Source organism: Trachurus trachurus (genome assembly GCF_905171665.1).
Source record: "Trachurus trachurus genome assembly, chromosome: 9".
Classification (NCBI taxonomy): domain Eukaryota; kingdom Metazoa; phylum Chordata; class Actinopteri; order Carangiformes; family Carangidae; genus Trachurus; species Trachurus trachurus.
The window spans coordinates 11,833,235-11,892,783 of NC_139895.1; the positions used below are offsets into that span (position 1 = coordinate 11,833,235).

At 40.2% G+C, this 59,549-nt stretch overlaps 3 protein-coding genes across 3 annotated transcripts; all 3 read right to left on the minus strand.

Moving 5' to 3' along the window:
- Positions 1 to 2,003: 2,003 nt before the first annotated feature.
- LOC310990952 (uncharacterized protein) lies at positions 2,004 to 4,903 on the minus strand. Its single transcript, XM_083978520.1, has 5 exons — positions 4,633 to 4,903; positions 3,878 to 4,006; positions 3,355 to 3,467; positions 2,802 to 2,996; positions 2,004 to 2,470 (listed from the first exon to the last, which is right to left on the minus strand). Exons 2-5 carry the CDS (start codon positions 3,984 to 3,986, stop codon positions 2,453 to 2,455), a joined length of 435 nt encoding a protein of 144 aa, XP_083834646.1. The 5' UTR covers positions 3,987 to 4,006; positions 4,633 to 4,903; the 3' UTR covers positions 2,004 to 2,452.
- A 14,636-nt stretch (positions 4,904 to 19,539) lies between these two features.
- Positions 19,540 to 41,588, minus strand: ckap2l (cytoskeleton associated protein 2-like; the record flags this gene model as incomplete). The annotated part of the gene is made up of 9 exons (XM_083979861.1): positions 41,444 to 41,588; positions 38,480 to 38,546; positions 38,292 to 38,349; positions 36,742 to 38,000; positions 34,946 to 35,141; positions 32,261 to 32,419; positions 28,140 to 28,200; positions 27,806 to 27,968; positions 19,540 to 19,840 (listed from the first exon to the last, which is right to left on the minus strand). The coding sequence occupies exons 1-9, from the start codon at positions 41,481 to 41,483 to the stop codon at positions 19,540 to 19,542; spliced, it is 2,304 nt and encodes a 767-aa protein (XP_083835987.1). The 5' UTR covers positions 41,484 to 41,588.
- A 1,815-nt stretch (positions 41,589 to 43,403) lies between these two features.
- On the minus strand, positions 43,404 to 53,066 carry LOC310991934 (uncharacterized protein). The gene is made up of 10 exons (XM_083979862.1): positions 52,995 to 53,066; positions 52,342 to 52,567; positions 52,061 to 52,225; positions 51,789 to 51,943; positions 51,376 to 51,642; positions 45,119 to 45,215; positions 44,550 to 44,795; positions 44,100 to 44,264; positions 43,859 to 43,992; positions 43,404 to 43,674 (listed from the first exon to the last, which is right to left on the minus strand). The coding sequence occupies exons 2-10, from the start codon at positions 52,559 to 52,561 to the stop codon at positions 43,453 to 43,455; spliced, it is 1,671 nt and encodes a 556-aa protein (XP_083835988.1). The 5' UTR covers positions 52,562 to 52,567; positions 52,995 to 53,066; the 3' UTR covers positions 43,404 to 43,452.
- Between the last annotated feature and the right edge of the window lie 6,483 nt (positions 53,067 to 59,549).

Genomic DNA, 59,549 nt, shown 5'->3' on the forward strand with positions numbered 1-59,549 from the left:
CTAGAACCAAATGCACAAGAACATAAAACAGGAACTTAAGTAAACAAGAGTCCAAAACAACAGAAAACCGAGCCACTAAATGGCGGCAGACCCAGGGCCATGACAGCTTGTAGCTGCAGCAAAATGCTACTGACTTTGCGATTGGGAGAGAGCTGTGGGTGGCGCAACAGGCCAAAACACAAAATCAAAACATAAACATGATTTGCGTGCTGCAAATAAAATTTTCAAATGCAAATATTCTGGCTGTACTATTGTTGTCAATTAGATCAGTATTTCAAATTAACACGATTCTTAGTCTCTGTTGACATATTGGTTGCCATGCAGTACTTACATATAGCTCCTGAGATGATAAGATGTCAATGAGCTGTCAATGAGCTGTAACACTGAGGTGTGGTGCTCAGGAACTTCAAATCCCTGCCAACTCAAAAATGCAACTGTCCATAAAAACATTTATTGACCAATCAATCAAATCAATGACTCAAGTTGTGTATCTCCAAGAACATAAAAGAATATCTAATAACATAGGGGCACTCCTTTGCTTGTGTGACCAAAAACACAATAGATACCACACCTCTCCATGATCTATTCTAGATAATATGTAATTTCACACCGCACACTGAGTTACAGAGAAAGTGTTTTTTCTTATTCTTGTTTTTCTAAATAACTAACTGCTGGTGTTTAGCTGCTATCTGTAGCTAGGGTTACCCCGGGTCTTTAAAAAAAAAAAGAGAGATAAGAAGGTGCAAGGAAAGTACAAACTTAAATAAATAAAAAAATTCTTCAAATCTAGTTATTGTCAAGGATGAGCAAAGCAGGGGAAAAGCTGTTCGCTTCAGGGGGCTTTTTGAGGGACATCTACTGTACAGTGACCCAGGTTTGTATTAAGATAAGTCTCTTCTACATGAATAGGACTGAAAATATGCCGAGTGTTGAACACACATCAAACAGCAGGGAAAATTACTATATCACATTCATGTGACACATGTTGCACAAGGAAAGATAACCAAGCTAATGGCATATTTTGTAAGCTGTGCACATTCTCTCAGTCCTTATCTCTTCAAATTACCCACATTCTAGGTAGACCATGCTATTTGAAGTAGGAGATTTGGGTCAGTGAGGAGATTTTGTGCAGCAGCGGGTGATCATGAAAGTTGTTATTGACTAACCCACATCTCCTATCACAAACCACCTTTCTTATGATCATTATCATCAATGTCATTAATAGTTCACCACTGCAGGAATTAGAAAGAAGCACGTCAAGGCAAGAGTACAGTTGTGAATGAGATTGTTCCAGTCAGCTGCGGTCACAGTTACCAAGGTTCAAAACCAGTAAATTGTTGTAGTATTAATTGTGTTTGCAGATGTTGTTAATGCTCCCTAGAACCTCAGTGAATATTAACACTCATAGTTGTGTGGGTGTGCTGCTGTTCACATTTATTACAGTCACTGCTTGAATTGGCAGGTTAATTCATTAATCTGTGATTCATTTTGTTCTGTCCACTCCCTCTGTTTCACACCTTAAAGCAAGAAACTGTCCATGAGGTAACTTTACATTTTCTATTTTAAGATAGTATATTACATAGTCTACAATAGTTCTTGCTAAATTAATAAAAATAAAAATAAAAACAGTGTTACCCTTGGTGACAGTCTACCCACTATGAAAACACCCTCTCTGTATAATGCAGTTTCTACTAGATCTTCCAGCAATGGAGCCATGTTCAAAAGTTTTTCTTTAACCTCTTGATCTTAATTGTTTATTCACTTGTACTTTATTGGTCCCCATTTTGCTTATAAATGACCACATGCATGATTTATAAACAGTTTGTATGCAACATTGGTGAATGAAGGTGAGAGAAACTTCAAAATATATGATATATATGATTTATTAAAAATAAAAATACAGAGACACAAAAATATGTGCATATGTAAATACATGTATATAATATGATATATACTGTAAAGCTTTTCCTTAGAGGAAATGACAAAGAAACCATAACCATGGAATAAACTTCAAAGCGTGTGCTGTCATTGGCTTCAAATGATCTCAGCGAGTCTGCTGAGAGAAAACAGCCGTCGCTGAACTATTGTTTATACATAAATGCCTCAAGACCCCTGTAAGAACGGTCACTGTTACAGTGCAGTGGCTAAAGGTAATCTAGATAAATAAATAAAGAATACATATGATATAACCGTCAAAAGAGGGTTTAACAAAAAGAAATATTATATTACAGTAAGTGCATAGCATTTTTTGACTTTAGGATTATAAACCAGGATAACTCAGCCCCCACTACCTAGGTTATAAATGCGCAATGATGCATTGCAAGTGTACCACCTTATCTACTGAGAACAGTACGGGAACCAAACAAAACACTGAACAACCCATCAATGATAAATATCATTAGTAGAATGCAGTGTGTTTTTGTTGCAGAGCTGCAGATCGGGCAGGAGTCCTTCAACAAGTCGCACAAACCTGCAAAAACAAACGACACAGACATCGAAGGTAAGGGCGAGTTTTTAAACAAACAGACAGGACATGAAGTAAAACTGAAATTCAGACAGTGATTGCATGTGTGAGATGAAAGATGTGGCAGGAGTCTGGTTGAATAAGAAAGTCAACCTTTCTTGTTTACATTTTATTTTTATTTCAGTTTATTCCCAAGCACTTATACTAGTATACTAGTATTTGAAACTGTTGCAACAAGATGCAACAAGCAAAAGCTCCACTTGATCCACACACTCCCTAAAAGAGGGGCTTTCTTGGACAATACTGAATAAATTTGGTGTGAATGATGAAAACAGACCTGTTCATCCTTGACGTAAACCCACTTGGTGTCGTCCTCACTGATGATGAGCTTGCCGTTGCTTGAATGGGAGAGGTGTTGTCTGGGTTCGACAACAGATGCCAGGCCATAAAAATCATGATCATGGTGGTGGTTTATCATCACAAACCAGTAATCACTGTTTGAAGTTGGTGGAAAGTCTTTACGCGTCTCCAACTGTGAACACAGAGGGAAAATGTTTAGCAATGTTTTGCCCTTTTAGGAGTCAGGAATAAGCTCAGACAATTATTATGTAAGATATGTTTTCTTTAACCTGCTGTATGTGCTGATGTCAGGTGATACTTTTTCCAAAATCTTGTGAACAAACAATTACACTCTATAGAATTAAAAAGTGGCGACCAAAAATATAATTAGCTTGAACTTGCAGAAATTAGCCCTTGACACAAGGCCTTTGCAGCATTTTAGATAAACAGTGGACTGTCCTCCATGGTTGTACTAAATTGCTTGATATTGGCACAAGTAACCTGCTGTAGATTACACTGTTATCTAACTATTGTTAAATGTTTATATTTACCTCAAGTTTTCCTCCATTCACCTTCGGGGAGTAGTAAGTATTTTTATTTCTCCAGACAAAAGCAAAAGCCCTGTTGTTTTCCTTCTCACAGGCCAACAGGGTGAGATTTCGCTCTGACAATAGAAACAAAACAACATTTTTACTGTGCTCCACTGAGTAGTTAAATTTTACACCAGAATCCAGAATCATTAAAAATCTAAACATTGCTAGTCACTGCAAAGAGTAAATTCATTTAATTAGTATGACTTTTTATTTACTGAATAAATGTATTGTTAAATTTGATCTATAAAGTCCATCTATAAGGTTATGGTTGTAAAGAATAGTGTTTCTGTTGGTGTCAGACCTAGATCAAGGTTCAATTTTGGTCATTCCACACCACTGTTTTTGACAGTCAAGTAAGGAGTAAAATACATAAATAAATACAAAATTGTAAATTATTTGTCAAGCGTCACATTGGTACTTTCGGAAAAACAACAGATTTGTTACTTTGAGTGGTAGCAGTGATCATTAGAAAGAGTTGTACCTTCAGAATTTTGAGCTTCCTCAACACACAGCTTCCATCCATTAATGGTGTTCTTGAGTGTGACATATTTTCCCTGGTCGCTCTTCAGGATGATCTTGTATTGCAACATATTGTCTCCTCAGCAGCGTTCTAACAGAAGGGAAAGGACAGAAACAACCTCAGAGTCAGAAACACATTCTGCAACAGCTCTTAAAGAAGACTCACAAACTCAAGCTTTCCTGGAGGACAGAACAAATATGTCTCATTTGGACACTGAGAGGAAACAAGTGTCCTTATACTTTGCTAAACTGTACTCAGCCACCACTTCACCCTGTGCTTCTCTCTTGCAGCTACAGTATAGTTGTCCTGAACAGGGTGTGTTCTCTTTGGTATGAAAAAGAAATTGTCCCCTGGGGACAATACCTGGTACGTTTTACTGTGCAGCTTTAATTGCATCTTTCAATAAAAATCGTATAGCCTGCTGGATTTCTTTATATGGGGTTACCTGCTCTTCAAGTATGTCTAAATAGATATTTGGTGATAAAACTAGCAAGGAAGATTATTATATGTCACATGTGCACATGTTATGCAAACCTAAAAAAAAAAATGCATGCAACAGGGGAGAAGTTATACATGAACTTTTTCACATTTAATTTAATTCGACAGCTTTAACAGCTACACGCACTTTAACAGATGAAACTATGGACATTACAGCGTAAATGAATGCAGAGCCACTGTGCATGTTAATACTGTAAAAAATAACAACAATTACTTACCGTCGACGAGAGTTTTGACAGGTTGCAGTTCAGGTTGACTGAAATAGTAGTAGCGTGTGTCTGTGCTTGCTACGGAGAGGTCTGAGCCCTAGTATTTATGCAGACGGACCGGAACTTCTCCAGCCTTGTGACGTGAGATGAACCGTGAACGCGTCTACGAATTAGAGATTAACAACACGAATCTGGGAGTGGTGAAATGCAGAAACTGAGACGTGAGGAAATCCACCGTTTTTCTCCAAGCTGTTAGTCTTCGCTTGTCTGCAAAAAGCTCGTCCGCAGTAACACACAAGGGGCGCTCATTGGGGGGAAAAAAAACGCCCCCCTCTGGTCTTGGTCTGCTCTCTAACCACACAATCTATCGTGCAGTGGGCATTTAACCAAGTCAAGGTGTGTGTGTAAAATAATTGGAAGACTTTGACAACAGAGCCTGGGGTTCATTGCTGAGGAGAGGCACATATTTATCATAGTTAAGACTATTTTTGTCCAGCTTTACAAGCATGGACACATTCAATATAACCACTTTTCAATAAGTCAAGTCAGAACAAAATTATTTGATGTTATGAAACAGTAATATGCAAACAGAATTTTGAAGTTGGGGCTCCACAAACAATTTCTGCAATTGAAACACCACTTATTACATGTCTATTTTGTACCAGCTTGTGGCAATTAGAACAAATACAAATTCATTTCAGAAATAGGGACAAAGTGGGACCCTAAAGGTCAGTTCTTGATTTGTAATTCCTCTTACTCAATGGCACTGATAAGTGATAACTAACAGTTTCATAATCAATCCACAATATTTGTGGATCATTTAGAACCAAAAATGAATGCCTGTTGTTCATGAAATAAACACATACTACTCCACAGGTTATAGATGTTAAGATGGTAGTAGTTTCTAATGCACTAAGGAATTTATCAACTATTTTATTAAGGGTTACTTGTGGGAGCCGATATTATGTGAGATTTGTGAGTGTGGAATAGTAACGTATACGAGTCAAAATTTAGAAATAGGCTTTAGAAATAAGTTTGGTCTAATGTTTTACTACAATACTTCTTGTTACTATCATGGATGTGAGGCATGACAGCCAGAAACTCAAAAGCTATGGATAATCTGTGATAAACAAGTGCAGACAAGCTCAAACTCTTCAAGGTCTGCACTCGTTTATCACAGATTATCTATTGATAACTGTGCCAACATACATTCTTTATGACATGCTCACTATTACAGAGTTTAATGTTGAAATCCATGGTGATTACGTGTTATTCTGAAAATGACATAATTGATGAGAAATTATACAACTCTACAGATGAATTAATTTATGTTGCAACCATGCTTTTATTGTGTAATTTTATCAGCTGCATGTTGAATAATACAGTGATGTAAGCATTACTAAATACAGCTGGATTTGCAGGTATACTGTTACTATTCCTGAATTGTATGTGAATCACATGTGAATTCCCATGTGAAACCCATGGGATCACAGAACAGGAAAACCTAATGTCAGCCATCACAGATCACTGCAGAAGAAATAACCACATCATGGACTGGGACAAAAGCAAAACCATCACATCAGAAACAAACAAGTTCAAACGTTGGATTAAAGAGGCCAAAGAGATCAGGAAGCGGGCGAGAGACACCATCAACCGGGACGAGGGGGCGTACACCCACTCGCACACCTGGGATTCCCTGCTCCAGGAACCACCGCTCTCTCCGCTCCCCAGGGCAGAGGGAGCGCGGCCAGCTGATACAGTAAATGACACGTCAGCCCGTCAGATGGCGTTTCTGAGGAAGACTGGAGTAGTCGGGGAGCCACAAGCTCAAAAATGGGTTGAACCTGACATGGTCTGTTATACTTTTTATTTGTGTTTTTTCTGTTAACTTATACAGTCGAAACTGTCAAGCAGGTAGCACTCTCTATTCTTTGTCTGAACACAAGAAAAAAATAACAATTTCTACAAGACAAAGTAGTGAACATAATTAATCTCCCACACACCCGCGATCACATAGGAAAAATGTTATTTGCACATGGGAAACATGTGGTTTTGGCCCAATTTAATGTGAATCACATATTCCCATGTGAAACCTGGAATCACATGTGAGATCCATGCCAACCCCCATGTGAAACCCATGGGATCACGTTATTTGCACAGGGGAAACATGTTTTTGGCCCAAAAATAAACCTATAACTCGCATCTTGCATACAGAAATACACTAACTAGTGTGTGTGTGTGTGTGTGTGTGTGTGTGTGTGTGCGTGCGTGCGTGCGTGCGTGCGTGCGTGCGTGTGTGAAGAAGATGTGTCATCATGAGTTTATCAACGATATCTTCTCTCTGTTTCTTCTCTCTGCCTTGTGATAACTTTTCAGCATGTGCAGCATTTTCTCCACATCTGATAACCTTGCCGTTTCATAGCCGACATGGTGTTCTTTATCATGCTCTTGAATTTCTGGCAGTAACCCTCAGATAAATCTGTCTCCATCTATTTCCCGTGGACTCATGGGAATGTTTCCAGCATCGTCTGACTGTGGACAAGGAATCCCCTGTTGTCATTGTCTCATCAGTTTACAAGCAGAAATTCCTCCCAAGTCCATTCTATGCTTGATTTTTTTCTTCTATTCAATCCAACAGGGTCTCAATATGACTTCTATACTGACTACCATGAGTCCAGTTGAAATGATAGTCAGCTGCGGGCCACCCTGCATCAACAGGACTCCACTTTAAGCCCATCTGGATCCCCAACAAGCACTTAATTTTGCTTGTGGTTGGCTTGAATTGTCCTATTTATAGTCAAAGCTGATCTCCATATTCTTCTCCTCCAACCTCAATCACTTGTTTATTTATTAATTTGTTAGCAGGAACAGATAACACGAATCTAACACAGACAGTCAGGCACATACAAATATAAAAACATCATCACAAAAGCAGCCTTTCAAACAACAACAACAAAGTTTCACACTCTTAAAACACAAAACAACACAACACGACGGCAAGAATAAAGACACAACAAGACAATGTTAAGACACAACAACACTAAAAAGATTGCAGGACAGTGAGCCAATGTTTGAATTTATGGTTAGTGAGTGCATGATTAAAGCAGAAGTAAGCGATATTTTTGTGTTAATATAAGTCTTAAATAGTTATATCTTCCGACAGCAATCACTTACATAGAGTGTTTGGTCTGAAACACGGGTCTGTCAGTCCCTCTGCTCTGCTCTGAGCTGAGGAGAAAACTTTTCTCGTATCCTACAGTTTTTATCCAATGAGGAGAGAGAACTGCATGCAGGGCTGTGTGTGCAGCTAAGGGACGCCGTGAATGTGGTGACGTAGGGACGAGGACTGTTATGGTGCGTTCAAGGCAAACCCGTAACTCGTGTTTTTCCGACCTGTGAAGTCGCACCAGTTCGATCTGGTATGAGTTCACGGGTCGGAAGTTACGAGTGGCCGTTATAGTGACTTTCACAGGTAAAACAGGTCGGAAAAACACAAGTGGGTTGCCTGAAACGCTACAAAGTCGTAAGTCGTGACTTGAAGCTGTAATTTACGGTTTCAAAAGCCTGCCTGGAACGCAGCATTAGCCAAAACGACCGGATCGCTTACTTCTGCTTTAAGACACAACAACACTAAAAAGATTGCTGGACAGTGAGCCAATGTTTGAATTTATGGTTAGAATAGTGAGTGCATGATTAAGTTCATTTGAGCCATGATTTTATCTTAGATTTAAAACTAACGTCTCTGATCTCGTTTGGTACAGAGTTCCAATAATTAGTGGCTCTGACAGAGAAGGCTGATCTGCCAAACTCAGTACATCTGTGCTGTGCTGCACAGTGACCTCTGCTGGTACCCGTCCTAGTTGTTCTCCTGTTGTCTGGACGCAGTGATATAAACTACTTTAATGGAGGAGCAGCCACTTGACCACTGTCCATGGTCTGAACAAATCTTGGAGCCCCCATACTCATTTGCCACTAAGGGAAGTTGTAATGTGTCATCTTGTTTCTTCTTTGTTTGTTTAATTTGGCCAACCCCAAGGCCCTAAAAATGATAGTAAAAAATACTGAGGCAAGAAACCCCCCTGATCATGTATGTGCAGTTTCATATGTTTAGTGTAAATTGTTACATGATCGGAGCTGATTACTTCCTGGTTGCACCATCTACAGAAGATGGCTGCCTGAAAGCCTCCACAGAGAAGGTCAGTAAAGAAGGTTGACATAAAGATAAGACAGAGATTTTTGGCACACATCATCTCTAAGGTGTCTAGTACTGACATACATCTACAATCACTCAACTATGTTAAGTGTGGTCACAGAATGAGTAAAACATGGCAACAATAAATGCAGAATAAATGCAACATAAATTCATTCCGTACGGATGGAAAGTATCTGCTAAATCCGGTACAAAGCATCTTATCTCATCTCGAGACTAATGTTATTTTGTACACTGTCCCTGATACAAATAAACATATTAAACAAAACTAAACTAGCTTACTTTCTACTCGGTTCTTCTTTGTCTTTTATGTTGGACCTTACAGACCCTACAACAGCATTTCAGTCTCTTTAAGTGAAAAAGATGCTGTCCCCTGTGACTGTGATCTCGATGAGTCAGATATGGGTGAGACTGGCCGATTGCCACCCAAACTGTTAAATGAAAGTAAAGCAAAAGATTACGAAAGAAACAATGTTGCCAGGGATGATAACTTACCTCTCACCAATACCCCACTTCCACCCACTTTTGGTGAAGGGGCAAATCCCTCTACCCACCTGAGCAGCCATGGGCAAACTCTTCCACAAAGGGCCGTGTGCCTGTGGGTTTCTGTTCCAGCCAAGCAGCAGCACACCAGACTCGATTCATTTCATCAACTGATCTCAGTCTTCAGACAGTTGATTGGTCAAACTGTGTGCTCTTGACTGGTTGGAACTAAAACCTTCAGCCACACGGCCATTTGTGAAAGAGTTTGCCCATGCCTGCACCAGAGGGTCCAGACTGATGAGCCAAGTTGCAGGTGGTCAAATATAAAATCTAAACATTCAAACAATCTACAGGTTTCAAGGTGCCATATCTCAATCAGGAGATGTTGTAGGAAGGAAGTCTCATACATATATAGGTTAGTGACAAATAAGGGTTGGGGGGGTGAGCAATTCATAATTTGTTTTGTTTTGTAGTCATGTTGGTTTTATGTCTTTTGAAATTACATTTGAACCTGAACAAAAGTAAGACTGAGGTTATGCAGGTTATCTCTATTCTGAGTGTGTTCTCTGAGTGAAAGCCTATTTTAAGTCATATAATTAATAACCTGGACTCCACCAAAAGGTTGCAAAGTGATTGGACTGATGAGTTTTGTTTTATTTTATTGGACCATGTCGACGCTGCAGAGTGACAAACTAACAGCTCTCTCTCTCTCTCTCTCTGACCCTGGTCTACAGTATATGATGGATCCCCATTTTGCTAACAAATGATCACATGGTTTATAAACAGTTTGGATGCAAAATTGATGAATGAAGGTGCAAAAATATTCAAAATATATGATATATATGATTTATTAAAAATAAAAATACAGAGATACAAAAATGTGTATATATAAAGCTTTTCCTTTCTAACACTAACAAGAGAGGAAATGACAAAGAAACCATTACCATGGAATAAAGTTAAATAAATAAAGTAGATAAATAAAGTAATTCAAAGTGTCAGAAACATATTTTTCTTTAGTTAGAGTGGATTTAGCAGGATCAGTGGATGTAACTCGAATAATGTTGGACAAAATAAACTGTTGGTTTAAAAAAAAAAAAAAAAAAAAAACCAACACTTTCTTCACAGATATGCAGTTTACATAAACAAAAATATAAAAGTAAGAAAATGCCCTTTCCCCCAATACATAGCTATTTGAGGAACAGTGTCATAGAGATAGACACTACTACTTCACCTAGATCAGTTACACATGACGTGGAGTTCTGCTCAGCCTTTGGTTAAGGCTAAGGAGGAGTAAAAGAAACTACATTGTTTATAAATGCCTCAAGACCCCTGTAAGAACGGTCACTGTTACAGTGCAGTACAGTGCAAAAGAGGGTTTAACAAAAATAAATATTATATTACAGTAAGTGCATAGCATTTAGTATTATAAACCAGGATAACTCAGCCCCCACTACCTAGGTTATAAATGCACAATAATGCATTGCATTTGCAAGAGTACCACCTTATCTACTGAGAACAGTACAGGAACCAAACAAAACACTGAACAACCCATCAATGATAAATATTATTAGTAGAATGCAGTGTGTTTTTGTTGCAGAGCTGCAGATCGGGCAGGAGTCTTTCAACCAGTAGTCGCACAAACCTGCAAAAACAAATTACACAGACATCGAAGGTAAGGGCCAGTTTTTAAACAAACAGACAGGACATGAAGAACAGAAACTCAGATAGTGATTGCATGAATGCGATGAAAGATGTGAGTCTGGTTGAATGAGAATGTGTGAACTATTGGCGCTTTTCCTCTAGCGCGGTACGGCACGGCACGGCCCGCTTTTTTTGCTTTTCCACTAGCCCTAGTACCTGGTACCAGGTACTATTTTAGTACCGCCTCAGCCCTGGTTCCAAGCGAGCCAAAGCGATGCTAAAACGTGACGTCAGCCGACTGCCTTCCACTGATTGGGCAGAGCGTCATCGCAAGCGCTACGTCCGACGTGAGAATCAAACCCGAAAATTTCAAAAGCACAGCGGGAACAGCGCCCGCTGATCTGTACCGAGACTGTTGTTATTCTTTCACCCGAGTTAAATGATGCTGTGTGGAAAACCACGCTGTGGTCCGTAATCGAGGAACAGACGAGTGAGTTTGGAGCTGACGAGAGGATTGAAAAAGAGAGAGAGACAATGCGGCCCCACGATCGCCCTCGCAACGACCCCGCCCCCGCTGAGGAGGAACTAGAAGAACTCAGCTGTAATGGAAAAGCACTTCTACCGAGCCGTGCCGTGCTGTACCGTGTCGTGACTGTGTAGTGGAAAAGCACCATGTGTTTACACAGACAGTTTATTCCCAGGCACTTGTATTACCATCAACTGTTTTTAACTGGTATTAACCCCATTCTCCTCAGCTTTGTGTGCTTGGTGCTTTAATAATAATAATGAGAATGAGAATGAGAATGATAAGTTACGTTTTGTAGCCACAGCTGCCCTGGGACAGACTGACGGAAGATCATTGGACGACCCGCTCTACCACCTGAGCCACTGCCGCCCCGCTTTGAAACTCATTCCTCATCATCCTCCTCAAAAATATTACCAACTCCTTGCACACTAACTGGTAATTACTGCCAATATACTGTATATAGAGGGTTCCTTTGATTCCTCACTGCCTCATAAATATTTTATTTACTGTGGCAGAAGCACATTAGAAGTAGATGCAATAGGGTAAATTTGAAAATAAAATACAAAATGAATTTGGTGTGAATGATGAAAACAGACCTGTTCATCCTTGACGTAAATCCACTCGATCATCTCCGCACTGATTTGGACCTCAATGTTTCCTGAAAGGTGTTTTTCTGGCTCGGCAACAGATGCCAGGCCATAATAATCACCTCGGCGGTGGTTTATCAACGTAAACCAGTGATTCCTGCTTAAAGTTGGTGGAAGTTCTGGGCCAGTAAACTCTTCCAACTGTGAACACATAGGAAAAAAGATTTAGCAATGGTTTGCCCATTTAGGAGTCAGGAATAAGCTCATAGAATAATTATGTCAGGTATTTCTTTCTTTAACCTGCTGTAATCGACCTTAGCTGATGTCAGGTGATACTGTTTCCAAAATCATGTGAACAAACAATCACACTCTATACAATAAAAAGGTGGCTACCAAAAATGTAGTTTGCTTGAACTTGCAGGAATTAGCCCTTGACAGTGATACAAGGCCTTTGTTAGCCTGACAAGCCAGACTATATCATTAATATAGTCTGGCAACGACCAGTAGACCTCAGCTCAATCCAGGGGGCAGGATGAAGGCTTTCTTTCAAACTGCCTCTGCAATAGGGTAGCGCTACAACTAATCAGAGCAAAGAGCAGGATGACATAGATTAAACTTTTCCCATATCCATATAAATGAATGACTTCAGTGCAGTTTCTTGCTCAACTTTTAAAGAAAATGACAAGTTTAATTCTTTCAAAGTTGATGCCAACGCTGATTCAATTCCTTTGCCAAAGCCATCTTGTCAGGTTTTTCACCGTCGCAAGTATGTCGTCATCGCGTCAAGCCCGTCCAACGACTCTCTAAACAGATGCTGTGATTGGTGAACACAAACGGTGTTCGAGACTCAAAAAGTTCCTATGGCTCGTTTCTAGACGAACCTGTGGAGCAAATATATTTGCTGCTGTTAGGGTGCGTCTAGATTTCTAGGCTAGGCCTTTGTGGCATTTTAGATAAACAATCAACAGTTGACTTGGTTACACTGCAGCTACTAGTAAATAGTAAATATAGTAAATGAGAAATGAGAGGTTTCAGGTTGAAAAAAAAGTCAATTAAAATTTTTCAACATACTTCTACCATGTACTTTACTTTATTTGTTTATTTAGTCAGGACAATGCATATTAATGGACAGTGAGAGTACCCACAGTAATACACCGGATTTAGCACATGTGCTAAATTACATCCGTAGTCCTAGCCTAGAAATCTAGACGCACCCTAGCGGCAGCAAATATATTTGCTCCGTAGGTGGGTCTAGAAATGAGCCAGAGGAACTTTTTGAGTCTCGAACACCATTTGTGTTCATCAATCACAGCGCTCCATCTGTTTAGAGAGTCGTTGGGCGGGCTTAACGCGATGACGACATACATTTTAATTGGCTTGTCAGGCTAACTGTGCGTTCACACCAAAAGCTTCCAAAGCGTCAAAAACGCTCGGGGGTGGGCGTCAGACAAGACAGCTCCCAAAACGGGAAATATTTTCAGCCGCTTTTGCCGCTCGTCACGTGACTGGCGTCAAAGTTCGTTCGCGCTGGTCATTGGGGAGCCGAAATACAAAAAAAGAAAGAAAAAAAAGGCAGCCGACGGACATCTCTATTCTGACAGGCTGCCGCCGGTTGCCGCTTGACCGCGTCATAGCTCATTACCCTAAAGTTAAACCTGGCTCAACTTTTCATCTGGTGACGCTTTGGACGCTTTGGAAGCTTTGGACGCTCTGGAAGCGCGGCAACGCCTGTTGACGCTTTGGACGCTCGGTGTCGCCAGGCGCTCATTGAAAATGAATTGACTTCCGGCGTTTTTGACGCTTTGGAAGCTTTTGGTGTGAACGCACAGTAACGTCATCCTGCTCTTTGCTCTGATTAGTCGTAGCGCTACCCTATTGCGTGCAGAGGCAGTTTGAAAGACAGCCTTCATCAAATTGTGAAATGTTTATATTTACCTTAAGTTGACCTCCTTTTGCCTTTGGAGAGTAGAGAGTATCTTTATTTCTCCAGACAAAACCAAAAGACATGTTGTTTTCTGTTGGTTTTTTGTTGTCCTCCGTGAGTGCCCACAGGGTGAGATCTTGCACTACCAATAGAAAGAAAACAACATTTTACTGTGTTTGACTGAGTTAAATTTTACACCAGAATCCAGAATCAATCAAAATCTAAACATTGAATTGATTTAATTAGTATGACTTTTTATTTACTGAATAAATGTATTGTTAAATTTGGTCTATAAAGTCCATCTATACAGTTATGATTGTAAAGAATAGTGTTTCTGTTGGTGTCAGACCTAGATCAAGGTTTAATTCATTCCACACCACAGTTTTTTGACAGTCATGTAAGGAATAAGATACAGAAATAATTACAAAACCGTGAATCATTTGTCAAGCATCACATTAGTACTTTTGGGAAAACAACAGATTTGTTACTTTTAGTGGTAGTAGTGATCATTAGAAAGAGTTGTACCTTCAGATTTTTGAGCTTCCTCAACACACAGCTTCCATCCATTAATGGTGTCCTTGAGTGTGACATATTTTCCCTGGTCGCTCTTCAGGATGATCTTGTATTTCAACATATTGTCTCCTCAGCAGCGTTCTAACAGAAGGGAAAGGACAGAAACAACCTCAGAGTCAGAAACACAATCTGCAACAGCTCTTAAAGAAGACTCACAAACGCAAGCTTTCCCAGAGGAGGACTGAGAGTAGTAATAATGAGAGGATTTGGTACGTGTTGTAGCCAATTTGGATCTGTGTGTGTGTGTGTGCGTATGAATGAGTGTGGGAATGAATGAATTTTGAATGAATTTATATTTATTAACGTGTCGTGCACCAATTAAGGCGCCCAGCCTATAAGGGCTTACAAGACACAATATCATCACATCCAGACACCAAACAAAATAATCAGAGCAAAACCAAACAAAAACAAAAACAAAAACAGAAACCACATGGAGTTCACATAAATAATTCACCTCTTCTTTTTGACCAGGCATTTTTCATGAAAGTAGCTATAGTAAAGACTTCTTTTCTGAAGAACCATTCCAACTTTACCTCATCATCAACCCAAAACAACTCCGGTTTCACATTTTGCATTTTTTGAAACAAAAACTGCCTGGCTTCGTCATATAACGGACAATAAAACACAAAATGCAGTTCATCCTCAATTACATTTAAATTACATAATGTGCATAGTCTTTCATCCTCAGGTACTGAGTTAAACCGACCAACTTCTATTGCCAGAGGGAGAATCCCAGCCCTCAACTGGGCACATAAAGATCTCTTGGATCTATCCAATGGCAAAGTCACATAGGGTTCTGAACAATATACATTTTTCAATTGGCAATAGGTTCTGAGCTTTGGTTTAAGCCAGATATCATTAGCCCATTTTTCTTTATACTCAAGAAATAACTTATGTTTCACAAAATTAACATTACAACGCAAACCATTAGTGAAAATATGTTGTTGATCAGCCTCGCTGAGGATAGCTTTCATGTCACGATACCAAGGATAGTTATGTGTTTTATCCCAGTTAAATACTTTTTTGGCTATTCTATCCTCTGGCATAGAAGACAAGCGATTCCAAAGCCTAAGCATTTCCCCTTTCTGTTTAATCAAACAGGGTTCCCAGCCCATGTCACCCTGGAGAGCCAGAGCAGGAGTAAACTTATGCACACCTAGAAAACAACGAATAGCTCGGCTTTGAATAGCATTCACCCTGGATGATTCTTTACTTCCCCATATTCCTGCTGCATATAAAAGAATCGGAGAAACACAGGCATCATAGAGCTTTGAGAAGGTAGCATACCCTAGGTTTTTACACTTCTTCATTTTACTTATAATAGAGCCTAATGCTCTACCTGCTGTATCAGTAAGTGTATTAATACCTTCTTCAAACTTAAACTGTGGGTGTGTCAGTGGTGAGGCTCTATGGTTGCTATGTCTGTTAGCACCCCGCCTTTTGTAGGTGTTTTTTAAAGATTTGAAGTTAATAAAGTGTTAAACTCATTCCCAATGGAGGACCTCATTTTTGATACACCATCATGAGTTGGAAACGACTTCAGATTCCCTCAAGTGGCCTTTTTGTAGTTAGAATGCCACTACAGTATGAATGAAAATTCATCCAGGGTGTTCCCTTAATAGGCACCGTATGGGCGGGGTAAAGCATTTACTCATGGGTGCCAACTCTAGAATTGATTGTGATTTTAAAAAAAAAGGAAACAGGCGTAAAATGTGCATGCACATTGTTATTAATCTGAAAGCTTTTGTGCGCACATATTTTCTGTGTTTCCTCTGTACGCCACCTGTAGTGATCTTTCCTATGCACAGTTTTATAAATGAGGCCCCAGAGCCAAATTTTTGTCACAGTTCAGGCCTGCCCTAAACTGTACTGTGAAAAAGAAATTGTCCCGGGGCGGTGTTTAGCTATCCTTGGTGTCATTCCCCTCTCTCTGCCTCTCCATTTCCTGTGTCTCTCAACTGTCCTATCAAATAAAGGCATGAAAAGCCAAAAAATATACTTAAAAAAATGAAAAATTGTCCCCTGGGGAACAATGACACAAGCTACATAGTAAGTTTTATACTGCACAGCTTTAATTGCATCTTTCAATAAAAAATCTTGGCCTGCTGGATTTCTTTATATGGGATTATAAACACCTGCTCCTCAAGTACTGTATGACTTATAGATATTTGGTGTAACACTGCAGATTATATTCATTACACACGTAGTAAATAATGCATGCAAGGGGGAGGAGAGAAGTTATACATGAACTGTTTCACATTTAATTTAATTCGACAGCTTTAACCGCTACGCTGCTACACGCACTTTATGAAACTATAGAAATTACAGGGTAAATGAATGCAAAGCCAATGTGCATGTTAATAAAAAAATAACAACAATCACTTACCGTCGACGAGAGTTTTGACAAGTTGCAGTTCAGGTTGACTGAAGGTGTAGTAGCGTGTATCCGTGCGTACTACGGAGAGGTGAGAGTCCTAGTATTTATGCAGACGGACCAGCCCAATGACGACAGCACCGCGTGTGCGTCTCCAGCCATTAAATTCATTTGTTTACAAACACAAACTTGAACGTGTAATGCAGAAACTGAGATGTGGGGAAAATCCATCCCTTTTTTTCTTCCAGCACCTGCTCCCAAGCTGTTATCTACAGTAGTCATCTGCGAAAAGCCTTGACTCACCCTTCGCCGAGTCTAGAAAACATGAATATTGATAGGCTACCAGATATGAATTGTAGTTCAGGGTCTGTAAAGTGTGCTCAGGTCCGGACTTACACACAAGTGGCGCTCATTGAGGAAAAAAAAAAAAAAAACGTAATATTGAAGTTGGAGCTCCACAAACAATTATTTTTTTATTACATGTCTACTGTGTGCTAATTGTGGTAATTAGAATAAATACAAATGTATAGAGATAGGGACAAAGTGGTGGCTAAGGGGTTAAAGAAATGCAGGTTGGATAAGTTACTATTTATAGTGATTTCTTGATTTCTAGTTCCTTCCTCTTAACAACTACCAGTTTCATGATGAATCCACAATATTTGAGGATCATTTAGAACCAAAAATAAATGGCTGGTTCATGAATTCAACACAGACTACTACACAGGTTATAGCCTAGATGTTAAAGGAGCTGTAGGCTATGTATGTAAGAAATGTACAGCAAGGTGTGGAAGCTGATGCACACCTAAAAAAATCTTGAAAAACAGGTGCGTTGGAGCATAGGTAGGGAGTGAACAAAGGAAAAAAGGGTCTCCCGCACACTGTCAAGTCACTTGCAAAAGACTTTAATAAAACAAACAACGTTTCGGTCCACAGGACCTTTTTCAAGCAGAGATGTGAAATGTACAGCAAGCAATCATAAAATCACTCAATATGTCACCAGAGACTAAGAACGGACAACCAGGGGAATTCTTACTGGGCTTTTAACACGTTTTTGTTGCTATTTTACATAGAAATATGCATTTTGATGGTATTTCTGACTATCATTCCCGTATTTGTGAAAAAATAACATGACAGTTGACAGGTAGGGGAAGCACTGAGCACTCTGAATACAATGGAATTCATTTAGATTCATTTATTGGCTGCAACACCGACTCACTATAAAAAATTTAATAAAAAAGTTGATATAAAAATTTTCCATAATAATAGATTCATCTTTTGTATCCTTTGTTTTTTGTTCTTATCTGACCGCACTGGGGCTGGTTCAGGGGCAGGTGGAGTAGGGGCTGACAGACAGCTGACGTATCTGTTTGGAACAAGGCATCATTTTAACAGAGGGGATTTCAACTGATTGATTATGAACAGCTTGCTAAACGTTTGACTGCATTAAAGCAGAAGTGAGTGGTCCGGTCGTTTTCGCTAATGCTGCGTTCCAGGCAGGCTTTTGAAATCGTAAATTACAGCTTCAAGTCACAACTTACGACTTTGTAGCGTTCCAGGCAACCCACTCGTGTTTTTCCGACCTGTTTTACCGGTGAAAGTCACTATAACGGCCACTCGTAACTTCCGACCGGTGAACTCGTACCAGATCGAACTGGAACGACTTCACGGTCGGAAAAATACGAGTTTCCTTGAACGCACCATAACAGTCCTCGTCCCTACGTCACCACATTCACGGCGTCCCTTGGCTGCACACACAGCCCTGCATGCCGTTCTCTCTCCTCATTGGATAAAAACTGTAGGATACGATAAATGTTTTCTCCTCGGCTCAGAGCAGAGCAGAGGGACTGACAGACCCGTGTTTCAGTCCAAACACTCTATGTAAGTGATTGCTGTCGGAAGATATAACTATTTAAGACTTATATTAACACAAATATATCACTTACTTCTGCTTTAATTATTAAACTAATACAACAGTGAAATGAAGTTTAAGTTAAGTTTTTTAAGTTTAAGTTTATTTGTCCCCATGGGGAAATTTGTTTTCACAGGCTGCACAATGAGAGACATTGTCCATTGTTTTCTTTAGAAATATGAGTTAACATGGGGAGAAAATCTGCTATTGTTTGTTTCATCTCATGCAGTACCTGCAGTACATGATTCACTTTCTCTTTTAAGTTCCCATCCATTGTCATGTCATGAGTTGATTTCTACATGTCATTTGAAGGCGTGGTGAAAAATTTCCATTTTGTAACACACGTGTACAGTTAGTGGGTGCTGATGATAGAACCCTGCATTTTTTATCAAGTGTGTCACAAGAGTCTGAGTCCAGCTGTTGTGTGGTGAGTCACACATGCCAAATGAAGATTGATACAGTCTAAAGAAACAGTCATTTATTTTACATAACTATGTACACAAATTTGAAGCAATAAAATAACACAGAGATAGCAAAAACCCAATAACTTTGTGACAAAATGTAACTTAAAAAAAAACACCTTACTGCCTAAAAACATCAGGTTCTAGCATTACAAGCAGAAACGACGAGATGTGACACCACATATGGACATACATAATGTTTTACTAAAGCACCCAGGACTAGATACTTTAATCAGTGAATAGCTGGACGAACACCTTGTCTTTAAGGGCTTCGTTCTCTCTATAGATGTACATTGGCGTATCATTGGTAGAAGGGCTGGTCTCCCCATCCTCCTGCTCTTGGCATTTTTCTTCATCCTCCTTGGACATCAGGTCATTGTAGGAGGTCACACAGACATCATGTTCTTGGAGGGAGGCGGGGTATCGGAGCGAGGATCTCTCGATTCGCACTGATCGCCTCACCGGGGTGAAAAAGCGAACCTCCTGCCCGTTCACGCGCGCTGGTTCTCTCTGTTGACTTGGGGGCCCGCTGAACAATGAACAAACATAAAGACAAAGAGACACACCGTTATTTTCAACCTTTATCTAGTTGCTAAAATCTTACGTCAGTTACATGTTACAGGAGTTTTAAAATGCAAACTAATTTCACAGTTAAATCACAGGATATTACCAAGATTACCATGCTGGTGGGAGTAAGTATGTATGTACACGTACACGAAATCAAACATTTAAACTGACAGACAGGGTGACATTAGAGTGAAAATATTAATCTAAAATGTAAAACCTGTTTCGGCACACTGAATGGTAACTACGGCACCCAGCTGGCATGAGCTGTTCCTGTACTACCCATAACAAGTCAACTTAAATGGATAGTTCAACATTTGGCAAATTGGCCAATTGCCATAATCCCTGTAGTCATAGCAGTAGGGCTCACTACCTTTAATTGTTGGTGCAAGCTATTTTTAGAACGGTGGAGCAGAGCCGCAAGCTGCTCAGAGCTACGCTACGGAGACCAATGGGACTTCTTGGTTTCCCTCATCAAACTCATCAAATACACAATCCAACAACTCAAAAACGATTTCTTGGACAAGTTGTGACCTGCACACCTTGACATAATAAAGGAGGGTTACAAGACAGAGTTGTTTTCGAGGCAAATGCAGAGACTGCTTGCCGAAAAACTGCCCCCGACGGGAACGCGCATCAGCGGTTTTGCATGAATTTACCTCAAAGTATTACCGCGTTTTAGAGTTGTTGGATTGTGTATGATGAGTTTGATGAGGGAAACCATCTCCCCGTACACAGCTCACGGCTCTGCTCCGCTGTTCTAAAAATAGCTTGCACCGACAACTAAAGGTAACAAACCTACTGCTACGACTATAGGGATTATGGCAATGGGCCAGTTTGCCAAAATGTTGAACTATCCCTTTAAGCTAATGTTGTGTGTAAAGCTTTCCTACAACAGATCCCAGCTGTCTCAATTCCTACAACAACAAGACATATTTCAGGTCATGGACATGTTCACGACATGATAATAAAACAAAGTGAACTGAGAGTCACTCACCCTGAACTCTATGCTCCACAGGTCATTTCAAATGCTCTGATGCACTGCTCGCTCACTGGCTTTTGGTTGTCTTTAACTTTCTCCCTGATGATCCACGTCAAATACAAAATATCTCCAGACAGATTGTCTGCTTTTTTTGCTCTTTCCACAAGTCACAGTAGACATGTTGCTGCACCATCAGTTAGTGTTGCTATTCTGCATGTTGTTACTATGATGTTTACCTGCCCTCCTCAGGGTAAATTGCATGTATATACTGCCTTTGTCTATCCTGGAAGAATCACATCTCTCCTTACGACATCTATAGCACAGAAAATCAACCCAAACCCAGGATTTTGGCATGGACTTTGTCCTGAAGCATCAGTTCTTGTGTCATCTTTAAAACCTGGGCCCCGCTTCAGAAAGCAGGTTTAGTGAACGGCAACATACTTAGTGAACTAAGTGAAGTATTTTTTGAATGTTCCCGTTTTTCTGCACGGTCAGTTTATCTGAACAGCCCTTTCTAGGGTTGCCAACCGTCCCTTGAAATACGGAATCGTCCCGTATTTGGAAACTTAAAGACGTGTCCCTTATTGAACAGATATGGGACACACGTTGTCCCGTATTTTTGAAAATCCAGTTCTGACTGTCGCTGCTGACTCTGCCTGTCTGGAATGAGCTTCTATGTTGCTGGGTCGCTGAGTTGTTGCTCGGATACGCCTGCGAAGCCGCTTTCAGAGATGTGGCTGATGCACTGATTGTCAGTTATGTGATGCACTATGCTACCCAAAAGGGCGGTGCTACCAAAGTGCGGTGGCAAAAAAAAAAAAAAAACATCGCCGAAGTAGGGAAAAGAAATACAAATGCCAGGAAAAGGTGAGAGATAATACAGAGCCAACCGCACATCGCCCAAATCCCAATGAAATGTCTGCATTAGTCACAGAGGAATGAGGTTAAACAGCCTGGGTCAGGACTCAGACAACCACAGAGGGAGGAGAGGCTTCAGGAGTCAGGGAGCTGTTTGTTCTTCACCACGTATCTCAGGAGGATGGTATAGGTATAGCATGTATTAAAGCAGAAGTGAGTGATCCGGTCGTTTTGGGTAATGCTGCGTTCCAGGCAGGCTTTTGAAACCGTAAATTACAGCTTCAGGTCACAACTTACGACTTTGTAGCGTTCCAGGCAACCCACTCGTGTTTTTCCGACCTGTTTTACCGGTGAAAGTCACTATAACGGCCACTCGTAACTTCCGACCCGTGAACTCGTACCAGATCGAACTGGTATGACTTCACAGGTCGGAAAAACACGAGTTACGAGTTTCCTTGAACGCACCATAACAGTCCTCGTCCCTACGTCACCACATTCACGCGCATCCCTTGGCTGCACACACAGCCCTTTATGCCGTTCTCTCTCCTCATTGGATAAAAACTGTAGGATACGATAAATGTTTTCTCCTCGGCTTAGAGCAGAGCAGAGGGACTGAGAGACCCGTGTTTCGGTCCAAACACTCTATGTAAGTGATTGCTGTCGGAAGATATAACTATTTAAGACTTATATTAACACAAATATATCACTTACTTCTGCTTTAATAATTAATAAAAAAATATATATATTTAGAGATTCAAAATGTAAAAACAAGAGTCTCATGCAGCCAGTGTAGTAACATGATCCCACACAGATTTTGAGTCAACTGATCACATGACCTGAAAGCTATTGACCTAAATTGCTAAAATTGACATATTATTAGAATTATATTTATTTAATCTGACTCAAATCTGGTTGATAGATAGGCTAGCAGTGACAGAGAAGAAGGTAATCTCCTGAAAGCATAGCTGGAGAAGCTGAACCACAGCTCATGGGTAAGTGGAAGGCCTACTGCAGGACGTTTAATCACATGTAGTTCACTGCCCCTCAAACTGTGACTGTCTGTAGGCTACCAAAAGTTCATCATATAGAAATATGATCTAACAGTAATGTAGTAAAAATAAAAATAAACCTAAACTGTATTTTGTACAGCTAATAATATAGTGGTAATTATAATAAAAATATATGTTGTAAAAATGTAATGTAGTAGCTAGAATAAAATATTAACAATTAAAATTATGTTGTATTTATAACCCCCTGTCCCTTATTTTCACTTCAGAGAGTTGGCAACCCTAGCCCTACCGCTCACATGACACATCACAGACACAGGCAGTTCAGAGCAAATTGCACTTTTTTCTGTCTCTCTCTCTGATTTTTTTTCATATAAGGTAGGCTACCAGTCTATCAATAATCATCAATGTAGTATGAGTAGTATGAAGAGACTCACATTTATCAATATTGTGATCGATGCATAGACTACATCCCTGTCACATTATAATGGAGACAAACTTGAACATATCCAAATACACATTTGGAGACTGCAGTGTAAAGACATTTAGATGTTGCTTTTAAATAAAAAATGCTGAAAAATGTACTTTCTTGCTAAGAATAACATTTTTTTTCTGTTCATAAGCTTTGTAACAAAATAATTTCATATGGGGATAATGTGATTCTTCTGATATTACATGTTCAATGCAGGTTAAACAACACCATGACTGTGTGTAATGAAATTATACCGCACCCAAACTTTATTTTTATATTTCATCTTTAGTTGCTGCCAAGTTCGTTTGGGCCATACAGTCTATGGTTTCAGCAGGTGCAACTCAACAAACAAATACTAGTGAAACAAGAAAAAACTGGAAGGTCAATGTTTTTTTTTTTCGATTGTATTGTATTGTATTGTAAATGCTGATGTTCTGCTGACAGAAACCTGTCACTTCACTGGTGAGAAATGGGAGGGACGGGGCTGTTTTTTCGCTTGTTGCCAAGGTAAATCATGTTATCTTGTGAGAGAGCTCCCCGATTCCTACGAAGCCTCTTGTTCCTCTGTGGGCGTCTCCTGACTCAGGCTGTTCCTCCGTGACTAATGGAGACATTTCGTTAGGAGATGTGCGGTTGGCTCTGTATAAATAATCTCTCACGTTTTCCTGCCATTCATGTTTATTTCCCGGTTCTTTTCTATACTTCTGCAATCGTTTTTGTCTTTTTTTGCCTCCGCACTTCTGGGTAGCGCCATGCGTCAGCCACGTCTTGGAAAGCGGCATCGCAGGAGTATGCTAGCAACACTGACAGCGCTTTCTATCGGTCCAGAGATCCGCATTCTTGTAGCAACAGCGACACAACGACATAACGGTGTCTCATTGGTAGGGTCGGGCACCGAAAAACGGTTGCACATGCATAGTGAACACGTCACCCTGTGAGCCAGATATGATGTTGGTATACATTTTTTTTATATCTGCAGATAACAGCAACATACTTTTCAACATGTTGAAGCTTGCTAGCCGGTGCATATTTAGCATTGCTGCACATGCATAGTGAACACGTCACCCTATGAGTCAGACATGATGGCATACATTTTTTTGTATATCTGCAGATAACAGTAACAGACTTTTTATGTTGTCGTTGGCCAATACCGGCAGTGCAAATGTAGTTGGCTACAATTACAAGTTACTAAATGTCACTAATTACATTTGATTACATTTGGATGACTTTTCTTAATTTTGAATGAATGCTCCCAACTGTTAACCATTTTCACAATTAAGACCTGGTAGTGTTAACCTTTCAGCAGTAACTTAAAGGGATAGTTCAACATTTTGGCAAATCAGCTCATTGCCATAATCCCTGTAGTCATAGCAGTAGGTTTGTTACCTTTATTTGTCGGTGTAAGCTATTTTTAGATTGACGGAGCAGTGATGTAGTGAGTCCCCGGGATCCACAGGTGGTGATTTGAGTGGGTTCCTGGGAAATTCAATGGGTCCCCAATAGGGTTGAATCACGATACCAGAATTTCAGTAGTCAATAATACCAATACCAGTAAATTTTCACGATTCTCAATACTTATTCGATACCACAACTTAAAAAAAAAAAAAGAACCCATGTTCTTCTAAATTCATTAGAAGAACAAACGTTCTTGTATTTAAGCTCCACTGAGCTTCAACAACTTCTCAGGCAGAAACATGAAGTAAGAACAGAGTTAAAATGGTAAATATGGCTCAACACAAACAGAAAGTAATGTAGTCATTACTTTTATCCTCCAAGTAGTTCAACCAGAGTACTGTTGGTCAATGAGAAGCTCATTCCAGACAGGCAGAGTCAGGAGCGGCATCAGAACTTCACTGTTTCATTATAATAAAAATTGCCCAACATGGATTTTCAAAGTGCGTCCCGTATCAGTTCAATAAGGGACACGTCTTTTAGTCAATTCTGTATTTTAAGGGACGGTTGGCATTGGCAACCCTATCCAAGATGGTTTGGACCAGAGAAAAAACAAACGTGTGTAAACATGAAACACAGAGCTGAAAAATGAATGTGTCATTTTTGCATCAGTTTGTGTGAAAACAGCCTGAAAGTGAATGAATGAGAACAACAGTACTCTGGTTGAACTACTTGAAGGATAAAAGTAATGACTACATTACTTTCTGTTTGTGTTGAGCCAAGTTTTCATTTGATTCTGTCAAAGGATTACAAAGCAACTGCTGCAGTAATAAAAATCTAAACCTGTAAATTGGCCCATTGCCATAGTCATAGCAGTAGGTTCGTCACTTTAATTGTTGGTGCAAGCTATTTTTAGAACGGCCGAGCCGTGAGCTACTCAGAGCTACGCTACGGAGGCTCACATCAAACTCATCAAATGCACAATCCAACAACTCCATCTCCAATCCAACGTTCTGTTATTATCGTGTGGTGAATGTGCAGGTCACAACTTGTCCACGAGAGCATTTTGGAGTTGTTGGATTGTGTATTTGATGAGTTTGATGAGGGAAACCAAGAAATCCCATTAGCTTGCGGCTCTGCTTCGCTGTTCTAAAAATCTGTCACATGACTGCGTTTCGCCAATCAGATGTAGCCACTCGCGACGTTTGCCTCCGTGTAACCAATCAGACAGAGCCAGGCAGTCACATGACCGCACACAAAATCTCCGCGGTAAACATGACGGCCACTCAGCCTCAAATTTGAGAAACTGCGGCTAGTAAATGATTAGGATGACGTCAGCCCTGGTATGTCGTGGATTACGTCCGTGAAGGCAAAGATATTCAATATAAACCGTCTTTGGTGAAGGTTCTCAGTCATCCAGGTCCCCCCAATTCCAATCCGCCCCCTAAAGACTCAAGCCCTGAACCCTCACTGACTTAAGTGACGTCAGCTGTAAGTGACAGAGTGTGAGAGTCTGTGAGGGTCCAGATGCTGTAAATATGAATGGAAAAGCACTTACACACTCTCACAACACATTACCTTGACAACAACATGTTGTTGACTCCGGTCTTGGGCCGATAATTTACCGTACTTTCAACGCGCACAAGGTGTGTGAGGTGGACGGACTCAAAACAAAATGTTCCCGGATCAGATCTGCTCAAATCATCATCAATAATCACAAACTGCACGTTAATACTGACAGTAAACTTCTTCTTTTTTTCTTTCTTTCTTTTGGTTGTTGCTCCTGTCCATTAACAATAAAGAGAGCGGTGCAGCTCTCTCTGACTACGTGTGGTAATTAACTTTTTTTTTTAACACTTGCGTTCCGACGGCATCTCATGTGTTTGACTTCACAACGCTATGAACTGTGGGTAATTCCCCTACCCAAAGTCAGCATCGGTGCTGACTTACGGTAAGGGGGCAGTAAGGGCTCATTCACTGACTCACTGACTTGATGATCTGACAATGGAACAGCCCTCACACACTCACGGACTTCCCGTGAACGCGCCTCTAAGTCAGTGAGTCCGTGAGGGGTCGGATTGGAATTGGGCCGTCATCGTATTTTCTTCCTCCCTAGGAAGTTTACACATGTGACTCCTAGTCACATGACCACCCCTCCAGTTTCGGGGTGTGGTCATGTGACTCGAGTCTCGGGGGTGTGGTCATGTGACTTTGGTTTCACTAGAAACCTGCTAGTTTTGTTTTTATCCTCTGTGAGGCCCTTTGTGTTACACTGTATAAAAAGTGCCATATAAATAAAGTTGATTTGATTTGATTTGATTTAGAAACCAATCATAGGACCACCCACTCTGTTGAACTATCCCTTTAAGTTACTGCTGAGAGGTTAACACTATCAGGTCTTAATTGTGAAAATGGTTAACAGTTGGGAGCATTCATTCAAAATTAAGAAAAGTCATCCAAATGTAATCAAATGTAATTAGTGACATTACTTTGAGAAAGCAATTGAAATAGTTACACTGCATTTTCAACAGCAACTTGTAATTGTAACCAACTACATTTGCACTGCTGGTATTGGCCAACAACAACATAAAAAGTCTGTTACTGTTATCTGCAGATATACAAAAAATGTATACCAACATCATATCTGGCTCACAGGGTGACGTGTTCACTATGCATGTGCAGCAATGCTAAATGTGCACCGGCTAGCGAGCTTCAACATGTTGAAAAGTATGTTACTGATACCTGCAGATATAAAAAAATATATATGAAACAGAGGAACGCCGCACACCGAGCTGAGTGTGCGGCGTTCCTCTGTTTCTGTCTTCAGTTTTGTCCATCGCCAGCACCTCCACAACCTACGCTGTGCGTTGCTTTTCATCTGAACAATAAAAAAAATGTATACCAACATCATATCTGGCTCACGGGGTGACGTGTTCACTATGCATGTGCTAAAAGTGCACCGGCTAGCGAGCTTCAACATGTCGACTCTATGACAGAACTTTGACGTATCTGAAATAGACAATAAAATTGCTATTAACGATTTGTTGAGTGATGTCTTTATCTGTAAATACGTCATCACAACTAGAGTATCAGGTTAATTCGCAGCGACAGTTAAATAAGTCCCAGGTTCGTTCTTTTTTTTATCCAGCTCCATGTCACTAACAAATGTTTTTATTAAACTTGACAGAGGAGAAACAATTATTTTCATATCAAACCTACCCAGGAGTCGCAGTAATCTTATACTTGACTACAGATGAGTCTCCTTTCTCCCCACAGATGAGAGCTCTGACCGGTTTAGGGGTCATCATTGGGTTGTTGACACTTTCAGGAGAGCTTTCAACTGTCAGACTTTGGTCGTCATTTTTCTCATTTGATTCAACTGCTGAATAAGGAAAAAGGAAGAATTCAAGAGTTAAAGCCAAAACCACATACATTACATTTTGCCAACTATTTCACTGTTGAGTAACAGAGAACTCTGGCTGAATGGTTGTCTGTTTTCGGGGGCGGGCAGCCACAGCCATGTGTTTCAGTTTTCCACATGTCCCCAGGTTACCTTGGATCTCATCCTTTTTCTTCAGAATCTCAAACACCACCGTCCGCAGCTCATCCACTGGCTATAAATGAAAAAGAAACAAAGAAATATTTAAATTGATCCGTTATTTTTTAAACTGAAACATAAAAGTGTGTGGTAGAATCTGAAGAAATATTATTCACTGCAAATCCAATTTCCCTCGGGATATGAATAAAAACTGAACTGAACTTCACTTCACTCAGTCAGTGGAAGAAGATAAGTTTTCATTTGATTCTGTCAAAGGATTACAAAGTGTTAGGGTAAAAATTGTCTTAACATTGAATATTTACTTTTACTAACTGAAGTTGATATTGTGCCTTACTGATTAATAAATAAAACACCAATGTTTTACTGACTGATGAAATAAAGCTGAACCTGTGTCTCTACACTGGAGATTGCCAAGCTGCACACACTAACCTTATCACCAGAACTAACACTGAACACATATTCTCCACTTTGACATTACTGATCAACACTGAATATATCTCACTGATGATTGTTTTATTAGATTGAGCACTTACTCATTTTACCCAATTAAACAAGTTAATCCTGCGTGGTGTGAAACATTGCCCTTATGTACCTGTTTATGCATTCACTTTAAGTAGTAGTAAAGTTTAGTCTCATGTTTTAACTAACCTATTGTGTCTTATATTTTTGACTAACCCATTGAGTTATAATATAATGCAATGAGTACCAGTAACCTGTTTGATCATTCAGAGGTAAACTGAGGGCACACAGAGCCACAGTGAAAGCAAAACATCTCCAAGGCCGAAGGGAGGAGAGGATGAGAGGCCTGTGGCCCGCTGAATGAAGCATTGTGAGGAAGAGTTTTAATGGTCTGTATTATCTGCCCTGACCCCTCAGACACCTGGGATGTTAAGTTATGTGTAGGGAGGGCTTTGTTGTGTTTCAGGCCCAGAGGTTTGTGTGCTGGGAAGATGGGACCAGCCTGTGCCAGCCAGAGGGCACCAACGAAGGGAGGGCTAAAGTCTAAACCACAGCACCTCCCCACCTGTTTTTGACCAATAAGAATAAATTACACACACATAGTGCGAAGTATTAAGAATCAATGTAACGCCTTTGTCTTGGCCAGATGCAAATTGCAGATGACAGAGAATTCTCGCTCTCTTGGGATGGTGGTTGCAGCTAACTGCTTGCAGACTGCGATTTCCTGAACAGGAGAGTTTTTTGCATCTGATTCCTTTGATGATCCAATTTAATAAATAGTTAACCGGAACGTCGTTGTTTGTCCTCTCCTGGAATTAACGAACACGCAATGTCAGTTTTCCTGTTTTTTCAACCTGACAAAAGCAACTGCTGCAGTAATAAAAATCTAAACCTGTATACAACAAGCAATTAAGCAAGTGCTCATAAAGTCTTGTGGTTAAATGGATAGTTCAACATTTTGGCAAATTGGCCCATAGCAGTAGGTTCGTCACTTTAATTGTTGGTGCAAGCTATTTTTAGAACGGCCGAGCCGTGAGCTACTCAGAGCTACACTACGGAGGCTCACATCAAACTCATCAAATGCACAATCCAACAACTCTATCTCCAATCCAACGTTCTGTTATTATCTCATAGCGTGGTGAATGTGCAGGTCACAACTTGTCCACGAGAGCATTTTGGAGTTGTTGGATTGTGTATTTGATGAGTTTGATGAGGGAAACCAAGAAATCCCATTAGCTTGCGGCTCTGCTTCGCTGTTCTAAAAATATCTTGCACCGACAAATAAAGGTAACAAACCTACTGCTATGAGGGACTATAGCAATGGGCCAAAATGCTTTACTATCCCTTTAATGACGGTGACCAAAAATATTTCTAACTGATTCTGCAGTACTTTAATATCTCTTTTCACACACTGACAACAGGTAAGCGTCGTGATATGAATAATGTTGTCTAATAGCAGCCGAACATACGTTAGGACAGCATTGGTAGGCGAGCTGCTGCAGAGTGTGATTCAAAGTCATAAATGCGATCAGTGATACAACACTTGGCAACAAACGGCTGCCCAACCCTAGGTAAAAAAAATGTCAAACCACCTGACATCCCAGGTAGTTTTGTTGTTGCTCTGTGTATAGTAAATTGAATTTTGTGTTTTCCACCGGAGGATATTTTCTCCGTGACGTCTGCATTAGCTTGTTATGCTGGACCGCACTCAATCATTCCAATCACACATAAATAATGATGCTCCCTCAGCTTTCTTCCATCTACGTAACATCTCACGTCTGTGCCAATATCTCACACCCATCAGTACTGCTGCATCTCAGACATGATCGACAGACATTTGGCTTGATGCTCCCTCTGACTCCACATCAAAGACAATGACTGCGTTTACATGCACTCCAGTACCCCGGTTTTAATCGGGTTTTTTAAGTACCCCGTATTTTGATCAAATTCGGGGTATGGTGTTTACATGGACTTAGAGACACCCGGTTATTCAGTATCCCTGTATACATGATAAATACAGTATCCCGGTTTCTGATTACTGCGTCTTACGTGCGTATGTGTGTTTCATTCATGTTTATTGTTTACAACAGGAAGCGCAACTACTAGGAAATATGTAGGTCAGGAAATTTACAAATTAAAAATGCTGCCATGTTATATAACTTAAAGCAGAAGTAAGCGATCCGGTCGTTTTGGCTAATGCTGCGTTCCAGGCAGGCTTTTGAAACCGTAAATTACAGCTTCAAGTCACAATTTACGACTTTGTAGCGTTCCAGGCAACCCACTCGTGTTTCTCCGACCTGTTTTACCGGTGAAAGTCACTATAACGGCCACTCGTAACTTCCGACCCGTGAACTCGTACCAGATCGAACTGGTATGACTTCACAGGTCGGAAAAACACGAGTTACGAGTTTCCTTGAACGCACCATAACAGTCCTCGTCCCTACGTCACCACATTCACGGCGTCCCTTGGCTGCACACACAGCCCTGCATGCCGTTCTCTCTCCTCATTGGATAAAAACTGTAGGATACGATAAATGTTTTCTCCTCGGCTCAGAGCAGAGTGACTGACAGATCCGTGTTTCGGTCCAAACACTCTATATAAGTGATTGCTGTCGGAAGATATAACTATTTAAGACTTATATTAACACAAATATATCACTTACTTCTGCTTTAATAAAAGAAAAAAAATGTATGTAGACTGATCGGTTTATTGTAAAACATGCATTTATTGATGTAAAGTGGTGATTTCTGTACACACGTTAGGCGACAGAGCCTCCAGGCAGCACTGCTCTGTCCAATAACGCTACACACATGAAGCTTCACTTTTCATTCAAACAAACTAAGGCAACTGCCACAATTATTAGATTTCATCAATGAGACTAGCATTTATCTCCTAAAAAGACTATAACCAGCCGGCAGTAAACATCTAAAAACCTACGGGTAAGTTAATCAGCGATCGTTTTCTCCACCGAGGTGACGGAGTAGTCTGGCCGGCCGAGCACGTCAGGAGACGGGGTTGCTGCCTCTGTGATGTCCCGGTCACAGCTCACACACGGGGAGCTTCACTCCTCCGAAAAACGTCGTAGCAAACTTGTAAACAGCCGTCGTTTGGATAAACCGACCGCACATTGGGGATCTAAACAGTTACTTTCTCGCATGAAAAAAACTAACAAAAAAAATTCAATAGTCTCCTCGTCGCTCCAGAATGCGCTCTTGTTGTTGCCGTCATTTTGTACATAACGTATCCAGGGTTTCCCGCAGCGCTTTCCTGTTAAGGCGGCCGCCTTAACAACAAAGAGCTGTCGCCTAAACTAACGTCTTAAAAAAATAAAAATGTAGCGATATTCCCCAAAAACGGGGTACTTAAAAAACCCGATTAAAATCGGGGTACTGAAGTGCATGTAAACGCAGTCAATGTCAACCCATCAGCACCTGTCCCTCCCTTGATGATTTATCTCTCCACTCCCAGAAGACAAACTGAAATGCGTTATGGTTTCCGAAATTTATACAATGAAACTGCGTTGGGGTTTGTTAGACTGTGGCAAAAGACAAACATGGATAAACATGCATATGTGCACACATCCCAGGGTAAAGACAGCAAAGAAATCTGTTATAAGAGCAACATGCATCAGCTTTGCAGATGCTTCATGTCTTACCTCCAACACGACACGAACAGCCTCTTCAAACATGGGCAAGACATCCAGGTTCCCCTCCAGCTCCATCAGACGGGCCTGACAGATCCAGTATTTGGCAAACTTCTGGGACACTGGCGGCAGCCGCGACAGAACCTCCTTCACTTGGTCTGGAGGGCAGCCCTGCAGGCGCAAAGAAGCCTCACATTAAACCTCACAATACGTGCGTTTCCATTACCCCTAGAAATGCGCGAAACCTAAAATATCGTAATAAAAAACTGGTAACAAAAACACCTACATTTTGAAAAAACGCTCAAATATCGCTAAAACATTTATACGATATAAACGTGCATCGCAAAAGCGCTATGGAAACACTTATTTGGCATTTACACGTCACCAGCGTCACTGGAGATGTGTACTGTAGTTTTGTGTGTCCACAGCTGGGTTCGTTTATGTGACTGGAGGGGACGAATGAACAACATGTTTTTTTTGGCATTGACCTGGGCATTGTTTCTTTATGAATTCATCATTTCACTTTTCCGTGCATGGTTGAAGGAGATTGGCTCGCATCCACGCTCCACTCGCCTCCAGTGCCGATATGTCCCCTCCAGTCACATAAACAAACCCTGAACACAACGCCGCTACAGAATCCCCCGGGTCAAGAAAAAACATTTACAAAAACTCATGCATTCCCACAACAACCATACACATTCTAAACAAAAACTGAGCAACTTAAATGCACCACACCACTGATCACCTTCAGCACTGATCAGCACTTTAATCAACATACAGTTTGATGTGTTTTCCCCCTCAGTCTATGATGAACTTGTTTTATCTTGTTTTGTCTGAAGAGTGTCTGTCTTTCATGTGTTTTTGAGCCATGCCAAAGATGATTTTCTGTGATCAACAGACGATAAAGTTTTTTTCAATAACACCCTGTCTAGCACTTCTGCAGGAAAAGCACAACTTTAAAGAGGAACTATGCAGGATTTGCAGCTTAACTGTGCTAAATTTTTACCTTCATTAAACAGATTTGGAATAATTGTGATGGTTAATTAATGTCTTAAACCAACACTAAGGAACTTTTCACCCTTCATATAATATTTTCATAACTTTTGTGATGGTACATCGACTTACAACAGGTTGAATGACACCTCTGTCATGGCCTGAGGGGGTCTGTATCGCCTTCACGGGCACTAAGCAGCTTTGAGGAGCATGGTAGGAACCCGGCTCTCACTTAAGTTTCACTTTCACTTTGGTGAGTCACGACGAGGAGGGAGCAGGCAATGCGGCACCTTTCCGTCGGATTGTGTATGTGTGTTTACTGTGAAATGATCCGCTGGCAACAGAAACTTAGTTTGGACATCTTCTGTTAATTTCCATGCACCGGGAGATCAAGAATGTTTACGGCGCCACGCTCTGGTGCTCATGGAGTCTCCCTTCAGGCAAAACACTATCGCTTTGGGCCACTGGCGCCGCCAAACTCAACCAAAATTGAAAGTTCTTAAGTACTGCTTTAACTTGTTACGAGGGAGAATGGAGGTTCTCTGCCTTCCACGTGCATGTCACTTATTGCATCTCTAGGCCAAAAACCAACCTTGAAGGATCGGAGCCGCCGCCCCGGTGTCCCAACTCTCATCTCCGCCCCCCGTAACCCGTTATCTCTTGTTTATGACAGATTAAACTACACAAATATACATGTCTTAACACTGTATAAAAAAACATCAACACATCACCCCTGTTCTGGCCTCCCTCCACTGGCTTCCTATCCACTTTAGGATTGATTTTAAAGTGTTATTTGTTTTTAAGATTTTAAATGGTCTGGCTCCTCTATATGTGGCAGAACGTTTACAAATCCGAAATCCAGCCAGAGATCTACGGTCATCCAGTGAGTTGTTGCTGGATGTACCGAGATCAAAATTAAAAACCAAGGGCGATCGCGCCTTCTCTGTGGCTGCTCCCAGACTATGGAACAGCTTGCCATTGTCACTCCTTTAAAAAAATCCTAGCGGAAACCCTGGTATATGATATATAAGTTCGTTATCCACTGCTCTTTTAATTGCTTTCTCGCTGGCTTCGTTGTAAGCAAATGCACATGGCCAGGAGGAGGGTTAGCAAAACAGAGGAAAAGCCACCAGACTCGCATAGCTCCTCTTTAAAGCTACCTTATATTACTTATTTCTCTTCATTTTCACTCTGATTACAGAGCCTAATCAGTGTCCATGCACAGTAGTACCTAAAAAAAATGTGTCCATCACATAAATTCCAGTGAACTGGACAATACAGTGTAGCCTCGTAAACCAGCCTCTTGCGGAAATGCATTTCATTTCATTTCGACGGAGAGCCTGGCCTCATTCCCCCTGTAAGCGTTTGGGGTGGGCGGGAGCTGGGCGGGAGTAGTAGCATTGACAGACAACCCCATTCAGCCAATCAGCAAGTTGGTGTAGTGACGGGGCTTTGCACCAGTCGGTCCCTGATTGGCCAACGTGCTGTGTCAATCACAGCAGCGACGCTGATTGGCTCGGCCTTCTGAGGGTTTCAGGCCAAACGCTTACAGGGGGAATGAGGCCAGACTCTCTGTCGAAATGAAATGAAATGCATTTCCGGGAGAGGCTGGTTTACGAGGCTAAATACAGTGGGGTATTAAATCAGATACCAACAATGTGGGGGGGAAACTTGGACATTTTTTCTTCACTTCACACAAAATACCTCTCCAAGTAACTTGATGCAGTCAGCCAAGGACCTGTCGACAGCACAGATAAGGGAGTGAGCCTCGTCCTCCTCCTTCATGGTGGTCCAGAAAGGCTGATGCACAGCCACAGAGCGCCTCGTCTGAGGCTTCACTTCCATTGGAGGACGCTTGTACGAAATCCCTTTGGCTTCCCGCCACTCCTGCAGTTTTTTCCTTGAGACCAAACAACAGAGCAGTTAAGATTTAACATTTTGTTTGACAACTTCATTTTTTAGTTCACTGGACAGCGCAGCAGGGCACTAGGAGAGATTAGGGGCATTAAACCTGCCTAGAATACCTCTTTATCACTTTATCACACCACACACACACACGAGTACACCTAATCCATACAATTGAAGGGCCGGACCACACATTAACACACAACAGGAAATCTATGCCTTCTGTTTATCTTTCCATTTGAAAATCAAAATAACATGCACTCAGCAAGCTGTTTATCAGAGTACCTGATTTATGCAATTATCTAATCAGTTTATTGTGTGGCAGCAAAGCATTGCATTGCATAAAGTTATGAAGATTCGAGTCAGGGTGGGCATTAAGAGCTCCCAAGAGAAACTAGTCACAGTCTAATCCGCACAGACAATGCATCCGCTGAATGGAACCTTATTTTTCCTGGCTGCGTCTTTGCAGGAAGGCGCCTCTCAGTCGTTTTGGCCCGACAAGGCTGATTACAGGCTCATGCCATGAAGTCCAATCTGAAATATAATTTATAAATTCTGGAGAAGTAAAAAAAAAAAAAAAAAGGTTTTACTCTAAGTACAGACTCTTTTTTTTCTAGTAATGGAAATCAAATTCAATAGCCACTTTTCGACTTTTAAAAGTAATTTTCTCTCTTCATCCATCCTCACATCACTAAATCTGCTCCTGCTCAGAGTGATCACAAACTGAAGCTGCAATTCATAACAATAGACAAATGATGATCCGTCAAAGATGGGTGTCATATTGACAAAGGGAGTTGGTGATGTCGATTCTACAGACTTGCCTCACGTGGCTAATGCAGGAGATGCAGCTATGTTCAAAATTCGATTTTGGTGTTGAATCGGACTTATGTCCTTGTCCCAGTTCACATGCAACTGAGAAAATTGAATAACTGACGGGAACGTGTCCTCCTCCTCAACACAAGGTGATGATTATGCGTTGTTTCAGCAGGTTAATACGGCCTCTTTTCCAGTTCCTATTAGCCAGGCAGCAGACTGGCATTTTCGAACAGCAAGATGTTTAATAATCATACAGCTTTGTTCATTTCATATGTAATGTGCGCATACTTATTGTGCAGATAAGGTGCACACTATCCCTCGTGGTCATGGTGATTTCGAAAGCTAGACAAGAACGCTGTAACGCTAGCTTTCTTGGATGTTTTTGTTCCAGGGTCTTACGCCTATGGGGGGTGTGGAGCATGCGCATATGCGTTGTTCAGTTAAACTCCAATTATGGCATATACATGCCGGTGAAAGTTGAATTCCAATCGCATTATCTGGGTGTCTTAATCGGAGTTAGAGAACTATGATATGAGTCGGACTAATGCGTTTACACGCCTCAGTTGTCCAGTTATAGTCGGATTAAGGCAATAATTCAGTTTTCTCAAGTTGTGTCATGTAAACATACTGATAGATGCATGATCTCCCATGACAGACAGATCTGCAGTGTTGCAGCTGCTGTTTCATGTCACAGGCCAAACTCTAACCCACAGTTAATTCAGTGGTACCACATGATGGGTTCATGCCATTCGCCTACCAATAGCTGAAGAGTTACTTACATTCTTTCCTCTTGGTCAGCAGTCATTTTCTTTACTTCAGTCTGGGGAATGGCCCTGACCGAGACCTTTGGCGTCTTTGAGTTTGTTGCTCGGCCTGTAAGGCTAATGGTCCTGGCAGGTTGCGGCACTGTCCGTGACATCAGTGGAGCACCACTTCTTTTCATGACTGTTGGTGGCAGAGGGACATTTGCGGAGGTTTGTCCTTTCTTGCTTTGTGTCTCTTTACACGTTTTGGTTTTCCCTCTCAAGTCAGCCATAGCAGCAGCTTGCGTGACCTGACGTCTGACCACTTTGACAGCGGGTCTTCCCGTCGCCTCCAAGGATGTCTGGCTGTGAACTTTGCTTGGCTTCCCATTTTTCTCTCCACCGCCGTCTGATTTCTGTTTTGTTAACCTGTCTGTGGGCTCAACGGCTGGTTTATTTGTTTTTGACGTGCCTCTGCTCCTTTCAAGTTTAACAGGTGCTACTGTGCACTTGGAGGTTGGCAGTGATTTCAGTCCACAATTTGAAGATTGAAAAGATTGCTGAGAATGTTTTCCTGGAAGTGGTTTTGAGTTGGACGTGTTCTGATTTTGAACTTTAATGCCAGCTCTTGCCGTCATAGGAATAGTTCTCTCATTAATTCGATTGTTCAGAGCAGTGTTAGGAAATGTTTTCCTATGAGCCATGGCAGACTTTTGGGAAACAGAAATCGTGCTCGATAACGTGCTGGGTCGCACTTTAATAGAAGTAGTGGACCTATGAGCTGCCGGGGCAGGAATATGCAGGAAATGTGACTGTGTGTTTCTTGGTTGTGTCACTGCAGGAATGAGTCCAGTCTTTGTTTTAACAACTGGGCCAATACTCATCCGGGTGCTGACTGTTTTTGTTGGACCCAACAAGGCAGATTTTGAGACAGTGCTGAATTTTCTGAAAGAGGCTGTTTTTGAAGAGGTTTGGCTAATAGACTGCATTCCTGTGTTTGACTGTTTTTTGGGATGAATGGCTGTACTCTGCTTGGATTTGGAGGAAACAATAGTGTTCATCTGTGTAAGCACTCGGTTTTGATTAAGTTTTAATTTTGCTGGGTCATCGACTGAAGATGAATGCTTGGCTCTCTGCTGCCCAGTCAGGATATTGCCTTTAACATTCACTTTGTCAGAGACACCTAAGGCTCTTTTGGGAGGGTGTTTTGTAGATTGAGCAGCTGAAGTTTTAACTTTAGTGCCCTCAGATCTGAAAGTGACAGCTGGAGCTTTGTTTTCTTTTCCCTTATCAATCTGCAAAATCAAACAAAAAACAAAAACAGTCAAAAGATTTGTATCTTTTCAAAAGAATTACAGGGAATTAAGTCAGACTGTGATGTGGCAGCTCAGCCACGGTACAGTCACATTTAATCACTTTCAAATGCCCCCATTTTTAAGGTGTGGGAATATTTTCAATGAAACCTTCTGGTGTCATATACAGGATTAGAGATAAGAATAAAGCGTTAATGACTGTCCATGGAGTCTGCATGTATGTACTTGTACACAAGGACAGAAGCATGCAGTTACACAAACACATAAACACACCTTTAATGGGGGCGTCACAGGCTTCTTTATCTGACTGTCATCATCGCGGAGATATGACCTGCAGGGGAAGACCTTTTGTTTTAATTTACCACAGGCAGGACAACATAAACATGATGAAATGAACATGATGCAATGAAGTCTGTCAGGTCAACCAACATATTACTGTAAGCAGACAATCATTTTCTTACTTAGGGTTGGGCAGTTTCAGCCTTCCTTTCGTTGCCAAGTACTCCATCAGCTTCTGTTTACGTAGTTCTACAACAGAAAATTACAAGGTTGAGACCTGATCCTCCGGTTAATGACTTTCTATTATACACTGCAGTAAACTGCACAATATAAAGAAAGATTGCCACATAATGCCTGAACTGTAATTTTACATTTGTACCTCCACATAGTATATCACATATCAGTGTAATAGTGGGTCTATGCAATATTAATTAAAAGATTTAGAACTTCGATTTAGGTCAGTTGCAGCCGTTCAGAAGTTTAGTTTAGGTTTAGTTGCTATGGAGACAACTCCCAGGTCATAAACCAAATAAGGTAATTAGAGACACTAGCACGTGGTTTTGTAAACAAAACTCCACATACGTACGTGTAAGTAAACAGAAGGGAAAAATACCTGACACCTTGATTAGTCATCGCATTACTGTAAATGCTTCATGCATTTCGGAAATTTCTGAGTTACTTTTTTTTTAAATTTAGAGATGGTCAGATTAAGTTTACCTGTAAAGGTTATAGTGCATTTAAGGTGCTTTCTGAAATTTCATCCAAAAGCGAGACACCCCTAACTTTTAGTGAGTAGTGTATGTAACACCAGGCCAAGTATTTTAGAAGCTGTAGAGACATTTGATATTACAATGGGCTTTATGCACAGCTCCACTCTCCACTCAAAAAGAATAATTTCCTTCGGGATGAATAAAGTTCTACCTATCTATATATCACTACTTCCTGAAATAAGCCAGCTTGTTTATTTCCTGTCTTACATTATTGGACCAACTGATTAATCCAGGTGTGTCTGACCTCACAACAATGGTCAGGCACACCTGGATTAATCAGTTGGTCCAATAATGTAAGACAGGAAATAAACAAGCTGGCTTATTTCGGGAAGTAGTGGAGCTGTGCATAAAGCCCATTGTACGATATTATAAAATATCAGTCGCATAGCCTTTAAATAGAACTAGGCTAATTATAAGTAATATAAAAACAATAGAACGCTATTGGTTTATCAAACTTAACAACACTTAGAAGATACTCAGTAAGGTTCAAGGAGGTTCAAGGTTTTTATTTGTGTCCCCGTAGGGCAAGTATTGTTGCAGCAAGTAAAAAGAACACAGATACAAGACACACAATTAAAAAAAGGGGGGGGGGGAATAGTAAAATACAGTGTGCTGAAACAACAACAGTGGCACGACTAAAAGAGCCCAATAAATGACCGAAGTAAGTCATTTGAGCACTGGTTGTTTGGTGTATTGACTGTATCTACATGAAATATAAGGCAAACCAGTTATGTTGGATTTCCTATGTGTTGTAATAACTGAATACATGATTACACAGAAATCTACTGCCATCTGGCTGCAGGTTGGCGATACATTTATACTTTTGTGGAAAATGGACTGCATAAAAAAGATAAACTAATTCACCAGTTGATCAATAGAAAACCGATCCATTTCAACTAAAGAAATCCTTAAGTGTTGTGATCTCTGCTTCTAAGCTTGTGAAATATCATCATTTCAGTTTTCTCTCATATGATTTTCAGAAACTAAAATGGCCAACATAATAGTAAACGATACAAGTTGTTTCATTAACGGTCCTGTTGCAAGAAACTTTTGTTTACAGTTTTTCTCAATTGCTAAAACACTAAACCCTATTGTCTGAACCAAATTCTCAGTTGCCTGAACCCACTGATTGAATCAGTCACTCTTTTGGCAAAACCATCAGCACTTTTCACCTGTTTAGACACAACTCACCAACACATTTTCATTGTGATGCACCTGTGTTGCATAATGCTGAGCACAGGTGGCAAAAGTCAAACACAACTAAAGCACAAGTTTCACCGGTTGAACACAGCAACTCAAAATTGATAACACTTGTGTCCAATGATGTGAGGGAACATGTTGAGGATGAAGTCCTGTGGGCTGGCCCAGTACAGAGAAATGATGCTGTGGCTGAGTTACAGTACTGTATGCACTTCTCATTTGTATATTTTTGTACTTTATTTTTACGTAGGCCTACTGTATACAAGTGCTAAATGCACACGATTTCTGTTTGTTTTTGTACTGTACAAGTGCTACGTGTACAAATGCACAGGATTTCTGTTTGTTGTACTTTTTTTTTTTTTTTTTTTTTTTTTACAGTAAAGTACTTTGTACAAGTGCTAAATGCACAGGTTTTTTGTTTTGCAAGAGGAGAAGATGAGAGACGACAGGGTGAAGGAAGAGAGGATGAGGGAGGGATGAACTGGGAAGAAAAAATGAGAAGGAAGTAAAAGGGGATGAAATGGATGTGGGGAGGGAGGAGGGTGAAAGAAAGGGAAGGAGAGAAGTGCTACAGTACGTAAATGCACAGGTTTTTTGTTTTGCAACATGCATTTAGCTACAGTGAACGATAAACATTTATTTCTACAGCTTCATGTCCTGAGCATTGTGTTTTCTATTTTTCTATGTAGTGTTTAGTGGCTGCTCAGTAGTGTTTTTAATTTTGATTGACTCGGGGCACGATTTGACAACAAAGTTCAGTTTCTGGAACAGATTGAACTGTTTTGGGGTGAAAGTTTGGTTTTGCAAGAAGAGTCTGAGGTTTTGTGAATGTAGCTTGAAAATTGGGGTTTGTGTTCACAGTTTAGAGAAAATGAGAGAAGCTTTCGAGAAATGTGTCTTAGCAATCGAGAAAAACTGTAGTACTTTCTCTTTCGACCATCTAACCTTGCACTACAACACTATTCTTTATTTGTAGCATGCTTTTAGATGCTAGATCAACTGTTGGGGGAAATAATTGGGCTAATAACAGTGGGAAGTAAGACGTACGTGAGGTTTATTTGTCTACAAACTACAAGTGTTAGCCTGCTAAGCTACCTAGCATTAGCGACAACACGCTAACCAACGCTGTACGTTAAAGTGAGCTCTTTTTTAACGTTACATAATAAATTCGCTAACCTTTTCTGTTGGGGATCGAAACGGTCTCTCCTTCCTCCATGTCTGTTGGACTTCGCTTTCTTTCTTTTTTTTGCACAAGTCTGTTGTCACAAATTCCTTGTTTTTAAAACGTTAGTGGTTGACGAGACGTTAGAATACAACCGTAACAACAGAGCTGCTCGCGCATGCGGATTTGAAATTCCCGGTAGTGAACGCCTCCTCTTCTCTGATTGGACAATTTGAAATTTCAAAACAAATAGGTGAAAAGACGCATGCGCGAAAGCTTTACGCTGATTGGAGGAGAGCGTGTAAACAAAACGTTTTTTTTTTTTGAGTACAACACAAGATCCTGAAGAATGAGGTTGATGAATGAGAAGCTCTTCTTTCTTTCTTTCTTTCTTTCTTTCTTTCTTTCTTTCTTTCTTTCTATCTATCTAGGCTATCTATCTATATTTACAATAGATTTATACAACTTTCCTGTCTCCCCTTAGTGTTCCTATGGCAGTTGTAATAAGTTTACTGTAATATGTAGGGTCATAGCAAAGAATATCTTTGGTCATAGGGTTGGCGATGAGCCCTAACTCCAGTCATTTGTCCAGCGTCTTCACGGGCAGAAGAATAGGCTACAGCAGTCTGACAGCAGTGACCGTTCATTTTCCCACAATCCTTTGCACTTTAACTGTCTTTGGTAATTTTTTTAAAAATGAGACCCATTTAATATAATTTTGAGATCTCCTCCTTTGATCAGAGTGAGACACAGATGAGCAGTATATCCTGAGGTCACCATGAGAAAACTGAGACATATTTGAGAAGAAGGATGAGATCTTGGGAGTCTCATAGCTGAGTTTTCTTTGAAATCATTCTTTGATTGACATGGTCTCATGTTTAGGAGACTGAAATTAGACTATCATTTAGAGATCTCTTCGTCTGATCAGAGTGAGACACAGATGAGCTATTTTCTCCTGAGGTCACTATGAGAAAACTGAGACATATTTGAGAAGAATTTTAGATCCTGGGAGTCTTGGCTGAGTTTTCTTTGAGATCTATAGGCTATTATGCTTATTTCTCCTGAGTTTAAGTTGAGAAGCAGGAGAAAAAGCCTTTAGTCTCACCTTTGTATCAAATATAGCTCATTTGAGTCTAGGAGAAATGAAAGAGACAACAATGAGATCTCTTCTTGGATTTTGCTTTCTATGGGCTAGCCTAAATGTTAATTACTTAGCCTACTTAAAGATATCAAAGGTTTAAACTATTCATACAAAAAGGGCCACTCTCATTATTCACACAACAGTTTAGATTTAGATTTAGATTATTACTATATGGGGTAGAAGTACAGTACTTCTACACACAGACAATTAATTGTTTGTGTTTTGCTGTGACCTTTTGTTTGAGTTGTCTCATCTAACAAATCCAGATTGAGTATAGGCCTACAACACAAAACTCCAAATCAGGTTCAAGACTTTATTACATTTTTTGTTGTTATTTTTGACATATCAAATCAAATCAACTTTATTTATATGGCACTTTTTATACATTTGGGTAGCGCAAAGTGCCTCACAGGGAATAAAAACAAAACATAATATGAACAATGAAAAACCGTGAAAACCCAAACCTCCCACCTCCACAAATACACAGGTGAGGTGAGGAAGAAGCAACCTTTGGTGGCCGCGCACACTGAGAGGAATCATGGTGTCAAAATAGTGCTCAAATAAATACAGATACATAAATACCAGAGTGCTAAACAGTCAGCACAACAATGCCACCTTGTGGTGGATCTTAAATATGTCACCTACATCAGGAATTTCACGTTCTGTACTCGGTACATACAGTAAAGACATTGCAAAACTTGCATTTTTCTTGCAGACAGTGGTAGTGCATTAGTTTAAATTTTACCTTTGTAACTGATTATTTGAATCAAAATATCTATCTATCTATAAATAAACCAGATAGATATAGATATATCAAATATCTATAAATAAACCAAGATCCAAGGATCTACACTCCACTCATTTATCTATCATTGATAGGTGTTAATTCTGGCGCTGGATGTTGAAGGTTCGGTAGCGTTTGGCGCTCTCCATGCACATTTCAACCGGCTTGTTGTCACGCTCTGCTGTGCTGATGTACCAGCCAGGAGAGGAGGCAGACATGAGGGTGCTGAGATTCACACCGGAGTCCCGTTTGTAGAACAGAAATCGCACCATGTCGCTGGCTGGGTTGATTCTCTGCAGAGTGCTTTTGTCCTCCACTGCCTGAGGTGGGAAATAACACGTCAGGAGGTCTGACCAACAACGCTGGGCAATATTACCAGCTCACATCAGATGTACATTGATCTAAATGTCTGGTTTTGAATAATGTAGGTCTGGTGACTGAGTTGATCTTTTTACAGTATAATAGAGTGTGTTGTCTTTATGCGAGATTCATGCAAACACTGACCTCCAGGTGCAGGGTTGGTACATCTCCGTTCTTCTGGCATGTAAGGTAGAGACTAGTGTCTTTAATACACAGGGCCACTGGTCTGGCCTCGGTGCTGGGGGACGGATGCACGTAGGTCGACATGTTCAGGTGCACTGAGGGGAGAACAGAGGTTAATTTCAACAAAAACTGAAAGAAAGACAGTGTCTGTGCATTTCGGACATGAAAGTCTACTGAACTATCTAGCTTCACATGCTGTTACCTTTGCGGTTGTCGCTGCCTGCTTGCAGATGCACTGCATGGAGCTCCATGCTGTTTTGAATCATAACTAAACTCCTCTTCTCGCTGTCCGTCACGCCACACTGGTATTCCCCTGTCCTGCTGAACTGAACTGTTGGAGCTGAGCAGAGGTCGAACACAATATGCTCTGTGGGAAAGAGAGGAACACATGCTTGGTTATTGTTGTTTTGTTTAGTTTTTTTAATCTACAATCATACATCATTCGCTGCACTGGAGCAGTAAAAGTCAAGCTGCCAACTCCTGAACCAACTAACATTTAAGATATATCCATTTTGCGAGGACAAACAATCAATCAGTTTTCCACAAGGAACTTTTAATGTGGGTAGCACAAATTTAAAAAGACATAAAACTCAATCTAAATGTTGTGCAGACAAAATCACCAATACATGTTGAGATAAATCAGTATAACTACCTTCCACTATGCTCTCCATCATGATGCTGAGCAGGTTTTCATCTCTGAACTCGGTGCTCAGCAGTAACTCTGACGTGCCGGGCTTCATCCTCTCCGTGGCGATGATCAGGTTGGCCACGCGCTTCATTGTCATTGAATGATGGGAGATCTCCAAATGCAGTCCCTTGGGCATCTTGGGGCTCCACATCTCGCTGACGTTGCATTTAATCTGGGATGCCATTTTATTCTGAATTGAGTAAGGAAGACCTGCAGGAAGACAAAGGGTTAATATCCACTGTTGGTGAATCCTTAAACTTGTAGTGAAATAGATTTACCTCTATTAGCATTTTATCTACTACCGTTAACTTATTACTGGCCTGTACTGCATCAACATTTGAGTATAATTCACTGATGCTGAATAACAATGAAATTGAACACATATTTCACTTAGTTTGAAGATGTTGAAGAAATGAATTTCCAGAGATGGTTAGAGTCATGTCAAAGTAAAACAAAGACCCTGTTTATAATCTGCTCTACATTAAGACAGAAGACATTAAAATATAAAATTAAAACAAGAAAAGTCAATTTACCTGTTGAAGTCGGTAGAGAAGAAGTTGTTTTACTGTGCTTGGTAGCGCTTGTCCTGTCAGGGTTGTTCTGCCTGCCTTCACTGACCTCCAGGGTTTTTATACACAATCACCAGTTATATAGAAAGTGCAATTGTTTTGCTGTACTCACGCTTGAAAAACCACCACAATTATGAAATTTTGTACTAGGTGGATTTGATACAGAGGCATTTTTGATTCGTCATTCAGCTACCATCTTACACACTGTGCTTCTCTCTCGCTCTCTCTTCCTCATTTTTCATAGGAAAGAAATTCCAGTGGACATACAGTAAACTTCTTGATTTCTTAATTTCCATCAGATGCGTCAAGATGAGTTAAAGTGCTACGAATTCAGTCTGGAAGATGTGACAGTGCTTTAAATAGTAACAGCAATTAACACAACATTTTACATACTAAACAAAGTATTTGGTCTTATATTTGCATGCACAAACCACATGTTATTATAGCATTTGCTAACATTTTATAAGCAACAACAACTACGACTACAAAATGTCGATGATGACAAAAGAAAGTCCAGGACCTCACATTGTGGTCGATGGTGTAGAAGAGAGGTCATTATTTTCTCACTCATCTTCTTTAATTGTTTAACCTTTTAAAATTCACAACCATGAAAGTACCTGACATTATCATCTATGTATTTGTATTTTGACTCTATTTGCAGGTGGTAGTAGCTTTCCGGGCTACTGTAGATCTGGATGGTACTTTGAAACACACATGTACAAGATATCATCAGACCTGCCAACCTGTACGCATTTTGCGTAGCAGGTACGCAATTTGACATCAAAATACGCTGGTACGCTCTGCCTCATTAAACTACTTCACCCACTGGTTGTGCATGTTTTAGAAGTGGAATGAAGTTGATGGGGTCAACTATGTGTCATCAGTACACGTTAAAGGAAAAACTGGTCACTTCCTGTTACCACCGGGGGGCGCTATGAGCACGGTGGGAAGTTAATATATCGGGACGTTCAGGGCGGAGCCATCGTCATGTCCAGCAAGTTTGTAAGTAGGTACGATAAAGTATGTGGGCGTGAGAGCTGTTCGAAGTTGGATGGCGTGCTCCGAAACAGTCGCCAAAGTTCATTGAGCCATAGCAGCCACGCCCTATGACCTACACACCTGCAGAGCACAAGATAAGGTCACCATGGGGTCTCGATGCTGGAAAAAAAATTTAAGCCGATCGAGTGAAATCCCTAGGACGAGTTTGTTCCAATTTAAATAGTGGAAATGGCAAAAAATGGCCAAAATTGAAAATTCAAATAAAAATGGCTGTTGGGATTTCACCATGACAATAAGAGGCTTTTTTGTGCGTCTTGGCATGCTGTATGAGCCTACCGAATTTCGTGCATGTAGGTGAAACCCATGAGAGGGGCTCAATTTTTGTAATTTTCTAGGGGGCGCTATTTCGCCATTTTGCGTCGACCATGTGCGACGCCCTCAAAATATCAAATTTTTGGCCAGTCTGGACGTGTGTGCAAAGTTATATAACTTTCTCAGCACGGGAAAGTCCCCAAAATTGCGGTTTCGAGTAGATACGAATAATAAATAATAATAATAATAAACTTTACAATTTCAATATAGCATTTTCCCCCCGGGGGGTCTTCCATACCACATGATTACTTCATTACTTGATTACTTTGGGGTCACTTGCACTTTGGGGTCACTTGCACGTTGGGGCATGAACGAATTCCAATAGGGCTTTCGCTGGGCGACTTGCAGTCGCCGCTCGGCCCTAATTAGGACAATATAAAAGGAACAAAAAACAGTAATAACTGATTTATCTTTTTTTAAGTATTTAAAAGACACTAATCATGTAGACTGGATTCAAAATATGGGGTTAGTAGCATTAGCCCTTATTGTGAAGAAAGCAAGTCCTCATTGAGTGCAAATATAAATCTGTGATCTCATAATTGAGTCGTAAAACATTCCATTGTGACCATTGTGTCATTTCAACTTTTCTTCACTTCCTCCTTAAAAAAACACAACAACTTCTGACAGGATGTGAAAGTGCTTTTCAACACTAAAAAAACAACTCTTTCCTGATGCTGCTGGGAGAGAAAACATGAGTCAGCACAACAACATGTATAACCAGGGCCGTTGCAAAGGGGAGAACGCTGACAATTCTAGGGCCCACAAAAACCTCCAGTTGCCTAATCTTTCTATTATTCTCCATATACCCATGATGACTAACACTCATACTGTACTAATACAGTATTTATGAAATATGTTTTCTTTTTCTTTTCCAAGTAATAACCCCCTGCCTTCTCTTAAAAAAATTAAATGACAAACACTATTATCTAACGAAGCACAGACTCGTGGTCACTCGTGCTGACTTTAAGAACAGAGAATGCCAAAACCTAAATCTGGTTATAAGAGCTCTGGGTGAGAGTAACATTAAATGGGTTAGCTCAGCTTTTTTGAAGTGGGTTGTATAAGGTACAAACAGTATAATATCTGCAGTAGAAAGGTAAAGGCATCGTGCTGCACCAAGACACAGGCTGTAAACAGCTGTCAATGAGGGTCAATGAGGGACAATTAATCAGCGTATTTTCGCCGCCTATGAGAAATCCCCTCTCAAAATAATACACCAGTGAAAGAGTACGATATAAAGTTAAAACATTTACAATGCATCAGCTGGAAGAAGAATAAGCTTTTCTTTATTGCAGCCACCCAGCCCCCCCACCGGCCTATGGACATTATTACACAGTAATTACACAGCGACTCTTTTCTGGGTGGACTGTTCTCTCCTCTTCTAGAGCTTAAAGTGCAAGATACATAGATACCAATAGTACAGATTGTGGTTTTCTTTGTTTTCTGTTGAGTAGGTATCTAAAGTCCAATAAATGTAGTGTAGTAGCCAAGGACAACACATCTCTCTAAAAATGTGTTGTGGTACAAGTACGATTGGCCAGATTTATTTATATCAATGACAAAGTAAAGGCCTACAGCCAATATTTCTTAAAGGTTGAATATGGAGAATGCTTATCAAAAGCACATTTTTTCAAAAATAATACATCCATGGGGCCTTTAGTGTAATATTTAGTCTGAATTAACTAATTTAAGAAATTTTGATGGGCTCAACAATGACTTCCATGCAGTCGCCAGCATTGGGGGTCACTTCTCTGTTGTTTTGCTAACCCTCCTCCCAGTCGTGTGCATTGAAGCCTTTGATAATCAATTGGTGGAACGATGGATTATCATATAGGCTAAATGTTACAATGTGTGTATTTCTGTACTACTCTTATCTGTCATAAACAAGAGATTTAACGGTTTACGGGGCGCGTTTGTGTCGCGGACTCACAGTGCTACCAAGACGGTGTGGTATACTTAGCAATGGTCCGGTAACCGACTGCTGGAATTAGTTTTCTATTGTTGCAATTCCTATCTTGAAACAAAGATGGTGGTATTCTGCACATTCATTACTGACTCAACATATTCAACCTTTAATGAGGTTTTATATACAGTATTGGGAATTGATTCTCCATGTCTCTGGATGAACATCCACCAGGCCTGTAGTCTCTTAATGTCTTTCACTGCCACTTTTTGAATGACTGTGAATGACTCACTCACTCACTCACTCACTGAGGGATCAGCCATGTGCTACATGACGGATGTGGAGTTTACACACTGGTCACTCGGGTCATGGTTGAGGTTGGGGTTAGAGTTAAGGACAAGTGACCTCATACCGCACCGGCAACAAGTATTGATCGTTTCAGTTTTATTTATAAGTGAAACAAGGCCACAATAAACAAAAAACAAATGACTAAATATAAAATTATCTACTTATTTTTTATGTACATTTATTAGAGGACCCTATTATATTCCTAGGAATTCTTCTTTCTTCTTCTTCTTTCTTCTTCTCCTTCTTCCGAGGAAGTCTACTTCCCATGGCTGAAAAATCACCAAACGTTGCACAAAGGTTCAGTCCCATGCCAGATTCACTCAATTCCAAGGACATGCCACAATAAACGTTTAAATTTTAAAACTTTAAAAATTCCTACCAAACCAACACAATAGTAGATGCTACAGTTTTGAAACTTCACCACAATGTAGCCCAGATAATACTGAAACTTTTGTTCATTTAGACTCAATACAAATTATGAAGTCCATCACTCTGTTTTTTTCAATAACTGTAAAACTTTTAAAATGTATATCTCCTCCCACAATTTCTTCTCAATTGACACCAAACTTGCTACAGAGCATCTCCAGACCGTCCTCCACAAAACTTGTTTCTCGGATTTTTGATTAATAAAAAATTGAGCCTACAGTGCATGAAAACGTATGACTGTAAACACTACAGTAAACATATATCATCCAATTCCTGCTAAATACATTTTCAATCTTCCTGAAAATAATTGAGAATATTTTGGAGTCATGGTTGATGAAGTTTGGCAAATATCAGAATTTTATCTTATTGAATTCTGCTCTCACGGGAACAACTGCAGTCAATGTAAGAGTGACATTTTTAAACATCACATTTTCTCTTGAGATGCAAAACACTTATCGCTAAAAACAAATCACTAACATTTCCATGCTGTCAAGATGCAATTTATGTATTATCAGATTTTTGTTTAGATATTATAATTTGTGACATTTTGACCATTTTTGAAATTTGCCTTGACAGCTGCTGCCCCCTGAGTCTATTTGAGAAGTCACACAGCACTGGTCTCACTTCCAGACAATTAGCTCAGTGAGTTAGGAGTTGGTTCTTGGTGTTGGAGGATGTGGGTTCAAGACCCAACAAGTGTGTTGACTAAAATACCAGTTGGTCTTTGTGAAACAAATATACAAAATCTTAGAGTCACAGTAGATGTTTAACAAATACATATCAGAATTTCAAATCTGCCTGCACGACAGTGAATGGCTTACTCAATTTGTGAAGCCACCATAATATTGCCACTTGTCAATTAGCTTAGTGCAATAGACAATGGTCTTTGGTTGCAGAGGTTGTGGGTTCAATCCTCAACTGGTGTGAAGTGAACATTACAACCTCAACTGTCTTGTCTTCCTATTCTCCTGTTTGTTGTTCAGAATTTGCCCCCAAAAAAATAGCCCAGACCCAACCCATCGCTGCTTGGATATGTTTTTTTAAACATATGTTTAACTAAAAATGCCAATAAACAGATTTTTTTTAAACAAAAAAGACAACAACATTTTTATTTAAGTGAGATTGTTAATTGAACAGAAAATGAGCCATGATCATATTTTTTCAGGAGGAAGAGAAGAGGGAATCCCCCTCCACTCTCAGGCTTTATCTGGCTGCAGTAAAAGAGTGCTCCCAGGTGTTTTACCAACCTGCAGTTTGGGCCTTCAAGGATGAAAGTAAAAGTAAGTGTAAACGAAGACCGAAGAGAGAGTGAAAGTAGCCTATAAAATAAGTAGCTTTCCAAAAAGACAATATTTAATACATTTAATATGAAGTAAGTTTAAATCATGGTCCATGAAATAAGTGGAGGCTGGGTGGTCAAAGTCCGCTGTAGATCATAGTTAGGGTCAGGTGTTGAATTTTAAATTGAGGTTAGGGTTAAGGTCTTAAAGAATGACGTCTCTTCCATAGATCTAAATGGACATGTCATTGCAATTTCTGCTGCGATTGAAACATTGGTTTAGTGTTTGCTCTGCATTTCTTTACACATCATACGGCATGATTGGATGTCAACGTTTCTCCATGATTTGTCATCCATCTTTATATTGCACATTCGAAAATAGTGCTGTATTTTATCAAATAACCATGTGTCACTGAAGCATGGAAACCCTGAGGCTAGTTAGGATTGTTCAAATGTTAGGAGAAGTGGTTGGCTTCTGTGTTTCTGGGCAAATACATAATGAGAATAGACAACAAAATTAGGTACAAGGTTTTATTACCATTCAGTGCATATCATTTAAATAATTGTTATAAAGCTAATTTCCAAATAAATACATATTTTTTAAAACAATGCATAAATAGATAAATAATTAATAAATAAATAGCTATAAGCATTAACGGTGTGTTCACCGGTCGGCACAGCAACGCCCCCTTGTGGTGAAATGTGAATATGTCAATACACAAAAGTATTTCACTCTGTACTCGGTACATACAGTAAATAAACACTCAAAAAAACTTGCAGAAGTATTTCTGGCAGACAGTGGGAGGAAATCATCACATCTTTGTAGCTGATTATTTGAATTTTCAAATGTACACAATAGTTTCAGTTCACCACCCAGTTGTTGTTTTTTTTTTAAGAGCGTTGCATGCGAGCCCGGGCGAACGGTTTACACTGGTTCAGCGGGGTCTTGGACTTGATTTGGAAGGTCCTGTGGCGAGTGTCGTCCACCGTGCACATGTCAACCGCCTGGTTTTCCTCCTCTGCTGTGCTGATGTACCAGTCAGGGAAAAGGGCCGACCTGAAAGTGGTGATGTTCACGCCGCTGAGCTCGGTGTAGAACAGGAATTTCACCATGTCGCTGTCTGAGCTGATGCTCTTCAGATCGTTTATGTTCTCCACTGGCTAAAGGGGTGAAAAAAAACATGTTAGGAGGTTTGAACCATCGACGGTGGACAGTATTACCGATATATAAATGTCGGTCAAAAATCTAGTCAGATTTCAGTCAGTGTCCCGCAGTTTTAAGTTGGATTTGTAATGTAAGAGCTTACCTCCAGATGCAGAGTTGGCTCGTCGCCTTCCATTTTACAGCACAGGTAGATATCTTTATCTGACTCTGTGCTTTGTGTGATGCACAGAGCCACAGGTCTGGCCGACGCCACCGAGCTTGGTAAGGGAGGCAGGTAGGTCGACATCTTCAGTTGCACTGAGGGGAGAACAGAGGTTCATTTTAACAAAAGTGATTTTGGACTAAAAGATCTGCCTTCAATAATTCTCTGAATTCAAATATCTTCTTCTTTCTAATGTGTAATGTGTGAATTACCTTTGAGGTTTTCACTTCCGGCCTGCAGCGTCACTGCGTTCAGCTCCATGCTGTTTGGGTCCTTGACCAAGTGTCTCTTCTGGGCATCGGTCACACTGCACCGGTGCTGGCAGGTCCTTGTGAACTGACCTGACGGAGCTGCGTGGCACTCGAACACAACACGCTCTGAAGGAAAGACAGGAACACTTGATTAGTTGAACTGTTGTGGTTGTTATCTGCAGTTTACAGCTTAAAACTCAAATTTTGCTTCGCTAACAGAGCGACCTAATCAGTCTACATACTTTCCACCATGCTCTCCATCATGATGCTGAGCAGGTTTTCATCTCTGCGCTCGGGGCTCAGCAGAATCTCTGATGTGTCGGCCTTCAGCCTCTCCATGGCGATGATCAGGTTGGCCACGCGCTTCATTGTCATTGGATGATGGGAGATCTCCAAATCCAGTCCCTTGGGCAACTTGGGGCTCCACATCTCGCTCACGTTGCATTTCATGTCGGATGCCATCTTATTCTGAATTGAAGAAACAAAGGGTTAATATCCACTGTAACTGAATCCTAAAACATGCAATGAAATACATTTATTTCAACTTTTATAGGAGCTTATTAATTACCCGTTATTAATTATTGACCTATTGTTGCATTAACATGTGACTGCAATTCACATATGAAGAAATGCTGAATAAAAATTTGATTGAAAACCGCATGTGTCACATAGAGTTTGAACATTTCCATCTGGCATTAAGAGTATGAATGTTCTCACAAACAAAACTGGAGCTGCACGTTGAAGAAACTGTGCTATATTCAATCTCCAGTGACAATGGATGTATCCCATCTCAGGTTAAATAAGGAGCCTGTTTTCTAATCTGCTCCACACTGAGAAAAAAAACTGTAAAAAAAACAAACCCAAAAACAACTCAAGATAAGAAAAGTCAATTTACCTGTTGAAGTCAAGTAGAGAAGTAGTTGTATTGCTTTGTTTGGAGCTTTGTAAGCTTGTGTAGTCAATGTTTGTTCTGCCTGCCTGTTGCGACCTGCAGGGCTTTTATACAATCACCACAGTCCGCCACAGGAAGTGGGACGGCCGTTTTGCCGCTGTGCTCACTGCTGTAAACCACCGCGATGATGAAATACTGTACACACCGCTGCGGTTAGAAAACGTATACTGATTGTGACACGCAGGCTACACAAGGAAATGCACTTACTGTAATTGGAGTTAATATTATCCTACACATGCACAACACATGCAATGTATACGCATTGATCATGAATGTGTTATATTAAATTTTCTTATGACAACATAACAGCGAATATGAGATATTCTGCACAATAGTAGAAATGATCAATCAAAGTCTAAACTGGATTGAAAATAGAAATAATTTATTCATTCAGTATTGTTTTGTTTTGTTTCAACACAACGTGGCTCCACTTAATACATTATTAGTTCTCACAGTGTCTTAAATGATATATTAAAGCAACATCTACCCTTGGATTGACCCTGTGCTTGAACAGCAATAGATCTAATAATAAAACTAATAGTAGATACATTTTTTATTAGTCACTACAGAGTAAGATATGATTACAAAGTTCAGTGAGCTGTCTTACTATACTGTTAATCTGTTATTTCGTAATCTTTTTCTTCGACTTTGTGGTTATGCAGTCTTTTAGTAGTATGTAAATACTGTAAGAAAAATTCCAGCAGACGTAGCAGACATGTCCATTGTTTGACATTGTGTAACTGTGGCAGTGTCTCATATTACTTCATTTCCCTGTGATGCAGGCAGAAGTATACGTCACGTCTGTTGAGCTCAATTAGCTGTTGACACTTGGGAAGGAGGGTGTGTGTGTGTGTGTGTGTGTGTGTGTGTGTGTGTGTGTGTGTGTGTGTGTGTGTGTGTGTGTGTGTGTGTGTGTGTGTGTGTGTGTGTGACAGTAAAACATAAAGTTTATGAGAGTGTTTTTTAATGTGATAAAGCAATGAATCAATCAACCAGTTAATCAACAAAACTATACTTTTATCTTCTTTTTCTTTTATGTTTACAACAAAGTTGCAAAAGTTTTTGTATATACTATATCATTATCACATTATAAACATAATTATATAATTGCAGCTTTAGTTACAATCAGTTCAGACTCTTTTTAATGCCGTCTTAAGTGGGGCACAAGCCAGCATCCTCCTTATATATGCAGGTCCCAAGTCCAGATAAGCACATATTAGATGTTTTGGAGATAAAGCCAGAGAGGCCAGGGAGACTGAGATGGTTTGGACATGTAGCCTACTGAGGAGGGATTGTGGATGCTGGGATAGGAACTGCGAGACAGGATAGAGGATAGAGGAAGAGCAAAAAAGATGTAGTGAAACAGGACATGAAATAAGGTGGTGCAGAGAAGAGGAAGCCAAGGAGGGTTAGATGGAGTCAGATGAATTGCTGTGGTGACAAGTTCAAACTCTTTTTGATTGGAATATTATTGTTGCTTTCCAGGGATTTCTGAGAACATGTGTGTTGAAAAATTAATATATTAACCATACAAACAGGAATCTTGCTTACTGTGATAATAATCATGATACAAAATAACACTTTCAACATCAGTCCAACATAAACAAAGTTGTTGGATTGAAAAACCACGGGGAAGTTGAAGTTTAACTCAAACAAGAAGTTACAATTAGGTTTTCAAAAAAAGAAAAAAGATGAGTAACAGAACGAAAGCAGCCATTGCTGTATTAGCCTAATAGCAGCTCATATACAGTGCAAACAGTATATGTAGTTAGATTTTAACAGTTGTCGATAGTCAAGAGCTAACAGAGTGGTGATTCTCACTATTTTGTCAAAGTAAATGTTTAAATGTGAAAAACAATTTAGTGAAATGTTCACTTTTTAAAAGACATCAAGTAAAATCTTTGCATGCTGTGGAGGTCCACACTTTGATGGCACACAGGGTTGAAAGTGTCCTTGAATCCTCTCTTTAAAACATTGGTCCCGATTTGGTTGGTGTGTGATGTTAGCCCCCTGATGGTAAGGTAGGCATGAACCTGTGTGTGTTGATGTTATTGGACTTTGTGTAACATGCTGTTGCTTTTTGTCCTTTGATTTCCGCTGACTTTCTCTGCCCTCAGCACCCGGAAATTTGTCTTTTTGTTAGTGCTGGATCGACAATTTCACATCCCAAATAATTACTTTTTCTTCTTTCTTTTTTTTATGAAAACAGAGGAAGTGAAGAAAAGCTGAAGTGACACGATGAACCTACTGAAATTTAAATAGTGCAAAGATGTCACACACGATTTTACTACGGTCTTAAAACATAAAAGCCACCGCAACAAATTTGCGTAACAAAATGAACGTCTAAAAGGGTCCGGGTAGTCATCATCATTTGCGATGATTAAACATGCAGTGTCAATTCTTTTTACACATCTTTAAATGTGGATTCACAGTTATTAATCATTGATGACTAATGAAAAATGATTAAAAGGAATATTCCAGCCTTTTCAGTTCGAAAGCAAAGGTGAAAGGTGACAACACACAAAATACGACTCAATCCGAGCCTCAAAATGAAGAAAGTCAAAGACACGAGGAGGCGGGAGTGGGGCAAAATTGATGGTGTCAATGTAACAACTGCGTCTACATGACAACTGAGAGGGAGAGCGTGTGTAAAAAATAAAAATAATTTCATCTTTTCAAGATTGATTCAGCTATTTCTTCACTTAATACAGCATTGTTACAACAATTTATTCAGCTTATTCAGCTTCCAGCTTCCAGCATTCACCTGTATTTCCTTCAGGAAATGCATTCTCTAGTTTTATTCAGATATTAGCACTGTTGCATTATTTACAGCCTACATTATAAAGAAATTAAAAATGTCCCTTTGGGGATTAATAAAGTAATTCATATTTGTAGGATATGACAGTAAAACGCAATGACAGGATGCTTACGAGTTTGATCTTCACATGTAGATATCCCGTGCATGAGAACTTGCGGTGTGGATTAACATACATACAGAGAGCCTAAGCGGAAGCAGGGTGTAACGCTCGCCATGGGACCTCAATTCGGAAAAATTCTCCATGTAAGTGAACGGGAGTCAACATTTTATTTTGTGATCCGATTCAATTGTGCCATGAGAAAAAAAAAGACCTCTAGCTATTTAAAATATTGCATTTCATGCCAAGAAATCAGCAGTTTGTTGTGGAGAGTGCAGGCCACCAAATCGGCACCGGGGCACCAACAGGTAGCCTAAATCAAAACATTAACCCATGATTATATAATCCTGTGATTGTCTTTCACCTATTGATGGGAAATTGCAACCAAACGCAGCACAATCTGGCATTGTGATGATACCACAGGAAGGTAATTACATCATGGATCCATGGTAAACATACGCCGGCGCCAACGGCTCTTCTCCATAGTGTAACCTTTTTACGTCACTGCCCCCAGGCTGCATTGCGTAGGTAGAACAATGGCTGCCACCGTAAGTAAAAATATATAGCCTACTAAACAATGTGGATTTTTAAAGCAATGACAATAGTTTATCTGTTTCTAAAAACCTATTCATGTAGTAGAGAACAATCTTGGTTTATTCAGGCCTATTGGTAATTATAGTCGGGGTTCCTTTTGAGTTTTATGGGGCACTCATTTTAATACTTTGAAATTCAAAAATCTGGACAATTAGCCTATTTGAGGGTACTTTAAAAAAAAATATATTTTCTTTTCTTTTCTAATAAGAAAAAACACAGAGATAAAATAAAAATGAATATTCATTAATATATAAAAATGTGTAAAGATATGCAAAAGTATGTATTTTTATCTTAAATAAATAGCTTAAACAACTTATTTTGTTAAAAAATAAGTTACCGCATGAGGTTTTAATTTTCATTATAGTTTTTCCATCAATGCAATTATTGAAGACTGTATGTCCTCAGACTGCAATCAAAACCAATGACAATCAGGTCAGAGTCGATTACAGACAATACACAGTTAAAAAATGTTAAAATGAAGTAAAACTATATCAACTATTTTTTTTGTTGTTGTTGTTTTTTCTTTACCAAGAGTAAGGGTGAACTCTTTTTACTTTTTCTTTTGCGCATATTCACTTTTTTTTATTTCCTTCCTTGTAGTTTGATAAATACGCCCTTATCATGTGAATCTCTGATTTCAAGTTCACAGTAAAAATCCTGACGTGACCTCATTATGGAGGGCGTTGGTTGTTTGCCGCCCAAACTCGTCCGCTGAGCCCTACGGGGGAGTAGCAGTGGATACAGTTCAATAACAGTAACAACCTATGATGATAGATGTTCAAATATGTAAAAAAAAAAAACCCGGCTATGACCAAACTCTTTCTACGCAGTACTCGCCCATGTTTTATACGGGTGTTTTCATCAGATGCTTTGTAATTACACACACAGTGTAGCTATCTCCTCATTCATCTCTTCCTGTATCTTATGGTTTGTGACTCACGTCCACCTCGCAGAACCAGTTAGATTGACAGATAGACAGAATTCCCAGTGAGGTAAAAACAGGGGAGGAGGAGCAGCATCTGGATTTCTCAATGGTCACAATACAAATCACTTCCCTTGATTTCACTTCCTCACCCACAAAAAACCCTTGTGTAAGCCTTGGTAATGTATACCGTGCGTGTGGGTGTGGGTGGGTGTGCCAGGCTGCAAGCAGGTCATCCTATCTGGTTTTACGGGCTTTCCCCATGAGTAGGCAACTGCCAGAATTGCATGACAAAAAGCGGAAGTAACGACTGAATTTCTCATCATATTTCATCAAAAGCTTAAACAATATTACATTGAGAGCAGAGTTTCTTTAAGAGGAGCTATGCAGGATTTTTACCTTAATTAAACAGCTTTGGAGTAATTGGGATGGTTAAATCAATGACTTGTAACTTGTTCCATGCAGGGTGAATGGAGGCTCTCTGCCTCCCACCCAGCGTCTCTTGGCTGAAAACCAACTTTATTATAAGATCAGAGCCTCCAACCTTTGCGGCACCACGACACAACATATCGTTATCAGTTTTTCTGCTGATAACTAAAACCTGATAAGCAAATGCCTGGATTTTGTGGCACATTTTTCTACTAAATTATTGCTGACGCTGCTTCAGACGCACAATAATAGTCCACGTGTTCTCACCACATGCTGTTCTGTTTGAAACAAAAACACATGGCGATGGTGCTGCAACCGAACTAAACAGCTGTCAACTCGTAGTGTCGAGTGATACGACAGGCTGCTTCAACCAGCCACGCAGAAAGCACACGTACAGTAGAATTGGCTGTTTGTGCTTTACTCCCCAATTTCTACATAATCCATCTCTGCTCCATTCATTGCCACAACAATGCACCCTCCAGTCAATCAGTGTGTGATGCAGTACAACGCACAATGTATGCAGTGGGTGATGGTTCGCTATCGGATATTGGATATTGGATATTGGCAAGAAATTCCAATATTGGACATCCTATCACTCTCTTTCTCACCAGCTTCTTTGAAAACAAGCAACAAACCAAATGTCGTCTGTCCAATCTATTCAGTTCGAACACAATGTTTACAAGGGTGACAACAACAACACACAAAATACGACTCAATCCGAGCCTCGAAATGAAGAAAATCAAAGACACGAGGAGGCTGGAACGGGGCAAAATTGATGGTGTCAATGTAACAACTGCGTCTCCATGACAACCGAGAGGGTGTTTTGTCGAGAGCTTCAATTTCCAAATCTAAAAATAATTTCATCTTTTCAAGATTGATTCTGCTATTTCTTCACCTGATTCAGCATTGTTTCAATAATTTATTCAGTCTATTTAGCTTCCAGTTTTCAGCATTCACCCGTATTTCCTTCAGGAAATGCATTCTCTAGTTTTATTCAGATATTAGCATTAAAGCAGAAGGAAGTGATATATTTGTGTTAAAGCAGAAGTGAGTGGTCCGGTCGTTTTCGCTAATGCTGCGTTCCAGGCAGGATTTTGAAATCGTAAATGACAGCTTCAAGTCACAACTTACGACTTTGTAGCGTTCCAGGCAACCCACTCGTGTTTTTCCGACCTGTTTTACCTGTGAAAGTCACTATAACGGCCACTCGTAACTTCCGACCGGTGAACTCGTACCAGATCGAACTGGTACCACTTCACGGTCGGAAAAATACGAGTTTCCTTGAACGCACCATAACAGTCCTCGTCGCTACGTCACCACATTCACGGCGTTCCTTGGCTGCACACACAGCCCTGCATGCCGTTCTCTCTCCTCATTGGATAAAAACTGTAGGATACGATAAATGTTTTCTCTTCGGCTCAGAGCAGAGCAGAGTGACTGACAGACCCGTGTTTCAGTCCAAACACTCTATGTAAGTGATTGCTGTCGGAAGATATAACTATTTAAGACTTATATTAACACAAATATATCACTCACTTCTGCTTTAACAAGGGTGACAACAACAACACACAAAATACGACTCAATCCGAGCCTCAAAATGAAGAAAATCGAAGACAACGAGGAGGCGGGAACGGGGCA

What these genes read in the sequence shown, in the direction of transcription:
- LOC310990952 (XM_083978520.1), bottom strand. Translation starts at nt 3,986, where the DNA reads ATGTTGCAATACAAGATCATCCTGAAGAGCGACCAGGGAAAATATGTC. An exon ending in GGAAGCTCAAAATTCTGAAG is followed by an intron (nt 3,468 to 3,877) that starts GTACAACTCTTT and finishes TTCTATTGTCAG; the next exon opens with AGCGAAATCTCACCCTGTTG. An exon ending in TGAATGGAGGAAAACTTGAG is followed by an intron (nt 2,997 to 3,354) that starts GTAAATATAAAC and finishes CTGTGTTCACAG; the next exon opens with TTGGAGACGCGTAAAGACTT.
- LOC310991934 (XM_083979862.1), bottom strand. Translation starts at nt 52,561, where the DNA reads ATGGCATCCGACATGAAATGCAACGTGAGCGAGATGTGGAGCCCCAAG. An exon ending in GATGGAGAGCATGGTGGAAA is followed by an intron (nt 52,226 to 52,341) that starts GTATGTAGACTG and finishes TCTTTCCTTCAG; the next exon opens with AGCGTGTTGTGTTCGAGTGC. An exon ending in TACCAACCCTGCACCTGGAG is followed by an intron (nt 43,675 to 43,858) that starts GTCAGTGTTTGC and finishes TTCCCACCTCAG; the next exon opens with GCAGTGGAGGACAAAAGCAC.